Below are 68,425 nucleotides of genomic sequence, written 5' to 3'. Positions count from 1 at the left end.
TTGTTTCATAAATAGCACGCATACAGGTTATTATACTAACTAACCCGAACCCAGATTACCTCGAGAGTTTTTCTCAAGGATATCATGTGACAGCTATCTGGTTCACTGGACCTTGAAAAAAACTGCTACCCTAAACTTCTCTTTCTCTCTCTCTCTCTCTCTGTATATATAAACATGTACTTCAACGTCTTTATAAGCCTCACTGATTGGTTATATGAACTGAATTAAAATGTATTAAATCCCTGATGACGCACCTAAGCAGCTGATGATGAACGCTCATGGGTTCATCAATCAAAGTAACCTTTTTGTACATAAATATCTTCTTTTTTTACAGAAGTCTTATTGTTTTCACTCAAGTGGAGCCAAATTTAGAAATTTGTGTAATCTAATTTATAAGGTACGCATTCAAAAAACAAAACAAAACAGAATTTTTCACTGAAGACCCAAATATAACTTAGGAGAAGCCTTTTAAGTAGAACATCTCGTAAATTCAACAGAAGCTTTACATGATTCTTTTTTCTTTCTCTTGTAAGAAAATCAATTATATGAGATGAACTGGGATGGCCAGGTGAATTCCTATGTAATGAGGTTTGAGTTTGAAGAAGTTAAAGAACCTTATGAGCATACATCAGAAGTATCCAGCAGTGTGTCTACATCACATATACTATGTTCAGGGGTGCAGATAGTCAGTCCTGCAGGTTTGAGATGTTTCCCTGCGTCGACACACCCTGACAGACATCACTGTGTCATTGACAGACTTTTGCCAGACATTGGTGACATGCTGATGATGGCCTTTAATTAGAATTAGGTGTGTTGAAACAGGGAAACGTCTCAAACCTGCAGGACGCCGGCCCTCGAGGACCGACTATGTGACACAGATGATCCCTCAACGGTTAAGACAACTGCAATAAACACACTCTGGCAAATTCAAGCACGCTTAAAAATATGCAGCTGAGTCTTATATTTTCAGTAAGACACTTAATTTTAAACTAAACTTTTGCAGGAGGTGAATAAAAAAAAGTCAAAGTTGAGAATGAAAGGGGGAAATATGTGACAGGTGAAAGACAAACTATCAACCGACCTGTTGGAGATTAGCTGTGGAGGATTTCGAGGGATTAAAGTTGATAAAGTGTCCTGTGAGAAGAAATTATGGGGAATAATGGGATAACTTTTCCCTCACGTGACAATTCACTTCTCTTGTTTTTGCAGTGGGTACATTCGGGTGTATGTTTGTGCGCATGTCATTTACCAATGAGTAAATGCAGTTGATTAAAAATAATAATTAAAAAACGATAATACATCCATTAGCATACTTCTTTCTACTTACATAACACGTCCATTGAGTAGTATGACTCAACTGATATAGTCCAGCAACAAGATCCTAGTTAACTTCTCATCAAACCTAAATCACCTGGAGGTGTAGGCGTCATCGTGACATTTGCATCTACATTTCTTATGAAATTGCTCACAGGCCAAACAAATCCCTGGTGTACCAAACACCAAAAGGAGATGTACAGGTGTGTGAAGATTGTGTACAGCGGTGTGCTGTCTCTGAAATGCGTCCTGTGCCTTCTATGTGACAGCAGCATCTGTCACTCACAACATCAGCATTCAATCCTTAAAACTGAAATAATCCCAAATATTTAAAGTTATGTAAATCCACCTTCTCGCCTTTCCACCTCTTATTTTGTCTTTTTCATTATGCTCCTGTACACGTGGTAATTCACTCACATTTCAGCGGATATAATATTCATTCTCAAAGAGAGGCTGAGTGGGAGGGAAAGCAGTGGCTTGAACAGCAGCGGTCAGGTTGTTGCAAGTGAAATGGAAGGAAGTGCAGATTTTAAAAAAGGAGCTGTGGATATGTTTCAAACTTCAAGAATAGCACCCTTCATGCAGGGGAAAGAAGAACAATGGAGAGTGAAATGGCAAAGACAGGAAAGCTGGTTAAAAAAAGAAAAATCCCTTTTGAACAAGGCTGCAGGTAACAAAACAAGAAATAAGTACAAATTGTGTTATTGGACCATCTATAGAAGGAATTAGCATTGGGAGTCAACCGTGTGTGACAAGTCGGTGTGGGACGCAATCATCCACATAAATGCACACACACACACGCCAACACACACACACCAACACACACACGCCAACACACACACACACACGCACACACGCACGCACACGCACACACAAAGTGTCCAGTGACATGTTCCCCTTAAATCAAAACTCTTAAAAGTAAAGTCATGGGCCTACCCTACGTATGTATAGCAGGTTAATATTTCTATTTGTAATATTTTCTTTTTGAGAAACATCTTTTCTAGATGAAAACGCTGGTATGACTAATGGGAAAATACTACCGTGCCTTCTAGACAAGAAGACGTGTGATACTACCATACTAGTGAGACAGTAGGGTGAGAGTCATGTAGTGGATCAGTTGCCATGGTAACACTTGTGTGGGAGTACCACACTGAGATGAAGGCAAAGGGTTGGGGATTTGGCAGTGAGATGTGTCCATGATCACTTAGGGCCGTAGTTGGAGCCACTTCCCCATAGCTACGCCCTGTGGAGACTGCTTCACCTCATGTTCTCTTCCGGGTCACCTCCGCGTCTTGGCACTCGACGGCCGACAGCGCTATGAGCATCTGGGCAGCGTAGTAGGTGGCCATGATGATGGCTCGCGAATGGGGCACAGGGAAACAGAACTTGTTGACGGCAATAGTGAGGTCCGAGACCATGAATAGCACCGCGCCCAGGCAGGCCGACAGCTTGGTCCAGGTCCACAGATCATTGGTCAACTGCAGGCCTGCGATGGCTCTCCAGCCCATGAAGCCAATCAGAGCGATGTAGACGGCCACCAGGTAGGTAAAGGGGCCGGACAGGTAAGGGTAGAGCAGGATGTAGCTCAAAGAGGACACAGCAGTGATCACCAGGCCAGCATGGACATTTAGGGGCTTCATTCCAAAGGCTGACGAATAAAGGATGTGGGTGATGGCAAACATCAGGATCCCTGCAGGACATTGTTGGAATGATTTAGAGGTCAAAGACATATAATAATGAGTTATATACAGTGACATTCAAACGTCAAAGCCTATGGTGTTAAGTTTGGAGAGAAAAAAAAAGGTTTCCAAAGGCCATAAAGTTGAAAATAACTTGAAAGTTTTTTTTTTTCACTTTTCATCTTTCACAATGTTGTAGCAGACACAAAACTGGAGAGCAGTACCCTCAACAAAAGCCTGGCAATCAATCTGGCACAGGGCCTTTTAAAATCCCTCCAAGTATCAATTTTGTAAACATCCTTTTAATCAGTTTTTCCACTCTTGTTTTGGGGATAATGCCAGTTCTTCTAGCTAAAAAAAAAGGATTATATGTTTTTAACCTTGAGGTTTATCTACAGACTTTTGAAGATATTTTGATCAGGCGCTCGAATGTCAAAATACCAGATGTTGTTATACACATAATTTTGTTGCTTTTGGCCAAAGCATTCGACCAAAACTTTATCAGTCCAGTAGTTGTGTCCAGAACACAATAGGCTTGTTTAGACGCTTTGCTGCAAACCTCTTACACTGCTAAATTTGCCAGAAGATCATTTTCCAGTCAGCTGGGGTTTAAATTTGCTTTCTAGCAATCCTTCAAATATTTCTTTTGATTTTTTTTTCTTTTTTTAAAGCCATAAACTTAACCTTAGCTATTCAACTATTCACTAACAAAAAACCTATCAATTAATCATCTAAATCACCCCAAACAGCCATAAAGCTGATTAGGTTCTGTAACAGATCTCAATTAAAACCTGTTTCTATTACATTAACTAAGCACTTCAAAGCTGCAGTTTGCAGACGGTTTGTCTATTGCATCTCTAATGCTTGTCAAAAATCAGCTCTCTTACTCAAATGAAAGTCTTTCTGGTGATTGCATGAGCTTCTTGGATGCAATTATACTTAATTACCTGCAGGCATGATGATTTTGCAACCCATCAGAAATGTTCTTATGACAGAAAGGGTCAAGCTCTAACAAAAGTGACGACTTTTTGTAAAAAGAGATTTTTTTTTAATTTTTTTTTTACCTTGTCTGCACACATATTAATGATTGATACCATGACGGTAGAAACCAAAGGGGTATATATGTGCATTATTACTATATTTAATATATATACATATATATATGCATACATATGTGTACACATACATAAATATACACATACAAACCCAAAAAGAGATTTTTACCATGGATAAAGTATCCTTGCTCTTGCCAGATGAGAAAAGCATCACCAAGAGCTGAGAAGATGAGACCAGCCAAGATCTTGCGGGCATTGGCGTGAGCACCAAGGAAGCTGAAGCCATGAGCCAGTAAAAACACCCACAGGCAGAAGATGGGCAGGCATTTGATTAAGGCGCTGAACCAGGATGGGCTTGAGGTGGGCAGCCACAGGACGAAGTACACACAGGTTGCCTTGAAGAATGGCACCAGTTTAGGACCTTCGCTCTTGACCTGAAAGCAGATTAAACATTTACATCATCATTTGAGTTATGGCTGGTAGCAATTTAGTGAGTTTTCTCACAGCGAGCCAAGAAATTGTGACGTTACGTTCCCCTCTCTTAACTTGGATCTGTTTGAAAGTATACTAGAAAGGAATCAACGTCTCTTAAAGCAGTCGTCTCCTCGTGTGTGTAGGGCATTTTTGATTAAAAGAGGAAACATCAGTGGAAAACTTTTGAGTTACTGCAGAACTGGAACAACCTTCGGGCTTGGTTTGTGTGGTCACTGGTGCATCTCCATATAACAGGCACATGTCTCTTGGCCGAAACTGAATTTTGTAGAAGCAACGGGTGGAAAAGGAAATGCAAATAGCTCCATAATGGATGCTTCGACCTCGTGTAACCTTTTTTTTTTCTTTGACCCCCCCCTTATCACCAAACTTTTTGAAAAAGTGCATTGCTTATCCAAGCTCAAGTTTTACTTTCCAACAGCGTTTCGGGACAGATTTCTTTCTATAAAAATAAATGAGGCCCAGCAGGGATTTAAAAAAAAAAAAAAAAGAGGAAAAAACACCACCCACTAAAGGCTCTGGGAATCATTCTCCAGGAAGATGGCCTTTGTGGACAGCACAGGAACAAAGGGGGGGGTTGTATTGTTGGGTCGGGAGAATAATTGAGTGAAGGTTCACTCAAGCTGAGATCACTGGAATAAGGTTGAGAACAGAGGAGGAATGAGTAAAAGTGCAGCAAAAAGAAAGTTCTGCATTATTATACGAATTACACAGTGTGGTAAGCACAGTAATCCACAGCAGAGATAGGAGGAACCTTAAAGGCTGGACAAGTTTAGTCGAGAGAGGCAATTTCTGGGATGTTTTTCCAAAGTAAGGATGACAGCAGTATTTAAGGCTGAAAAAGGAAAGGTGAAGAAATGGAAAAAAGGTTAGAGAAAATTAGGTGTCTATCATGAAGTTTAAAGTGTTCTCTCCTGGAGAAGGGGAGGACAGGATGCACAAGCTCATTCACATGCTTCACCACCAATTACACACTTTGAGAATTTCTGTAAAGATGTCTGCTTAAAAGCCAGTGTGCTCGGCACTCTGCTGCCAAGACTCCTGACCAACCCCAACAAAGACAGAACTGATCATTTCAGTTTTAGCTGAACCGGCTTCAGCCTCCATGCAGGATCACACTCTGATTGTAGACTAGAAAGCTCCAGAAGACGCTACGTTGTTTTGTGTGCCTCAACATTCACCCCGACAGTAGGGAGACCTCAGCAGCAGACATTACAGATTTATTTTGAAATATTGCTCAGACACAACAACATATCTTTTCCAAATGTGCTCCAATTACATGAAGTGCACCTCTTTAACCTGATTCACTTGATTTGTCTAGCTTGTGTGTTCTGCATTTGCTTATTTTTAGCATTAATAGGATATGTGATCAAACTGTTTACTGCTATAACACAAAGCACTTTTATGAAGTTATGTTTAATATGCATGGTACAGAGACCAGGGGAACTGACTCCAAATTACTTGCTTGTGTGAAAAAAATTACCAGCTGTGCTATTTTTTCAGTCAAAAGGTGCATTTCCACTACTAGACAGACAGGAACCGTCTCTTCGGCCCCTTCAGCCAGCGTGTCTCCAGCATGGATCTATTAATAAAATCTGAATGGGAGATCGAAAATGGCTGCCCATTCATTTCAATGCATTTTGCTCACTCAGCGCATACGCTGAAAATGTTCCTGACTTCCGGGTTTACTTCCGCGTTAAGGGGCCCATAGAGCATGCGCAGTTGAGTCACCTCCGATGATGCTCTGGGGCCTCCCATCATGCCCCGGGGCAATGACGCGAATATTAATATATGTATTAATATAATATATTAATTAATGTATATTATTACATGTATAGTATTACATATATTATTAATGTATTAATATAATATAATTACATAATATATATTAATATAATACATCCGTGGAATGCACCGACACAGCCGTGACGTCACGCCCAGAAAGAGACTTTTCTTTGACTTTTCTGGCCGTTATAAAACATTTTTGACGGATATAAAGTCCATGACTTAAAAATATAGAATACAAAGATTAGTAATTGCCGGTGATTACAGCTGGAGGTGTCCTGTGAACAGTTTTAGAGGCTTCTCTTTTACTATTGCGGTCTATGGGAAAAAAGCTTTCTGGGCCACATGGGATTTTTTGTTGCAGTACCGCGGCTGGCCACTGGAAAAAATCTGCACGCCTTCTGAGTGGGAGACCCGGGGGCTGGTCTCCAGTCACAGTCACACCAAGAACCTTTGTCTGAAAAATACCACCGCTGACCACAGGGTGGCGGTAATGTGCATTGTTTTCCTCTTCGCGAACGTCCAGCAGCATAAAACTGGACAACAAAGAAGAATGCAGCAGAACAATAAATTGAAGAAATGCGTAAACAACAGATGCTACTTGCAATTTTTTTTTTAAATACACACCGTGGTCGTAGTGATTGAGAATAAAAGAAACCCCCCACCAGACCTCTATATTAGTGTAATATGGCAACAAGACCTAAACCGACTCGTTGGTCCATCCATCGTTTGTACTCTCCAACCTCATTAAATGTGCTGACCGTAGAAATCCCGATCAGCAGTGACCTCCGCCAGGAGGCTCCTGTTGGCCAACCTGAGCACCATGAAAAAACGACAGATTGACTAACGAATAGAGTCAGGTCTTGTCTCCATATTACACCAATATAGAGGTCTGGTATTGGCTTTTTTTTATCTCAATCGCTACGGCCGTGTTGTATGCTTAAAAAAACAACAAATGCAAGTAGCATCCATTGTTTACATGTTTCCTCTTCTCCGTCTCGTTGCTGCTGACCTATTGTGAAGAGCTAAAAATGTGCATGACCGCCACCTGGTGGTCAGCTGTGGTATTTTTTCAGACAAATGTTCTTGTGTGGCGCTAAAGTGTAGTGGAGACACGCCGGCTGTAGGGGCCAAGGAGACGATCGGCCGTTAGAGGTTCCTGTCTGGCAGATTTACTCTGAATTCCTGCTAGTGGAAATGTGCCAGACTATCTTAAACATTTATCTTACAAAACATAATATTTTTGCCATAATAGGCTACCAAAAAAAAAACAACATAATTATTTTCTTCTAACTGGACCAGGTCAAAGTTATCGAGTTACTTGATACTTTGTACTTTGATTGTTTTTTTGTCTAAAAGTTATATTTTATTTGTCCTCGATACCAATTTGAACAAATATTCAAGAGTGTCGAGTGACATGAAAGGGATTTCTCATGAAGTTCAAATGTCAGGTGTTACAATGGGGCTAATACACTACTTCCTTCTCTCCGTCATGCTCTTGTTCAATCAGAGCATGTGTGTAATCAGTAAATCTAGCTTCCCCGTTAATGACAAATGCGTTCCAAGAAAAGCAGGCATCTCTGGCTACAGTCACGGACTAAACAATATCACAACTGTGTTTATCCAGCCACAGGTAGCAACTTGAGCACAGGCCACAATAAAATGGAGCATAATTACTTATTTACTCCCACCTTTACTTTGGTGGGAGGAAGCAAGCGCTTCCCATAAACTTTGGTCCTATTTCAGCTGTGTTTAGACCACACTTCAGTTTTAATTTCCATTGCTGTTTGCATAATTCTTTTCTCTCTTCATAGTAATAAAGGCAAGACAAGACAAGATGAAAACAATCAGTGACTGCACAAGAAACACATTTCCCACTAAGTGTACAAAAGCTGCTCTACTTTAAAAAATATTATCCACCATAGAATTTTGTAATATTATCCAACTCCTTTTAAGTTTGTTAAAATTGGAGTTGCAACAATTTTTTTTCTGTCAATAAGGCATGATAGATTGTAATAGTAATAGTAAATTATGCACTGCTCTATACAGAAGTTGTAATGGACTGAGGTCACTTACACAGCTTGATAACGTCTCATCTGTATCATTACACCATTCGCATTGATTGAAGTGTTAATTTGTGTGAACACTGTAGGGACAGGAACATAATTAGAGTTGGCTATTAGGCTTATGAAAAAAGACATACATGCCAACCAAGAGAATAATTACGTTACCTTTTCTGTGTCCAGTTAATTACATTACAAATAAAAAAATAAGGCACCTTGACTGACTGTTAAAATCCGCCTTTTTTTCCTTCTTAAATGACACTACATTTAATAATGTAGTAAAAATAGAAGCATATAATGAAATATATAATCAGAAAAGGTGCAAAACATGACAGAAGAAATCCGGTTACAAATATATATGTACATGTAAGTACAAAGATACTCTGCTTCTTGGGATGCAAAAAAAATCAATGCTTGCAAGTAAGTACATAATCCATACTTGGACAAAGAAAAAAATGAAATCAATGATGCTGACACGTGTATATCTTTCCAAGTGGCCAAGGGATTTGCAGCTTCTTTGACCCAGAACTCTGGTTTGAGCTACAGTTCAAGAAGAAACAGGCAGCAGTTGACAGCAAACATATAGCAGCTGCATTTAAGTATTGAATAACGTCTAGCAAGGATGACATCTAATCAACTACTCTGGCTCTTGCTGTTTATTTGAAACATGATACCTGGAAACAGACCTATAAACTTATGTGTGCTCAGCTTGGCACAGCAAATCTGTAACACAAGGACTGTCCTGGTGAGCACAGCTGGCATTTTCATCACATGACAATGACAATGTTATCTTTAACTACGCACAACACTTTTCCCTACCATCTCAAAGATGATTTGAGGTCATTTGCAGACAGACTGTAAAATGCAACACAGCAAATACAGCTGTTTTTTTTCCAGTAAGAAATCCTAGAGGAAGCAGATCGAAATGGATGACACTCATTCAGCACAAATGCTTGAGGACAGGGGACTGTAGGGGGAAAAAGTCAAAAAGTCCAAATGCAGCAGGATGCTCAGCAGGGTGCCAGGGTAACAGTGATACGAGCTGATGGGAGCAAAGTCAGCCGATGGTACTGTATATACAGTATTGGATTGTGACTCTTCAACTTCTATCAATAACTAAACAGTCTTATTTCTGTACTAGTATGAAAGTGTTTATAAAAACCTAGTTTTTAGACAGTAGAAACAATCAATTTGTCTATCCTCATATCTGATATATGCAAAATAAGCATGATACTTTAAACTGTTATGTTATGGTATACATAATTTGGACTGGTAAGTGGAATATTTTGACATTTCCATGAATCTGAAGTGATTTTGATTAACAATAGAAAGAAATAATATCTACAAAACACTTTCAGGCAGAATTTGCCCCCATATCAATGTTAACTGCAGCTCTGAGATCCTGGCTTCATTGTAGTCAGGCAAATCTAGCACCTGCAGGGCATCCTTATTCCTAAGGCAACTAGGCTGAATGGCAAGCATTCTTCCACACAGACTCCTCTCATAGACTGCACACATATCACAGTTTACCACAGGCAAAGTTACGACACACCATTATTCAGCCCCCTGCAAATGGGATAACATTTCATAGAGACTGTTAAAAACTAAGAGGAGGCCAGGAATGGTTAAATTATTAATGTAGCTATTGTCAAGTTACTTATGTTTTTTTTGCCATGCAATTTTCCCCACTTGAAAGGGATGTCATCTACCCAGAGTATTTTAACTGGAATCCACTCAATGACCAGACAGCTTTTCCTTTTCTTTCTTTTATTTCCAAGGTGCATAATCCATCCTTTGCCATTAGGTGAAAAACCTTTCAATCAAAACCCACAAAAAGAAAATGCTTAAATTCTGTATATAATTAAAATTATTATAATAGGAAATAAGCATACTAAATGCAGAAAATACCATAAAATAACCACCTAAATAAATAAATAAATACTGTGAAACCCAAACCTTAACATTAAATTGCAAATTTACAAATAAAGTTACCCATTTGTCCATTATTTTAGCATGTTGTCAGGTAAGTATGAATTTCACTTATTTTTAATATTTATTGTTGGTCTGTTTTTTAGCATGTTTCAGGTAAGTATGAATTAATTTTAACGTCAATTATTTTATTTAACCTTAATTACTTTATTTAACCTTAATTACATTTACGGTCAATATTTGAATTAATACATTGAAATTACATTTAAAGAATGATGTTGAATATTAAAGTATGAAAATACTCAAATCATGCTATAACTTAAGTAAATGAAATGTCCTAATAGCATAACAACTTTCAAAATAATAGTGAAATACTTATGATTTCTCAATACAAAAAAAAAAGTTTTATTGTTGTTGTTGTTGTTGTTGTTGTTTGTTTTCTTTCTTGCAAAATAGACATCTTCCCGAATAGGTCGATAATGGAGCTAATGGACAGCCTAAACAATAGTCTATATAAAGCACAAGTTTAACAAGGGGGACAAAAACGACAGCCAGTCGAGAGCTGAAGAGCGCATGCGCGTTAGTGGAGGTTTCGCAGGGGAAAAAAGACAAAAAGGTCGTCACATGATACCTTTTCTTTTTATCTGAAATATGTCTGAGTGTCTCTATGCGGGAAACAGTCGCAGCTAAAATGACAAGGAAAGAGTGAAACATAAAAAAGAAAAAAAAGTTCCTGCATTGTGGCACTCTTCCTCTAGCACTTACACAGAAACTATAATAAATGAAGCTATTCAAAAAAGTGTTGAATATGTGCCAGGGCTTCTGGAAACAGCATTGTATGCAGCAACACTTTTATTATTTAGCACCATAAAGGAGCGTTCACGGAGCATGCGCGACTTCCTTGACAAAGTATGACAAGCTTTGAACAAATAACGAAAATAAAAGCTGAGCTTAGGTAGTTGATAATGAAGATATACTAATAGCAAAATGCTTCTGATGAGGTGTAGTTATCATGTAACAAGCTAAACTAGCGCCCTTGTTTATTTTACGGTTTGTTTCGAAACGCTCTATGCTGATACTTACCACTGTGACCGGAGAAACCATTTCTCTCTTGGTGCCCACCGTGTCGACAATGTACAAAATGTGTTTAATCTTCCTGTTTGTGTTGAACTGTCAGAGGATGCCGACTGTTTTTGTCCTCGATCGGGTGGGCGGAGTCAAGCGAACCACGACGTAGGCAGGTCTTCAGATTCAACCAATAGGGAGCGAGAACGGTGTCGGAGGGGGCGGGGCCAAGGGCTAGGGACGCCCTGATTGGACGACTCGCTGCTCTGTTTACATGTCGAAGCAGATGGCTTTTATTTACATTTTTCATAAATAGAATGCTCAAGCTTATTGTCTATTGTGCACCACAATCCGGTGTTAATGCGGCACATCGGATCAAGGGTTAGATATTAGACAAAAAAGCACGACATCTACTGCTCTATTTTAATATCGGCTCCATTCGGAGTCCCGAATAAATCCAACTGAGCTATAGGGGGCCATGATATTCTTTGCTGTCCATCAGCATCCAGCTGTGCCAAAACAAGTATTGTTTTAAGAAGCACTTCATATTAGAAAATCGTGAATATGTTAAATGAAATATTTAAATCCATATGAATGCCTTTTCTTTCTGACTCACTCTGCTGCACCTCTCACTTTTGTATTTCTTTTGTATATTCTTTTTTGTATTTTTTGTATAATTTGTCTGTTAAAATTGTAAATAGGCCATACTTATTTCTTATTTTTATTCAGAACTGTCCTTCTCACTACCTCAAACTGCTGCACCTTATCATTAGTAGTAGTAGTAGTAGTAGTGTTTATTTCGAATATGAATCATATAAAAAAAGAAAGAAAATAAGACAATCGTCTTAACATGAGACATAACAAAGTACATATTCGAAAGGGAGTGAGAAGAAGTAAAACTTATAAACTCTCACCCCCTCTCCTTAAATATGACTAGCTAACACATGCGAACATAACATTATGCAAACAAAAAAAAGACAAAAATGAATAAAAAATAAACCTGACATTTTACTGTACGGACCCATCATGTTTATACTGTACATAGAAATACCACATTTGTTTATTTGTTTATTGTTTATTTTATAAATACTAATAAATTATATATATTATATTATATTATATAAATTTTATATAATACCAAAGAGCGAAATTACCAGAGTCAAATTCCTTGTTGGACAATGTTCGAACCTGGCCAATAAAGCTGATTCTGATTCTGATTCTGATTTCTAGTGTAATGAAAAGGGAACGGTCTGTGCAAGGAGCAATCTACTTATATTAGCAGAACATTTTCTGATCCTTAATTTAGCAGGTTGGGATTACTCCAATGTAAAACTAATTGACTCATGGAAATATCTTAGTTTTGTAAAAGTGCAGAAGGATAAAGAATTAAAATGTGTTCCCTTAACCTGACATACTGTTTGACATCACTGATTTATTATTGGGGATACTGAAGAACAAATGTGTAAATATCATGCTGTAGAGCTGATTTTAACTACTTAGGCTATACAGATTAATGAGTGATGGCGATATGATTAATACTAGGAAATAATAAAAAGATGTAATAGGCAATTTTGCTTTATTCATTTAGTTATCTATCATATTCAAACGTATTTATTTATTAAATAAAGCAAAAAGTTTCAGTGGATGTCCTGTGTATTCAGTTTTGTTTACTTTTTTAAAAGGATTTTTTACTTTTTATCCCTGCTGTTTGGCAGTTAAAGTTAGTAATTAAAATTCAAATGAAAAAACACTGTATTAATCCCCTCAGGTACATTTGTTATACTGTCTGTGAGCCAAATATTGTCATTTTATTTAAACATGTGTCATGCTGCATTGCACAGCTTGGTTTATTCTACGAAATGTTATTCTTAAAGCACTTACTCCACTGAAAACCATAAACTGCGTTTGTTTTCATAACAGTTCACGTGCATCTGTTTTCGATAATTACACGTCCCACTCGTTACACAGGGGAAAAAAACATCGATTGACACTTCCCATAAAACTACCAGATTATTCTATATAGTTTTAAAGTAGCGACATCGTGTGGTCTCTGCTGTCAACGTGGTCAGTGTTATTTTTTTATAACGGATATTACGTGAAGAAACCACAATGACGAAGATGGGAAGCTGTAAACCACATATAAAACCAGGAGAAAAGTGGAATGGACTCGACGTGAAGCCTTGAGTAATTTCAGACATATCATAGACATGTCCATAAAGGCATATTGTACTTTTGTACAATTATTTTCACGTAGTAGCAGACCCCTGTAATTTTATAAGCATTCTACAATCTCTCTTGCGGTTTACACTTCTGGTCAAGATAGATCCCCCCCCTCCCTTTCATGGATTATAGCCCCTTTTTGAAGACGTGTGCGTACACGAAAACGGAAGTACGTATGCGGTGAACTATCTCACTTCCGTACATTCGTCTTTGTAGCTTTAATTTTTTCCCCTACTCTTTGCTCAGTTGTACCAACACTCGGCGTTAATAATAGCGAATTGTGTGGATGGGTTTCTCGCCATTTAGTCATAAACGTGACAGATGGATCTTGTCTTCGTTCTTTGTGTTTTCCTTACAAAGGGCAAGCTCGTCCTGCTCTTGTAAACCCAGGGTTAGCTAAATTCGCTAGCTTATGCTATCTTCAAGTTATGAAATGAGGTGGGATTAACTGTTCGTTAGTCATTTCTTTCCCCCCTAAACTGAATTTGACGGCGTATTTTTAAACTGTCAAGATAAGGGCAGTTTGATATCTCTTGAAAACGGTAATCCCCCCCTCCTGGGCGAGTTTGGCTTGGCTGTAAGCTTTCATCATCATCATCTGCTGCCAAAATGATGGACTTTGACAATATACTGGACATCGCCACACAGAACCGCACCGGCGGTGGTGTACAGGTGAGCTACACACTCAGGTTATACTAAATATTCAATCTGTAACACCACGGCAGCCGTATTGAAACCAGTTTTCAGGGTGTGATGGTGCAGCCAGCTGCTAAACTCACACCTGACTGACTCTGCATGCTTGAGTTTATACACGTGTATGAATGGAGATCTCTAGAGAAACCTGGATAATTCATCACATTGTACAACCCTGTAATTAAGGGATTTAAGAACTTAAAAAAGACGAGTAATTGTCCATAAACCTGTATCTAATATTTCTTCGTTTTCATTCATTTATTCTTTATTTCATTCAAAAAAATAAAACAATTCAATAAAAATACAAATGTTCTTAAATTGTGAATGAAAAGGGAGCAGAAAGAAGAAGAATCTTATCTGATCTGCCCCTTTTTCCAAGAAATAACTTCACAAATAACATAAATAAAAAAAAAAAAACAACAACTAAGTGAATAAAATAAAATTACCGCCGTCCATGGGTATGTCACTCAAACTTAACTAACATATTTCATTATATTTACTTAACATACAGGCTTTAATTGTTCTTTTGAATGTAATGTTTGATTTGGATTCTTTGTTTTTTTTTTTTATTCAGATTCTTCCATACATAATTCATTACATTGTACAACCCTTTAAAATTCCATGATATAGTAGAGCAGAAAACTGTTTTATTTGCCTTTAAAGCCCAGCAGAAACTGCTACCAAACTACATTCAGGACCTGTTCCAGATAAAAGAAACCCGCTATGACCTGAGGGGGAAACTCATGTTTGAGATGACAGCAAGAACTAATATAAAAAAGAGATGGACATCAATTAAGGCTAGAGAAATATGGAATAGTTGTAATAATACGGTAACCTAAAAATGTCAGAATCAGAAAGGGGGTTTATTGCCAAATTTGTCAACACACACAAGGAATTTGTTGTGGTGATTGGTGCAATACAGTAAAAAATAAAAATAAAAATATAAAAGCAAACATGTGTAGTTCTATCTTCAAGTTTAAGGAAATGTTTAAAGAAAATACTGTAAATAAATATAAAACACTATAAATATAAAGTATACTATCAAAAACATTCTAGAATGTGAAACGTCAATTTTATATTTTGTCTTACCTATTTTTGTCTTTTTATGTATTGTTTGTTTCCACTGAGTAATGCTAATGTCTCATATTTAAGCTGATCATAAGAAAAAAAGGGTAGGCACTATAAGCTACGGCTTCAGCCTACACCTTTTCGGCAAAGGAAATGTTTTTTTTTTACCTTTTCATCTTGTTTTGTAAAAAGTGTGTACAAGCCGAAATAAAGATTCATAACATAACATAACCCTGTAATTAAGGGATTTAAGAACTTAAAAAAGACGAGTAATTGTTCCATAAACCTGTATCTAATATTTATTTCCTTTCCTTTGTGCAGAAGAGATACAGTTTGCAAGCTGGCCCTCCCAAAAAGGACCCGAAGTCAAAGGGAGTAAATCCTGCTGCTGTGCAAGCACTTCTGAAGAAGCAGTTCCATGACTCCAAAAAGAAAGGTATGTCATGTTCTGTACATCTTTGTATTGTACTCACTGTGTTATTGTTGAAAAGTTTAAATGTGTATTATTTTTTTGTTTCTTTAGAATCACAAATGAGAAAAGAGAAAGAGACACTTTTGGCTAAGAGAGTTGAGTTAAAGTCGGACCGTAAAGCCAGAGCAATGGCTTCCAGAACCAAGGACAATTTCAAAGGCTACAATGGAGTTCCAGTGGTGGAGGTTCCTAAAAAAAGGGGCTCAAAACAAAATTCACAGCAAAATGATTCAGATGATGCTGAAAGATTCAGAAATAACGCAATCGACCCACTGGATGATGAAGATTATTATGAGTATGAGCAGAGCGAATCGGAGACGGAGCAAGAACCAGAGCAGCCGAGACCACGGAAAACCATGGGTGTTAGTGGAAGCAGCAGCAGCAGTAGCAGCAGCAAATCATCTTCTAAGAAATCTTGTGGACCACCCAAACCTGCCCAACCTACCATGAACTTTGCTGACTTACTCAGATTGGCGGAGAAGAAGCAGTTTGAGCCGGTTGAGCTAAAGCCCAAAGTGAAAAAGGAGGAGAGGCTCCACACAGCCGATGAGATCCGGGAAATGGAGATGGAGCGCCACGCTAAGAGACCTGACAAAAGCAGAGACTTAAAAGTAGAGAAAGAAAGAGATGTCAAGTCTCAGTCTAGCTCTAGTTCTGTAAGAAAAGGGACTGTACAGAAGGAACAGAAGCATTGCAAACCGCAAAAGAACTCTCTAGAAAAGCCAAGTGTGCCTTCAAAATCAGGCAAGAGGCCACCCCCAACACAGTCAGGCGATAGAGGCCCGTCTTCTTCCAAGTCCTCCATTAGCAACAGAGAAAAGGATAGAGCCCATGCATTTCATAGCAATGGAGAAAGATCCAAGACGAGTATGTCAAGTACATCAAGTGCTACGAACAGTAAAGGTCCATCAAAAGTCTCATCATCTCAGGTTTCTGCCAAACAATCGGGCCCCAGGCCCTCGTCGAGCCACAAATCTAGCACCTCAAGTGACCTTAAATCCAGAACTGAAAGCTCGTCGTTACTTCAAAAAGGAGCCTCTGGCACTTCAGGGAACAGGTATTCTAGTGCTGCTTCTTCAAGTACAGGCCAAAAGTATCACCAGGGGAGCTCACAACAGACCAGACCCAATCAGGGTAGCACCTTAAAGCAAGGACCTACGGTTGGAGGCCATAAACCTAGTAAAGGAGAATTACAAAGGGCCGGAGTTAATTCTGCAGTCAAATCAAGTGGTAGTTCAACGATGAGACCTTCGTCAGGCGGTCCTTCCAAGCCACCGAGCCAACTTCCAGGAAGGCCTGGAGGTACACCCCACACAAAACCTAGTAGTATGCCCCAAGTCAGGCCTGGTGGAAGAGGCGTACAGGGTCACCCCAGAGGTGGGGCATCCCGGCCTCCTGGAGCTGTGCCAAATAGGCCTAGTGGTGCAGGACCGGTGCCGGGGAGACCAACTGGCAGCTTTGGCTCAGGACCAGGAAAACCCAAGTGCACTGTGGTGTCAGAGACTATATCATCTAAGAATTTTGGTGGGCCCAGATCAGGAGTTCCCCCTCGGCCAGGAATGCCGCAGAGACCGGGAATGCCGCAGAGACCGGGAATGCCGCAGAGACCAGGAATGCCACAGGGACCAGGAATGCCACAGAGACCAGGACCAGGAATGCCACAGAGACCAGGGATGCCACCCAGACCTACAATGAATAGACCACCAGGTAAGAACTTTAGAGATCATTATATTATTGCCATAACTGGGGTTTTCAATATTGTGCCTAGTGTAGAGATTTGATAAGTACTAATACAAATCGTAACAGTTCTCGTGATACTAATAAATTAATAAAGCATAGTAATATTCTCTCATAATTTCAATCAATGTACTTGGTTCATTCCCTGACTCAGCATTATTAAAATGTATACATTTGTCTTTTTCAAGCATGTTGTTTGGTGTTAGATGGTTGGTAGCTTTTTATTGAGGGCCTGAAATTATTTGATCATCGATAGTCTTCACTGTGCGTAATTTTGTAGTATATTCTGTAAAATACTTCTGTAGAGTTGCACATAAAAATCCCAAATATCATGCATGATGCATTGTATGTAGGGGAATAATTACATTTCATGACTGAAAATGTGCACAAGGCATGAAAGCAGACATGTATTTGTACTCTATATTTGTATTCACAGCTGGTTTGCAATGATTTCATATTATGGTGTTGTGTAAACTGCAAATAAGTCATTAAGCACGCCATAATGTATTATCAGTAAATTATAATGAATATAATAAAACAGACCGTGCTTTGCCGTTTGTAGTCGCTGATATTTTGCAAACCCTCTGATACGACAATCAGTGTTACTCGGCAAAGGGTTTGTTTGCCAAACTGCATTAAGAGTGTCAGCCACAATCTGGCTGCCTTTGTCATCATTTCTGGGTCACAGAGCAGCAAACCTTTCTGTCTAACAAAGATGGACACAGTTCAGTGTCACCAACCTTCCAGTGTGAATTTGAGCTTTGTGACCACTAATTCAGAAACAAAAATCACATGTTGGTTCCTCCAAGGAGAACTGCAGGGCGTGTTCATGTTGAAAAGGGTTTAAAAAAAAAAAAGAGTCTAATATGAAATTAATTTCTACATTTCAGGAACAATGTTACCACCCATCACATCAGCATACAAGAGGAAATATGAGGATGAAGAGGCTGAGTATGATTCTGAAATGGATGATTTTATTGATGATGGAGGTGATGAGCAAGATGAAATTTCAAGGCACATTCGGGAAATCTTTGGTTATGATCGAAACAGGTAGGTTTTGCCCCACATAATGTGGTCTAAGGAGTAAGTGTAAACCACATTCTGTATGAAAACATGTATGTTTGAACCTCCTCAGATACAAAGATGAGAGTGACTATGCACTTAAATTCATGGAAAGCAGCTGGAAAGATATTGCTAAAGAAGAAGCCAGGAGGTAATGAGATTTAAAAAAATAAAAAATCTATTTGTATGCATTTATTTAGTTTTTTTTATATAGAGATGTGTTGCATGCTTCCTTTTCCGAAACGTTGTTTTTGACATTTTCTGCACCTTGCTTCTATAGTCTGCGAATGGCTGTACAAGAAGATTTGGAGGAGGAGAAACGAGAGGAAGAGGAGATGAATCGGAAAAAACCCAAGAGGCAGAAAACTAACTGAAGCTGTTCCTGTTAAGATTATTATCTTTTGGTCTTCTGAAACATGGGAGCGTGTCTGCCATCTCCACACATGAAGCCGGGTGACTGTCCGTCAGCATTTTTCCATGTTGCTCTCTTAGTTTTTTTTTTGCTTTTTTTTACCTTCTTTTTGGACACAAGATGAACTCTAGTGAAAGACAACCAGGAAAAAAAGACAAAATATGCACAAATTTTGTAACCATTAGAATATTAGTTTTCATGTTTTCCCTGTTATTTATTTTCTCCAGAGTGCTGGATTTACAGTTGTAATTATCTGTAAAGACTAGACCTTCAACAGCTATAAATATGGCAGTGTGTGTGTGATTTATTTTTATTTTTAACTAACACTATGGAAAATATTGATAATTTACTATTTTTCGCGTGAAAGGTAGCCTATTGCTTTTTTTTTTTTTCCAAATGATTGTATAGTCTGATGAAAATACAGAAAATGTTACAATTTGTAATCTAATATTGTGTGTTTACATTTCACAAATAATGACATAAAGGATTTTATTTAATTGCATTATTTATCAGTTTTTCTTGTGGCACGACTCAGATTTGGTCTTCTGAGAAAAGTCACTTGTAATCCATAGTATGTTTTCCATGAAAGTGGGGACATTTTATTTTATTCATTCTGTTGGTCATGAATTTAACTTTGGGTTGTTTTTTGTAAACTAAATAGCGATTTCCTTGTTGGGAAGAATCTGTCTTGTTTGGTCAAGCGCCAACAATCTAACTTCTGTACTGAGGTCAAGCTGGAAGTAACAGAAATTTCGAGTCATGAGTAACTGCAGGCAGGGAGTAGCGAGTGACATCACAGGGGGGCGTGCTGCGAACTAAGCACTGGGCGTACCGCAAACCAAGCCGCCCAATGAAATTCAAACGCGGGGAACATATATTTTATCTTTTATATAGGCACAGCACTATTTACTATATGCTTAGTATCATTACAGATCTTCGTGATACACTAACCCTTACGTATAATTAATATTTGACACTGTTATACTACTTAGCATATCTGATGTATTTTTTGTTCTTGCTTAGTAGGCCTAAATCGCTCTGAATTAAACGTCTAAATATATATATATATATATATATATATATATATATACACAATTTACAATTTAGGCATTTAGCAGTAGCCTATATATTATAGATAAACACATACTTGGATGAATCCGCAATTATCTAATGGAAATAGTTATAATAAATTAGATAAATATAATACAAAATTGAGATGTCATTGTAAACCCACTGATTGGCTTGGATCGCAGCACACCCACTGCAGTTCTCACCACGCCCCCTCCCCTCGCACCACGCCCCCTTCCCTGCCTGCAGTTACCCATACTTGGAAATTTCAGTTAATTGACTGACTTCTAGGGGCTGGCTTGAAAAGTGAGTCAACATCCATTGACTAGTGTTAAAATGTCTAACTTTGTGGCAGTAATTAACATATTTACGGCCTTCGTATTAGAATGATTTTGGTCTCCATAGCCAAATTTCAAATCCATGATGTCTAAAAAGGGTTGCTTTTTTTTTTTTTTTGTATCACATAAGGTGAATTTATGTAAAGCAATAAATCTAGTGGGGTTTAGACTTCTGATTGACAGTTGGCTTAGCCAATAGCTATCAGTCATCCTTTGCTCATCAGTCTTTGTCATGATATGTAGCTTAGCGAAGCATTTGATAGTTTGTGCTAACCTTGGGTCTGTTCAGCAAAGCATTCATTTTCTGATTATGCCGTAAAGATGTGCTGTCAGCTTCTCCGCGTTTGATTGGCAAAAGGAGCTGGTAGCCCCAGTTACATTTTTTTTTAAATTTATTAACATACAGTGCAAACGACAAAAGACGACATGAGTTTGTGTGTGTGTGTGTGTGTGCGTGTAAATAAGATGATGAAAGTAGATACATAAATTAAGAATATTAATTTGAGAGTAAATAAGTAAACAAATAATTATCATATAGAGTGGTGTAGCACAATATAATATAAATATAGCATAATAATATAGTAATATCCTAATATAACATAATTTTTATAAAATATTAGTTAGTTAGTTAGTTAGTTAGTGATTTATTCCGAACATGCAATGATATATAACGTAAATATGAACAAGTAAAACAGAAATAATAATACAAAATGGCCGATCAAGACAATTTTACAAAACAAAACAAAATAAAACAAAAAACAGCACAGTAATTTCACTTGCATGTCCGAAAAGGGGTGGGAAGAAGTATAACTTATTTAATCCCGCCCCTTCTCCATAAAATATTAACAATATTTATTTATGTCCTTCTTATTTTTACATTACTCTTTTCTTAATTATATATAAATATATACATACACACACACACACACACGCACACACATACATACTGTACGTACATAATATACATATACACACAAACATACAAGTACACATACATACATACACACACATACACTCTTTTTTCGTTATATTTCTTAATTGTGCTGACAACATATAAATAAATAATAATATAACAATATAATATAACATATAACCAAATGATATCACCATACTATAATATATAACAATATAATAATACTATAGTTTAACATCCCATGAGATTTCATAACTTAATATAATAATAAACTATGAAACAATACATCATGATAATGCCAGGAATAATTATTAGAGTTAGATTTGGTGGTTTATGTATTGCAATGAGGGGTGAGGTCAGACCGGGGCGTCAGGGAAGCGAGCAGGAGCCCCCACCAGACTCCAGTTGCCCGACCGGGAGCCCCAGCAAGAGGCAGGTATGGCAGTGAAAGGAAAACCCGTGTAGTGGCCCTGAATCTGTCCCTAGGGGTGTAGGGATTTCCGATCCTCACTAGCTGATCTAGTGACAAAAAGATTTCCCAGAATGCTTTTCGTCGTCATTTGCGGACTGAATTAAAAAAAAACAACATGGCGGACATTTCTTATTTTTTAGTGAATAAAATCAATATTTTGAGTTAGTTTCTGCATAAAAATGCGTTTTGATTACATTTCTAGCGAGAAATATATATTTTACTTTCATAATATTCACTCAGTGAATGTACATAATCACTAGTTTGCCCGTTCGCGAAGATCACGCCAGAATAAAGGCTGATTTATGGTTCCGTGTTACACCAATGCAGAGCCTACGGCATAGGTTACGTAACCTACACCCTAGGCTACGCCCTAGGCGTCGATGTTACGCGGCGACGCGCCGTACGCCGTACCCCGTACCCTACGCCGTACCCTACGCCGTACCCTACGCCGTACCCTATGCCGTAGGTTCTGCGTCGATTCAACGCGGCGGAACCATAAATCAGCTCCGGAGCCGGCAGGCAGAAATCTCAAAATTTCCGGAGCAAATTTCTTAACAGGCGTAGATACAACTGTTAGATTTAATCTATTAAACCAACATTTATCTTCCTAAATGATTTATTTCAGCCAGCGGTAATTCTCAACAGAGCTGCAGGTTTCTCCACCGGGACGACGGCGCAGCTTGACCTGGCGATCACGTCTGTACTCCGGTATATATATATATATATATATATATATATATATATATATATATATATATATAAAAAAACTTTAGTTGTGATGATGGTTTGATAATAATAACAATGAGAACAACGGTAGTAATAATTATGATAATATTCACAATCATGATCTTAATCAGAACCAACATATACTAATAATTTCACTCTTCGAAAGTGACAGCAGCAATTATTGTTATCATCACAGTCATAATCATGGTTGTAATAATGACAATAATGTAATAATCATAACAATATGATAATGTAGTAATAATAATATATAATATCTATAATAATATATTTAATATATGGTGATATAAAAATTTAATAATAGTAATATATAACAGATATAATATGTAATAATACTATAATATATGATCTTATAATAATATGATCATAATTGATAAGAATAACAATAAAGTAAGAGTTGTAAGTGACAACAAATGAACAGAAAAGAGAGGTATTTGTGAGAGGAATCAGCTCTGGATGTATTGTAGGAAGGGGGATGTGAAAAGTGTATGAAAGAAAGAAATAGGATGAGATGTTATTTTTCAAAATTGCAGTGAGTTTTTCTAGGTTTGAATGATCTGTTAGAAGATTAAGCCAGTGGGTTATGGATATTTTTGTTCTGTCTTTCCAGTTCAATAGTATGGTTTTCTTGGCGATAGTTAAAGATATTAACAGAACAGATGTGTGTTGTTTGGGTATATGTGATGAAGAGAGGTCACCAAGTAATGCTATAATGGGGCTTATGGGGATGCTGAGGCCGAGCATCTCTGATAGCCTGTTCATGACCTCCGACCAGAAGTTATGGATGGGTGGGCAGTGCCAGAGGGCGTGGATGTAATTATCTACGGAAGTTGAACAGAGTGAACAGGTATTATTTTGGCTGAAACCCATGCGGTAGAGTTTGTGTGTGGTAATGTGGGTTCTGTGTAAAACTTTGTACTGAATTATTTGGGTTTTTGGAGTTGCATGTCATGGAGAAGGTGTAGCCAGTTGGTGGCTGTCGGTAGGTTGTTGAGATCTGTGGTCCATTTGTCTATTGGGATTGATATTGTGGTGTCATTGAATGCTAGGATCTTGTAAACTTGAGAATGTGTTTTCTGAGGTTTGAGTGATTTGAGCTTAGTGTATAGGGGAGGACTGTGGTTACTGAATTCTCTAATGTTGATGCTTTTCTTTATGGCTTCTTTTAACTGAATAAATTGGAAGTAGCAATGATCCGGTATGTTGTGTTCTTTTTGGATGTGGTTGAAGGTCACGAACAGGCCACCATGGAGTAGCTGTCCAGTTAAGTGTGGCTAAGGTGGGCGTTTTCCAGTCGGCTTTGTTTTGCCCATTTGCCACATGGCAGTGCACAGTATGAGGAAAAGGAGGCTTCAAAATGGCCTCTCAGGAAACCTGAGGGTGACATCATAGAGGGTTTGTCCAATACATTTTACAGTCTTTGGGTTTGGCTCTGCAAACTTAAAAAAAAAAAAAAAGATCTCCCTTGTCGGCTTCTGGTCTCTCGGGTGGCGTGGTTGTGCCCTCCCTCCTCCACTATAGTTGCAGTTCAGGAAAAGCCTTGTTTTCACTTTGCACACAGACATACACACTTGCTCACTCACCCCAGTTTTGGGGAACAGTTAATCGCAGTAGCCTATAGTCTTGATTCAGTTTTAGAGACCTGAAATGGTTGCTGTTTGTGTCTCTGTCTGTTCTCGTGTCTGTTTGTTTGTTTTCTCTCTTACAGATTTCAAAGGCTTGTGTGCCCGTTGTGCGTTTCCCTGTGTTTCTCTCATTTCAGACTAGCAGCGGACGCCATCCCTCATCCCCCCACCCAGGGGTGGACTGGCCATCGGGCATACCGGGCATTTGCCCGGTGGGCCGATGGTGATTTTGGGCCGGGCCGGGCCGGCCCAAAAAAAAAAAAAAAAAAAAAAATTTTTTTTTTTTTTTTTTTTTTTTTTTTTTTTTTTTTGGCCCGGGCCGGCCCAAAATCACCATCGGCCGGCCCGATTTTGGGCTGGCCGATTTTTTTATTTTTTTTTGGCCCGGGCAGGCCCATCCCCCCAAGGGGCCTCGCGCCCCAAGGGGCCTCGCGCCCCAAGGGGCCTCGCGCCCCAAGGGGCCTCGCGCCCCAAGGGGCCTCGCGCCCCGGGCCGTTTTTTTTTTTTTTTTTTTTCAAATTCTTTTTTTTTTCTTTTTTTCCCTTATAAATATCAACAGTCACGTTCCATTACAGACCTAAATGTGTACTAGACGGGTGGAGTTGGAACAATTCTTTATTTATTTTTTTTTGGCCCGGGCAGGCCCATCGGCCCATTTGATTTTGTTTTTTACCTGACAATAACTGGTACCACTGGCCGATTGGTTATGATGAGTTAGATTGGTTATGAAGTCTATGAAGTCTCGCGCCCCAAGGGGCCTCGCGCCCCAAGGGGCCTCGCGCCCCAAGGGGCCTCGCGCCCCAAGGGGCCTCGCGCCCCAAGGGGCCTCGCGCCCCAAGGGGCCTCGCGCCCCAAGGGGCCTCGCGCCCCGGGCCGTTTTTTTTTTTTTTTTTTTCAAATTCTTTTTTTTTTCTTTTTTTCCCTTATAAATATCAACAGTCACGTTCCATTACAGACCTAAATGTGTACTAGACGGGTGGAGTTGGAACAAACTGTCACACAATGTCGAGAGAACGAGACAGAATCAGGAAATTTCCATCAGGGAATGAAAAAAGAAAAAAAACTAAAGAAAATGGAAGAGTTTAATGCCTCTCTGAAAGGCTCGTTTGATAAATTTGTTACAAAAATCACAGATCCAACCGGGTCTCAAGCAGCCGTGGGGCCCCGCGTCGAGGCAAGCCAAATGATGATGAGGCAGGGGAAGTTATCCAGTATTTTGCTAATGTGAGAGTTAAAATTGCGCATATAGACACCCGATCCGACCCGAAAAACCCAAAAAATTTCGCGCGCGCTCGCTACGCTCACGCGCGAGGGCCCCCCCCAGCCTGAAAATCACAGGACTTATCTGTGGTGGTGAAAGAAGTCAGCAGTATGAATTTGAAAGATGTGTGAGCATCTCTTCGTGATAAACAGAGGGGGAACGCATTCTGACAACAGTATTTCACGCTGTCAGAATGCGTTCCCCCTGTTTAAAATGGGTTAATATATCATTGTCGATATCTGAAATGTTCTTTTTGACTAGGAACAATTGAATTACAGATATCTGCAACACATATCCAGTCTAGCTATTAAATGTTAAAACGGCTTGCCATACAAGTTTGCTGGTCTACTCAGAAACAGTACTAAGTACATCTAGAACGGGACTGGGGGGGATGGTGTAGGTTTAGGTTTATTAGACAAGAACATACACACCAACAAGACAGTGTACAAGCGGTGTCACAAGAACGTTTGTTTTCATTCATAGGCTTCATTTTCTTTCCATCAATACCTGCTGGGCCGGTCTAGGCTCAAAATGCCCGGGCCGATTTTTTGTCCCAGTCCAGCCCTGCCCCCACCCCACCTCCTCACATATGTTTATATTAATTATATTATGTATGTATGTATGTATGTATGTATGTATGCATACCTGCCAACATTGGGCTGTGAAAAATAGGGAGATTTTCTGGGGTAGCGGTTGGAATGCTCCACTCACAACATCCCCACCCTGATATAAACAAGGCGACTTTTAATGAGCTTTAAATCCATAGCTACAATGAAATGTGCTAAAATGTACCTCCCAAAATGATTCTACAGCCTTCTTGGAGCCAAATAAGTTTAGTATTAATAACAATAAAATACAATATTTGTAGAATTTTTCAGGTTCCCTTTGTCCCCCAAGGACCTGTTGTAGTTGTAGTTGCAGACTTTGCAGCTTCAATCACTTTCTTGGAGGGTACACACTTGTGGCCAGAGCTGGTATGGTTTATCCTGCAAGAAAGGAGTGTGCAAAGAGTAGAATTATCCATACTCATTGTGTTTTCTGTGAGGATCTTTTCCACCATGCTGAATGAGCTCTCTGAGCTTGCATTGCTGTGAGAGATGCAGACATTTGCCTTCATCAGTGATGCCAGATTTGGTAAACCTCTCCTCTTTCCCTAGAAGGCCCCAGAACCTTCAACTCTCTCTTCCTGTGGGAGATCCTTGCTTGCTATGACTTGATTCTCCACCAACTCTTCCCTCAGCTTTTTTTCAAAGCATTTTCTCAAACAAAACAAATTTTAAAATTTTCAAATAACAAAATAACATATTTTAACCATTTTCCAAACAATAAAATAACTGAAAAAATCTGAAAAATGGTTCAAATATGTTATTTTGCTGCTTTGTTATTAATGCTTTGCTGATGAGAGAATATATTTCTCTATTTTTCTTGTTTTTGTGAGGGGGGATATATATTGTTTTTCGGCACTACCTTGTTCTCTATAGCTGATATAACATGAATTACTGTGGGATCAATAAAGTTCTTATTTTTGCGATCTGAGAAAATTAAATATATTATATTTGGTGCCTAACTGTTTCCCAAGTATATACGTGCGTGTGTGAATGAATAAAACGTAAATTTCTTTGTAGAAAGGCGCTTTATGAAAATAAGTCCATTCACTTTATTAGTTTACAGCGCAGTCTTGCCACATCCAATATGGCGGCGACGTTGACGTATCGCAGCAGCTCCATGGGGCGGAGCTTGGACGTAGGCAGTGCTTTTTGGTTGGGTTGCCAGGTTTGTCAGGAACCCGTTAATATAATACATCCATGCAGGAACCCCGACACGTGAAACACCATTGACTCATTTCACTTTAAAATCGGGAGATAAGCGGGAGAAATTACAAATCGGGAGCAGGGCGGGAGAAATGGTTGAAAATCGGGAGTCTCCCGCTTAAATCGGGAGTGTTGGCAGGTATGGTATGTATGTATGTATGTATGTATGTATGTATGTACAGTACTCGAGTTGTAAAAAAGAATCGGGGATGGTGGATTTTATCATATGGGGACAGATAATTTGTGCTGATTACAATATAATATATTACAAATAATAACACTGACCAAAACACCTGCAGAAATACTGCAGGAATGACATAGCAGCAGTTAAATGCAGCCTTCTGTAAGATTTAAATATCCACTGGGCAGTGGTGTAAAGTAACGAACTACAAGTACTTCGTTATTTTACTTAAGTAAGATTTTTGAGAATTTGTACTTTTATTGATACTTTCATTTTTCTGTACTTTTACTTTTACTTCGTTACATTTTCAAGGAAATAATCGTACTTTTAATCCGCTACATTTAAAATTGGACACGTCGTTACTCGCTACAAATTAAAGAACAGCACAGCGGGGGCTGATTTATGGTTCCGCGTTACACCGGCGCAGAGCTACAGCGTAGGAACGCAGCGACGCACACTGTACGCCGTAGCCTACGGCGTAAGGTGTGCGTCGATTTAACGCGGAACCATGAGGCGGACGGGAAGGAAGGGGGGCGCGTGAATATACCGAGAAGGAGCCGCAGCTCCCGGGAGAGTTGCGCCGCAGAGGCACCGGAGGAACCGCCGTCGCGTCGAGTACCGAGGAGCATAGGCGCCGAATTATGTTTTTGCTGGTGGGTGCTGAATGTCATGTAGTGTAGTGTAGCAATTCAGCAACGTAGATTTAACAGCGGTAACGGACATGAACGCCGCACGCACACACACACAGACACACACAAATAATAATCAAATTCTAAACAAATTCGGGTGTTCATCTGAGGAAAAATGAGGCTATTTTTCTATAGTTCATAACCAAGATCATTCTTTCTTCCATCTTGATCGTTTCTAATCTACAACAGTAGAATTTAATTTTTTTTAATTTCACCGTGCGCCCTGTGACGGCATCTCGGCGGTGTCCAATAGGAAAGAAGGTGGAGGGAGAAAAAAAGGTTGTAGCTTGTAGATCAGAGACGATCAACATGGAAGAAAGAATAATCTTGGCTGTGAGTCTGTGAGGACCTGTGGGATGAGACTGCAGGACTATCGGGACATCAATAAAAAGGGACAAAAGTGGAGAGAAATCTCCCAGAATTTGGACACACCTGGTGTGTTTAAAAGTGGTAGAAATGTGATATACTTTTGCTCTTTTAACAATAAAATGTTAATTTAAAATAAAATATAGCATTTCCATGCTTCATCTGGGGATCAATTGAATCATTGATCAATATATGGTTATGAAAAGACCACGTGTCAATACTTTTGCAAACTGAAGCACTACAGGTCCGCTAAAAATGACTGACATGAGCTAAAAAAAACAACATAGTTCAGAAAGGTTTTTTAATAAAATATGATTCAGCCTGACCTGGCCATCATGGAGCTCCCGAACGAGCCTTTATTCCCCCAAATCCTGTCTTCATGAGGATTTCATGGACCCATCCCCTCCTTGCTGCTGCTGCTCGTCTCCTCCTCCTCAGAAGAAGAACTAAAGCCAGAGCTTTTCTTTGAATCCGGGACACATGCATTTTGCAAACCGAGCTGTACGTCCAAATGAGTGGGAAAACGGCGCCAGACCGGAAAAACTTTTTTTCAGTCGCCAAGCAACTTGCAACAAATGTGTACACAGGTGTATGCGCGCAGGCTCTGCGTCACTCAGACCCTGCGCTCTTGCGCAGCGGCAGTACATACACTTGAATGGGAAAGCCGGCGGCGGCTGTGCGCCCTTTATTTGAAAACCGCTTTAGCCAATCAGTGATTGTTGACATGGGGGCTCCCCTACTCGGCTCTCCCCGTGGGTGCTCGGCCATCTCCGTGGGTGCTCGGGCCCCGAAGCACCCACGGTTCCGGCGCCTATGCCGAGGAGGACTGAAGCCTGAATTATGGTTCCGCGTTAAATCGACGCAGAGCCTCGCCGTAGGGTACGTTGGTGTAACGCGGAACCATAAATCAGCCCTGAGCGGCAGCCGACGCGAGTCCATGCGCACCATTCTTTGATTCCACCCCTTCTAAGGTGGTTTTGGCATTTAAAAGTTCAAAAGTCTCATCCTTTATCAGCTGGGGTTGCTTAATGTTGTCACTGCATACTACAGGCTGGGGGTGAACCTGTCAGCGGGGCCACTGGGGTACAGCAGCAGTGATGAGCAAAGGGAGAAATTAAAATGGGGTTATGGAAACAAACACTAAAGGGGTCAGAATAATATCACCATTATTTAGAGTTGTAAGCAAATTCTTGGATTCTTCATTTCTTTGCAATCCTTTTGAAAATAATTTTGTACTTTGAATTTTGTACTTTGTACTTTTTACTTTTGTACTTAAGTACATTTTAACCCATGTACTTTTTGTACTTTATTATATTTAAGTTGAGGTACTTTTATACTTTTACTTAAGTAATTTTCTTAATGGGTACTTTTTACTTTTACTTAAGTAATTTTCAAGCAGAAAATTTGTACTTTTACTTAAGTACAATATTTTTGTACTTTTTCCACCTCTGCCACTGGGCTTACATCAAATACATCAAAACACAACAATAAAAAACAGTTTTCTGAACTTATCAATATGACTCTGTCCTTCACAGGATAAGTAAAATAGATCACTGCAAAAACTCAAAATCTTAACAAGAATATTTGTCTTATTTCTAGTTAAAATGTCTCATTTTAGTAAAAAAAATCTCATTACAGTGAAAAAACAAGACTCGTCACTGGAAAAAACAACAATTTTCACCTGTTTCAAGTAGATTTTCACTTGAAATAAGAAGAAAAATCTGCCAGTGGAACAAGATTTTTTTGCTTGTAATAAGAAGATAAATCTTGTCCCACTGGTAGATTTTTCTACTTATTTCAAGTGAAAATTGACTTGAAACAGGTGAAAATTGTCAAATAAGTTATTTTTCTGGTGTTATTTTTCTGGTGATGACTAAATGTTGAAATAGCAGTAAAACCACATTCATTGATGAAATTTTACCAACTTGGTATTAACCATTTATGAATGCAGACAAAACAAAAACCAATAGAGCAGGTGTGAGAGCTGAGGCGAGTGAGCCCCTCCCACCATGGTGACGTCAGCAAGCCCCGCCCCCTCCTGGAAGTTTGCGGAAGTTTTTGTTTTTTGGAGCCCAAGTTGAATCAGCTGCTGCTGCAGGACCACTACCGTGCCGGGAAACGTGCTCTCCTTGTCTTGTTTTACCTGAATAAATGGAACTGGGGTCAGACACAATCCAGCGGATTCTCTCCAAGGCAAGTAATTCAACAGACAGAAAAAACAATAAACTAGAGAAACTCTTTAACTAGTTTACTTCACAAGTACCGGCTAGCCCTGCAGGCTGCTTTATGTTAGCTCCTGGAAGTGTTAACTAACTGGAAAAACCAGCTCTGTCACGTACTTATCAAGGAGAAACTTGTATTACACGGACACATGTTCACGGCAGTAGGTATAGACCAATAATGTTTTTAAATCTCAGTTATACCAGATAGTCTAGCAGTTCAAAGGCCTTTTCTTAAGCTTGTCTTCCCCTCAAACATATCAAAGAAAGTAAATATGGGGTCTTATTGTTGTCTTGACATTAAGTTATTAATGTATACGGGCTCATTTTTCAAAATAGATTTTCAGTCTGGCTTTACAGTCAATGGTATTTGCTTGTGTGAAACAAAATACAGGTGATATGGAATTGTAAATGATTTGATTTTTCTTCAAAAAGTTGCCAGACTCAGTGCTTTCAGGGAGGTTTGGCTCATTGATGGATGTTTTGGTAATGTGTAAAAGCTGAAAGCTCATATGGGGATAAATAAATGATAGCTTGCAACTGATGCCTTTTATACCTGCCCTTCACATGAGGATTAGACAGTGTAGAGTCAATGCAGATAGATTTTTGACACTCTTTCAATACTTTGATTTCTTTATTTCACGTGTCGTCTTAAGAATTAGTTAATCAAATTGCATTCCTCACAATTCGCTTTTCCATAATGATAACACTGGAACGTGTTTTGTTAATATATTTAATGCTTAAATACTGAAATATTCCAGCCATGTAGGAATTAAAAACCCATGTTATGACTTTGACAACTGAGTTCTGGTTAAGCTTGGTCCTAAGTCCAACGGTGGTGCCTGATTTCTTTGTACATATCTAGGAAAGTCCTGTAAGAGGACTGTATAAATGCATGCATACATAAAAGCAATGGTGCAAGAAAATCTCTGCAGAACCTTGACAACTACCCAAGTTGAGCTCCACCAATTAGTGATCTGACTGCCGTCAGTCCTCCTGAAAAGACACGAGAGCTTGCTAGGCATCTGCCCAGAGGTACCAGAGAGACTGTCACACCTTGAGGGGAATAATCTAATAAGAAAAAGAAAAAGACAAAAAAAAACATCAAACTATATTGCCACTTTTTTCCAACACCATATATGGAAAAAAATCAGGCAGTGCACTATTTCTTCATTAATACCATTCAGACAAGGTGATGGCAGCATCATAGGGGAGACAAGATTTAGCCACAATAAACAGAGATGAATACAGAGAGATGCAAAGCAATCTTAAGTGAAGACCTTTTTCCAGAATGTTCAGGATCTCAAGATGATAACAAAAGGCGCTTTAACCAAGTAAAGTAATTCTAACAAACTATCTTTTATTGTATAATTTTTTTCTTTCCTTCCTGCATACATTAGTACAAATTTCATGATGTGGCAGTTCAGGAGCTGGAGAAGATCCATCGCATCTACCCTGAGATGAAACCATCCACAGGCACATACAGTAAGTTTTATGCTGAATTCATCCATTGAAAATGTTCACACCTCTCCTATCAACAATGATGGCATGCATTTTTACTTTCAGCGTACAATGACAACACGCAAAAAGATCTCCTGAAATTAACTGGCGTTATACCTGTGAGGTATGAAGGTAAGAATTACACAATCTCTTCTGTGTGTCTGAGTGATGACTGTCATGAGGAGCACTGTGTTGAATACGTCAGTGTGAGGTCAGTAAGGGCTAATGGGAACCATCTCTGTCCTAAGGTCGCTCCTATAACTTCCCCATTCAGATGTGGCTACTGGACTCCTTCCCCTTCACTCCTCCCATATGCCTTCTGAAACCAACCTCTCACATGGTCTTGAGAGACGGCAAGCATGTTGATGCCAAAGGACGGATCTACCTGCCAGCACTACACAACTGGGATTATGTGAGGTTTCATACCTTCTGTGTAAAAGGAATTGCTGAACAAATGGTGGTGATCTCATTAGTTTCACTACTGCTTCTTTTACTCTGTAATAGCCCAAGTCATCAGTTGTGGGTCTTCTGACAGAGATGATTGTCAAGTTTGAAGAGGATCCTCCGCTATCTTCGAAGACCACAAGGGATAACAAAGACCCTCATGAGCTTCTGGCATTTGTTTCAAACTTAAAAATCAGTGATGGTGCTTTACTTGAAATATAGCTTTACTACTGGCAAACGTCAATACGAGATCTTCTCGACATTATTGGCTTAACTCTTATCCATTCCAGGTGGAGTCAGGCATCATGATCAACCGATCAAAGTTTCAGTTATTGGAGGAGGAGATTTAGGAATGGCATGCCTCATGAGCATTTTATCAAAGGTAATTGCCTTTGAACTGGTATCTCTGCTTTTATTTAAATGTCAGGATCTCATACTTTACTTGCTCACACTTATTTCTCTTCTTTATATTTAATATAGTGTAAAGTGGATAAACTTGTTTTCATCGATGTTGCTGAGAGCTCCACCAAGGGCGGCAGTACAGATTTGGAGATTTTCAGTCTGCCAAAGGTTGAGGTGTCCAAAGGTGCGTCACTCTCTGCGCTGTCGTAGTAATGCAGTGGTGGGTCTTTGCTGAAAACTCTTATCTATTATTAAGCTAAGGAAGACAAGTGCTCAGTATAACCGCTGTCTGAGGGACAATACAGGTCAATTTAGGTTTGGATATATTTTTACAAGGTTCTCTGTTAAATGTGTGCAAGAGTAAAACTATTGATGGAATTTGTTTCTACTGTTAGATTTATCCGCTTCTGCAGGCTCCAGGGTTGTCGTGGTGACAGCAAATGCATGGAGCAGCGAGCAGTCATACGTAAGCGTTGTTCAGACTAATGTCGACTTGTACAGAGGGATCATCCCAACTCTGGCACATCTCAGCTCCAATGCTGTAATGCTCATAGCATCCCAACCAGGTGAGTCATGGTAGAGCAGACTCTTTCTACTCTGTTCTTTTGCTGTTTTACATCGCCGCGTCTGTTTGCTGTGTCCTTCCAATCCAGTGGATATCATGACGCATGTTGCCTGGAGGCAGAGTGGCCTGCCCCCGACACGGGTGATCGGAGCAGGATGTAACCTGGACTCGGAGCGACTCAGTCACGCTCTGGATATTAACCTGAACACACACAAACATGCGTGGGTCGTAGGAGAACTATCAGACAACAAAAGTGAGTCAGAAAGAACCCGTTTTTGTCATGGATGATGCTTGACAGACCATTTACACAAGCCCTTCTTTTATTTTTAAAATTGCCTTATTACTGTAATTGTTTGGCCTGTAATTTTTATTTTTTTTTCAAACTGCATCAACTTAATCAGTTATGTAATATGGTGAAACTTGCCATTGTGTCTTTCCTGCAGTTGCAGTGATGAGTAACGTTGGCCTGAACTCTAATGCAACACCAGAGATCGCTCCGGGATCCAGCTCCACCAAACCCCTGTTAGACAGGTACACTAGCAAAGCAGCATGACCTCAAAAGAAGGATCTGTGTATTTTGAGCATTAGTTTTTTTAATCAAATGGGAGATTTGGTAAGAATGGGAAATGCATATCCCTTTATATCTCTTATCCTGGAATGGCATTGCTCAAGTTGCAGTTGTTGCAGATTTTCTCTCAAATTGTCTTTCTTTTGAAAATCTTCTTGAGATTTTTTTCTAAGCTTTTAATTATTTAAATGTTTTTTTTTTTTTTAACATTTATTCATGCTGACTTGGATACTGTTTTGCCTGAAGGATTTCTGCACGTGATTCTTGTACCTTTCGCTCAGTGTCCATGACAACAAAAAGTGCTCAGATGATAACCAGAAAGGGGCTTATAATCAGAATAAGGTCTAAATTAGAAATTAGTTTAAGAGTAGTGGTAAAGGATGTAGAGGAGAAGAAAAATGAGGAGCAAAAAGAATTTGAAAGGTTTTGATTATTTTCTTTCCTTGATGATCATAGTGGGTGTAAGATTCCCCGACGGTAGGATGATGAGGTTGTTGCACCGATAGGAGACAACAGGAGTATCATGATTTTTGAAACATGTCTGGATGTTCTGGACAACAGAATCTTTCTCTGTGGATTTTAAATGATATCTGACAGTTTCTCACCATGTTTATTTCAAATTGCACTGCTACAATATTATTGGGGATTTATACAATTTTGTTCAATTCACTGTGCTTAAATTTTCCATTAAAGTGTTAATCTTGTAAAGAAAGATTAAGCACTTTTTTTTTTTTTTTTTCAGAGCATTTGAGATAACGAAGAATCGAGGTCAGCGCTCGTGGTCCATTGGTCTCTCCATAGCCGACATCACAAACAGCGTCTTGACGGATAAGAAGAAGATACACTCCATCTCCACACTGGCTCAGGTACCAAGAGTTTCATTTGCAAAACAGACTTGTTCACATTATGACGATAGGCCCTTTCACACAGCCAGTTCGAGGCGGGAACGTTGCGCCTTTAAGCCGCCTCGCTGTTCTGTGTGAAAGTCACGGAGGCGGAATGGGGGGGCCAAGTGGCCCCACCAATAAGCCGGCAGCGGAGGTAGTCACAGAGCCGTCACAGAGACGAAACGGGGTCTGTGTGAATGACACAGCCGGCATGCCGGGGCCAGCCGGGGCCAGCGCTGACGCTGTCGTCACGCCTCTGATTGCGGAACGCCGGCATGAATTTACAGACGGGAGCGGCGTTATGCCGGCGTTGTATGGTTCTGTGTGAACCAACAAAGGCGGCGTATTGGCAGGACTTCTTTACACCAATATTGCGGAATCTCTGTGTGAAAGGGGCTCATGTTTCACTTCATTCACTCACAAGTGAGCAGAGGTGAATTTGCATCTGTGTCATTATTACCCAAATTTGGAAAAGGTCTTGAGTTTCTGTTTTCTTTTCTTTCCTCAGGGCTGGAGTGGCATAGGCGCAGAGGTCTTCCTCAGCATACCCTGCATTATGGGTGCAGGTGGATCCACACGCTTGGCTGGAGCGTCGCTGGGACAGGAGGAAGACTCCAAACTCAGAGAGAGTGTCAATTCCCTTTCTAACCTCATGGGTCAGCTCCGGATATGAAGAATGTAACCAGTCTAGCTGCTTTTAACTGTCATTATTGTCAAAACGTTATTCCCTCGATGGACAGTGTCTGTTTTGAAGTTACTGACATTTTTAAGTTTGAGAGCACTTCTTTCTTAAAGATGTATAATTTAATATTTTCTAATGTCATTGGACACTTATACTATGAGAAATATCCGTGTACAGATAAATGCCTTATTTTCAAGACATGTCACTCATTTTGAGATTGGTCCGGCCATGCTTTTTGAAAGCCATGAAATTTTCATCAAAAACACTAAGTGATGATTGTCTCAAACAACGGTTTTTGTCAGCTCAGGTTTAATGTGGCTTGAAGTACTTTAACCAAAGAAGCATTTAAAAACAACATTCTAATGAACAAAGTCAAGATGATGGCAGATAAAGGATGAATTATGTGTTTCATACAAACTGTAGGGTGTTTACTTTTGAATCATTCGATTGTGTAAAGGTTAGCCTGTGTACCCTGGTCCTGTTTCCAAATGGCTTAAGTTCCTATGTGCCTCCTTTGCGCTTGTTCATTTTTTGCAAAAAGTCTTTACACAGCTTAATATGCACTAAATTAATGTAAAGTATGAAGAAAGAAATGTTACTGTTGTGTGCAATAAATACCCGAAAGCAGTGAACGTGGATAATTTTTTTGGTGAAGAGAAATCAAACAGACAACTAAGATTAATCTCTTTATAAAACTCATGTAGTTGCATAAATGCAGGTAGGCTTTGGTCTAAGCACGCATCTCCCTGTTGACAACCAGATCCATACAAAGGAGTAATGATGTACAATTTGTCGTCAAATCATCAAACATATCCTCCAGCATGCCAAACATGTTGATGCCAAGAAAGTGCATCCTCATGAGTCCATGCACATCAAGACAGTTTTCTTGAGTAATAAATTGCAACTGAGAAAAACAAAATACTGCTAAATCTGTTTGAAATAAGTGTCAGTGCAAAAAAACAATACTGATGTTTAAACACAATACATAGCATTACAAAAACAATATAAACATGTCTAACTATACAGTATGTATTTGAACAATGTTATGGCTCAACTTCCGTTTCTCAAGAACAGATTTTCTTTGGGCAGTTAATGGAGCAGAAAGTTACTGGGTGGCATAAGGATTTATATTCTTATGTTTTATCCTATCTACACATCATACATGAGCCTTGGGGCGATATTAAAAAGAAAGAAAATGTTTCCCCAAGATGTCACATTAACTTAGAAATAACTGTTAAGTAGTAGCATAATTTGACCACTAGATGGAGCCATCTTCACTGATGTTCTTCTGGAAAACTGTCACTCAATGAAATCCCCATTAATCAATGTATGTGTATACTTACAAACAGTACATTATTGCTCTGAAATCAAGTATTAAATATGTGTCAAACTATTTCTTTGGAAGTAACAGTTTTCTAATAACTAAAAATAAACAGTAAATCATCCAGCCAACACAAACTTCTTATGATAAACTGACATGACAAAGCAGGTTTGAGATACTTGCGTCAGTACTTATTCTGGTAATATATTGCATCATACTTCTTTGTTGTTGGTGGTTAAGTGATTGTTTTAGTTTGCATGAGCGTACATTGGCGCAAACCGGATTAGTGGGATACTTTGTCGAGAATGGACCTAAAGAATCTACAAAGAAACAAAAGCTGTGTTAAGTTTCTCTGAGAAGACATGTGAGCCGGCTCACAGTTTACCAGAATTTCAGTAGAAATGTGTATGATGCGGCTTGGGAGCCTCAAAGCCCTTGTGTGTTAAGAGTTGTTGCACCAGGGGAAGGTTAAGACATTTATTTGGACCAAATTAAACAAAATGCAGACAGAGCAATGATAACGTGCAGCTGGTATGAGATCATGTTATTTGTGGTTGCACTTCTTCATGCCATTCGCCCATCAAATAGAAAACAGGTTGGGTCCCATGAACAAGGGCACGCAAGGTAAAACACTCAATAAGTGCAACCGACAGTAACAGCAGTTTTAAATACACATCTTGACACAACTGCCCTTGTAAAGGAGGTGCATTTATAAGAAATCTGTACACACAAGTTAAAAAAAGAAGCTCATTTTCAAAATGCTTACAAAAACTGAAGAGCTACTGGCATTTCAACTTTAAAGTGGCTTTGAGAACCAATATAGTAGTATAAGAATCCGAATCACATTGGGATTATCACAAGTTACAGTTGAATGATGCATCAAAAAGTCACTGATTTGGGCAGCTGCTGTCCTGCAGGAGGCGTCCTACTAAAGTTTGGGCTGCGCTGATCCAAGTGCACCGGTGACTGTCCTGAGGACCTGGAGTGACCTGGAGAAGACCCAGTATACAACAAAGGTGCTGGGAAAGCAGAATGATCCCTGGGGCCTCTGGAGAAAGGCTTGGAATAGACAGGTGACATGGATCTGTTTGTGTCTGGACAAACGGCAGAGGTACACGGAAATGGAACGAGTTTGTCAGCAAAACTGGCTGGAGGAGGGGGAAGGACGGAATCCTCCACCCAGCTAACCCCCACTTCATACTCTGGCTCTTGGGGCAAACTGGGTAGGGCACACATTGCGGGAGGAATAGGTGATGGAGAAGGAGGGATGAAGACAGGAGGTGGGGGTACCGGATAGAGAGCTGGGTCATAGTCTCTGTCAACGTGGTAGGGTAAGATCCTGTGCCCGCTGGGAATTTCCTCCGGGGTGGAGGATAGAAGTCTCTCCACCAACCGATCGTCGTCATCAGCCTCCGAAAGGTTATCATACTGGGAGGTGTTGGAAGGCCGTCTGTCTCCCATGGACGCAGGAACGTGGAGAGAAACGGGGAACTTTGTTGGCTTTGTTGGCTTTGATGGAGGAAGTCTGGGAGGGGAAGAGGATAACCCTCCGAAGGCACGGTGAGGGGAAGGTTTTGAGGGAGGAGTCTTTTTCTGTGGGAGATCAAGAGATGTAGTTGGTTTTGGATGTGGTTTAGGAGACGGCTTCATTTGAGGGACCAATAGGGAGGCTGATGGAGGGGAAGTAGAGGGTGCAGGGGTCCCAGCCCCCCCACAGGGGGATTCACTCTCTCGAGACCTTTGGTCACCTTCTTCAGGGTAAAAGAGAGGTGGGGGAGGTAGGTCTGGAAGGTCCATGATTTCCTCCTCAGTCTGCATGGTAAAAGCAGACAAATCGGGGGGCTCATAGGGTGGCGGCCACTCCACAGGTTCCTCCTGCGTCTCATTGTCTTTTTTCTTGTTTTCATGTTTAGTCTCATTTTGGCAAACCTCTGCAAAAGACTCCTTCATATCTGTGACCACACCTACCCCATTTGATGGTTTGCTTGCCTTTGGTGGTTCTGGAGCTACTCTACAAGGCCTAAGGGAGGAAGGTGTTGCCTGTGCGTTGTTGACAGCCGGGTCTGCTGAAGGCAATGAAGGTGCATTTGCCTCAGGAAAGCCTTTTGAATCACTGGGTTCTGCAGAACAGGCAGTGTGATGTACAGTGTGGCCATCTGTCTGCTGCGTGTCCGTGCTGGGCTCTCTGTCGGCCTGACCTATTTTGACCTCCAGAGGAGAGTCTGGCTGCAGCGGGAGTAGGAGAATCGGTCTCTCTTGACCCAAAGGCTTCCTTGGCAGCTCATCTGACTTTGCTAAAAAAGGAAAAGATAAATAAGGATGAGATACAAATATAGGATATACATCTTTTTTTATTTTTTTTCCATTGGTGCTGCCGTTTGGTGAGGATCATATGGGGGAAAAAAGAAGCAAAAAACAGAAAACTATCAGACAAAATATTTAGTGGGAGTGATGAGACCAAAATTGATTTTTTTAGATGAAGTCAGAAGTTTTTTGACAAAGTTCAACATTGGATTCAAGAACAAGATTCTTATTTAGTGTGTAATGGGGGAAGTAGTGTCCTTATCTCCTTTCACACAGCAGTTTCATTACATCAGCTCAAAAATACACCTTTACTTGTCTAAAACATTTAAGATGCTGGAAAGCAAACGGAGGCAGCTGAGTGCTTTATCAGTCTGCACTTAAATGAATTAGTCTCTAGGAAAATAGTTCATGCACCAGGCAACACACCTAAGCACACAATCCATTCAGCCAAATAACCATTAAATAAGAATAAACTTAAAATGCAACATTGAGACTGTGTCACTCACTTGAGTATTTTAAGGAAATATATTTTGAAAAGTTGCTGTTGCTGTTTAATTTAATGTAATTCATAAGACAAATGGAGAAAAATTCATAAGATACAGTGTCATTCTGTGCAACATGGGGAAGTTGTTCAGTAGTGTATGCAATACAGGACCGTCTCAGAAAATTTGAATATTGTGATTTTCTGTAATGCAATTACAAAAACAAAAATGTCATACATTCTGGATTCATTTCAAATCAACTGAAATATTGCAAGCCTTTTATTATTTTAATATTGATGATCATGGCTTACAGCTTAAGAAAACTCAAATATCCTATCTCAAAAAATTAGAATATTCTGGGAATCTTAATCTTAAGCTGTAAAGCATAATCAGCAATATTAAAATAATAAAAGGCTAGCAATATTTCAGTTGATTTGTAATGAATCCAGAATGTATGACATTTTTGTTTTTTGAATTGCATTACAGAAAATAAAGAACTTCTTCACAATATTCTAATTTTCTGAGACAGTCCTGTAAAAGCAATAGCTCAGTGTAGTTTTAATAATATTGTTTTGTTTTTTTTGTGCAATTTTCATCCCCATGATTATTATATTAGTGCACACCTTTTCTAATCCATAAAGGTAGTTTTCTAGTCATAGTGAATTAAGTTTTCAACACCATAATGTTATCAAAGATGATATATTATGAAAAATGGTGTAAAGACTAAGTGGAGGGAAGTCTACTGGGAATAGAGGTGTTTTTTCCTCAGGCAACCAGAAAACAAAGAGAATGCAATAGGAAAATAAAAGAAAACAAAAAAGAACACTGCTGCACCTGGAGGAGGCTGGTCCAGCTTTTTACTGCGCAGCTCCGACATTGCAGCCTGTAACTGTTCAACCACCACATCATCAGGGAGGCAGAAAGAAGCAGCCAGCTGCTCCTGGAAAAATTCCCTCAAATCCTCCAGCGGAAGCTTCTGCAGACGCTCTGATTACACACAAAACCGAGGCAAGTTAATGCACGAGGATGAATATGAGACATAAGGATGTGAAAATAAAATATTTTGGTTGATGTCAGTAATTTACAACGGCCGTACTCTAAGATATAAAGTTAAAAAAATTCTCCAATCAAAGGCAAGACATCATCCAATATGCTAAGACAATGCTTGATCAGGCATCCAATGAAAAACGAGCTTTTGATTCTTCTCCACAGCAACAGGCCACTTGTGTTATGTAAGCCATCCAGTGAGGATTGAGCCAACTGTGAAGAAGCGTATGATATAATCCACACAGTAGCACTCGCTGCTGTAGCGACAGCAAGCAGGGCTGTATCTGGGCATAAAAGTGACGTGGCTCATCTGGCAGAGCGCGGCATGTGGAGATAGTATAATCCGCCTCATACTCACTTCTGTGTAGCTTGAGGATTGTATACGCCATAGCAGTTAGTATCTTCTCTCCTTCCATTATGTAGATGTCCCATAAACGGAGGGTAAGGGTGAAAGGGGTCTGATATGCAAGACAAAGCAGAGGCAAGTCAGACTGATTAAAAAGAAGGAAAAAAAAAGAAAATAACTCAAAATGTAGTTCTGTGTTAGACAGGAATGCAAATGTTTGCACAAATGTATTCACAGATTAATGGTACTAGATTTTAAACCAGAAAGATGAGATGGAATATTCATGCAGTTCAAGCACCAAAGACACTCACCCTGTCAATGAAGCACTGGAGAAACCATTTGGTGGAGTAAATCCCTGTCGTCATCTGCTCCTTGTCCTGTGGAGCAGGAATCACATTAAAAATCTAATCTTTCAGTTATACTGTAAATCCAATTTTCCCTCTTTAACATGTCAATATTCTGCAATATAGTCACATAAATTATCTAATTAAACCAACAGGGATCACTGACTTTCTCGGACATCAAGCTCAATGCCCGTCCGGGGGATGGAAAGCCTCTGTCATGTAGATGTAGCGTAACTCACCAGGTGTTTCTTCAGCTTGGGCACCATTTTGGAGAGGATGAGGTCATGGTGTGTCTGGAAGCGCTGCAGCTTGGGAAATCCCGGAATGAAGAATCCTAGAAACATCAATATCAATTTGGATGCTTTTCAGTAAGAATATTTCACATCTATTCTTTTCTGTGTACATTTTTTTTTCTGTATCTCACCGTGCATGGAATGGGTGCTGTGGGTGAGGAGCTGGGATAAAGCCCAGAAGGCATCTTCCTCATTGAGGTACATAAGCAAGATAGCAGCGATCTGACTCATTCCCTGACAGTAGCTCACCTCCTAAGGGAAAATATGGGAAGAAAAAAAAGCTCGAGTTAAACAGAATGGACAAATGAGATGACCATTTATAATTTAATAGAGAAGATACACATAGGCCAGTCGAGGAGAGGAGGATACCACCTGAATGTCTGATATGCTCTGAAGACAAGCAGCAGAAGTGAATAGATTTAGTGCATAGAGAGATGTGGCAATGGTGCAAATATGTATACAACAGATTGCTCAAATATTTATGGGAGTTCGATGTGCATACTCAGTAATGTCATGTTTTCAACTTGACCTTCTGCTAAGTTGACCCCAGAATGATTTATTGATATACACAAAAGGTAGCCCTCGACAAGGGCAGATGCACAAATAGAGGCCCATACTTGGTATTTGTCCATATTAAGGCAGATTTACTGGGCAGCTAGCAATGGATTCCTTTCAAGGAAATACAGTAAGAGTAATTAGGGTTAAAGTGAGGTTAAACTACACATTCTTCACATTTCTCTCTACCATCACATATGTGAAAAAGACCCCCTCACCCCATCCACCCACACTAACACACATCTCTCCCCTCTCTCTCTCTCAGCTCTCCTACTGACCCAGATTCATATGAGCACTGTGGGAGAATCGGGGAAAAAAAGGAAAAAGGAAACAACACATGCCCATTTCCTCTGGCTAAAGAACCTCTGTCACAGAGGAACTGAGTACAGAATCCAGTCACAAAAACCCGTCATGACTGTGTTTGTGGAGTATTGTTCGTGGAGCAGACTGTCCTCGGCTGGCAGCAGTCCGTGCTCAAACGGGTACAGTTATGAATCACGTGTTCTTTGACTCTAGATTTATGAATGCACTTACAAACATCATTCCTGCATTTTGCCCAATCAGAAACAAAAGCTGGAGATATTGTGACTACAGGGAGTTGTGGGAATATTACACTATTGTTCAATATGTCAATCCATGAATATAGCTATTAAAATACATTTTTCTTAACCAAACAGCACCAATTAGTTACATATACAAATACTTTTCATTTTTTCGCTGAGCTATTTCAAAACGCTAAGTAAGTAATCTCACTCAATATGTACATTTTCACCATAAGAAAAATAACTTAATTTTACTCTCAGAATTGTAACAGTAAAAATCATATTTTTGTTTTATTTATACAGAAAGAACAACATAGATGAAGAAAAAGAACATTCAAATCCACATGTTGACTCGTGAACAATAACAATGAATGATAATCCGTGGAGAACATGCATATTATTTTTAAACTTTGTTTAAACTCAATATTTGCAGTTTACCAAGATTAGCATGTGCTGTCATTTCCTCATCTGAAGACCAAGATACAAAACTGTCAGAACTCAGATACAGATAATGCTCTGCATTTTCGCTTACAAAATGACCTGAAGGCATTATCTTTCTTATTTTAGCGCTGGCACGTACGAAAGGAGAGCTTGGTCGAACGATGTGACCAATGCACATGAATGTGAGCTTGCTGGTGGTTTGACTGACTGTCATGCTGCTGTGTTGTACATTCAGACTGAACCACACTTATAAATAAAAGATATCCCCCAAAGCTTCGGGCAAAAGTGAGAACATAGCACTACGGCGCTTTGGTTGTAGAGAAACTATAACTTCTGATAGACTTCTGACGGCTGTGCTTTTCTGCACAGCTAGCGTACACAAAACCTGTGTGTACCTTGTGACAATGCCTTAGGAATGTACGTGTGTGCATGCCGACAAAAAACACTTACCGTATTGTAGACGGAGTAAGCCGCGAGTACATGAAACAGTGCTTGCTGCCTGGAGAGGAAACAGAAAAACCACCAGTTAAAATTAGGATGTGATTCTTGGGGCACAATCAACCAAACTTCAGATGGTTCAGTTTAGATGACCAGCAAGCTGCCATCTATAGAGGATATTTTGTATGAGAAGATAATGTGATTAGAAAAAAAAAACAATATCTCCTCAGTTTCCATGGTTCCAGGGTTGTGTGATGTGAAACTGATTACGTCTGAAGATTCAACAGTCAGTGAGCACAAGGCAGCCATTGTGTGCATTTGTGTGTATAAATGTGGAAGTCAGTGGAGCAGGGGCATTAACAAATATAATGTAGAGAGGATGTCTGCCCTGTAGGCCTTCATGGTGAATACATGTTCTAATAGACAGCGGCAGAAACAGGAAAGGAGCTTTAAATAGATGTTAGTGTCTCAATGTGAGCGAGACAGCTGTCGACTGTAGGGAAGGAGTGGGCAGCCAGGCAGGATGGAGCAGTGGTTTGGTCCATTTGGACTCAATGGCTTTGAATTAAAGGGGAAATACCTTGCAAAGACCAAGAAGAGAGCACTATGTGCTCAGAGAGAAGTTAAGTGGCTTTCACCTAAATCATCTCCTAAAGGGGAGTTTTTCCCTGCCACTGTTTGGCTTAAGGTTTTTCTCCCACTAGGGGAGTTTTTACCTGCCATTGTTTATGTTATGTTTATGTAATAATTGCTCGGGGTTCATGTTCTGGGTCTCTGGAAAGATCCTAGAGACAACTTCTGTTGTAATAGATGCTATATAAATAATATTGAATTGAATTTCACAACTGTCCCACAAAGCAAACACAGTAAACATACAATGATGTTTGTGTTTTTGAAGGGTATTTAGTATATTTTTAAATCCATTAGGATATCATCTTCGCGTTGGTGCAGTTATTTTGTAGGTGTGCACTTTTCTGTTTGAATGCCATTTCCTGTGGGGCTTTGTGCTCTGACAGGAAAGCTAATAAAACAGTGAGAGGAGGAAACCACCACTTTGGTTTTGTGAGTCAGTGATGTATGTCAGTGTAGCTGCATCAAAGATAAGGACAGGGGTCACACTCTGCCGGAGCTTCTGCGAGGACAGAAGCAAACGTGTGAGGTGACAGAAAACAGAAAACAGATGACACAGATTTCATGAACATTTTCATACATTTTCAAAGTTTAAAGGTAAACTTATTGAACCCACTGAATGTAGAGGGAGAATGTATGTTGTCCACAAGAAAGATTTATGTTGTCCAGAAGAACATCTGGAGAATGCGTTAAGAAGGGTGCAGAGAATTCAAAGTCTTGATTTGTGTCGTTTTGGTGGCATTGATGGTTTAAACAGCCAAATGTACAGCTCACACTTGCTGAGCATCACTTGAAGATAAGTTGAAATACAAGGTAACAACTCACTTCACTCCAAAGCGGTCCATGAACATGATGTGGTTCCTGAAGGTCCTGTTCACATCCAAGTCTATCTGCTTGATCTCTGTGGAAAAGCTACGAGCCTGCTGCTTCATTTTCTGTAAAAAACAAACAAAAAAAAAAACACCAAAGAAATCACAAATTAGCATTTAAACTAGGCAGCTGCCAAGATCAAAATGTTGTCATTGGTTCATTTATAAAATTCATACCTCATATTTTCCTTCATTATCTTGTTTCATTTTTTCTATATCCAAAAGTAAAGCCCAAGCCTGGCCTCTCAGCTGCAGAGGAATTCCTTTATATACACGCTTCACCAACTGAAACACATGTGTAACAAAGAATATTAAAGGATATGCAAAATTCTTCACCACAGCAATCACAGCACAGCAGCAGAGGATAAGGTGGAAGTGATGTTGTACGAGTGTCATCTTGTTAACCTGACTGACTAGGACTCATGGCTTGTGCTCATGTTCTTTTAAATGTCTAAACCACAGAGATGGGAAAGGGCAACAATCAGCTGTGCTCAAAAGGGGAATGGAAAACAGATTATAAACAGAAATGGAAGTAATAGATCAGATAGCAGAGAGAAAGAGGGAGAGAAAAAAAAAAGCACGGACTAAATTGAGACAGTATGTTGATGTCTGGTGGGAGTCATTATTGACCTTTTCATGGTTCCTGTACTTGGCCCAATTCTTCACCATCTTCAGCCATTTCTCCACTCGCTCCAACTCTTGCTGCTTATGCTGGGGGGAGGACAGACAGACCGACACATGGTCCACTGAATATGTGGCAGGGCGCATGGAAGGTAGAATCTGAACATGCCATGGGGCAAGAAAAAAAAAAAAAAAAAGGCCTCACCTTCTCTTCCAGTGCAGTGGGTGTTGGCAGCTCTTTCTCACTGGAACAGAAGCACATAAATACACATCATGTTTCAATGACACAAGCACTTGTTTTGCAGTAATAGTATTTCCGATTGACTTACTGAAGGAAGCCGAAGCGGTCAGTGACTTTATAGATAGTGTAGTCAGCATCTTCCCACGGGTCAATTTTGACACCTTCTTGCCTCCCCTGAAACATCCAGACATTGTCAACATTGAAAACATTTCGATAGGTACTCTGCTTACGTCTCCAAAATCTGAGCATCAGCACATTCAGTTTGAAAGGTTGAGGTCTATTTAACAAAGAGCAGCCAAAGTTAAGTTGATAAGAACTGGATTGCATTCCATCCGTACCAGTTTGTTTTCATGTTTTTGTAACCCTGATCCTTGTTAAATCTTCAGCTGGAGCCACATGTCTTTTAACTGGAACACGGACGAGAGCGCATTACTCCTGTTTTAACCTGGCAACCTGTCCATTTGTCTTTAAATCTTTAAATGGTCTTTCCCCACCATACCCTTGAGCTTCTGCACCTGCACTCCACTTCCAGGTTGCTCAGATAAGCTGAGCAGCTGCTTCTGGATGTTTTGAGGATACAGTGGAAGCTCAGGGGCTCTCAAATTGTGGAATACGTTGCCGTTGAACATTAGACAGCCATCTTCATTGGCCTTTGTGAAATCTGCCCTTAAGACCAACCTCTTGCACTTGGTTTTCAACACATTGGTAAATGTTCATTTTGTTGTTTTTAACTATGTTTTTTATTTGTGTCTTCTATCTATATGTATTCGGTTTTTTTACTTTTTTGGACACTTTTTGCATGTTCGAAATAAAATCTTCAAATCAAAGACAAGGTTGAAGGGGCATCACAGTTAGATAAACTTACCTTGTCATATTTAGAGATGATTTCAGCCCGCTCCTCTGCTATCAGTGTGTCTATATCCTTCTTCATTTTAAAATCTAGAAAAAAAAAGGTCACAAGAGAAAAATAAATTATTTCTCAAATCCGACTACTTTTACATCACTGAAGCGAAGTAACTGCAGTCAAAACGTTCATGTCGCATTTCATCTGACTTTGACGTCACAGGAGATGAGTGTTTTGTCTTCAAAGTCTAGAGGAGAGGTGCTGACTGATATATTAAGTCTTCCTCGACATTATGGATGAACTCAGTGTCAGTGAAAGACCTTCACGTCCCGATCCCACCCCTCCTGGTTCCAACTCTGCATCCACACATACCTCTGTACAAAGGTAGCAGCCATTGTTTGCCATTGTTAACATTTGTGCTCTCCTTTTTCTCAGTCTCCTTTTTTCCTTCATCAGTTAAGTTTGTTAGGTCCGACTGTGCTAGTACTTCCAAACTGCTACACATTGACGACGTCACGACGTGAAGCATCCATATTTACTTCTGTAAACACCATACACTATGTGACGTTGTGTTTTCCTCTGCACATGCGTGTCGTACCGTTCACACTTGATTTTGATTAAGGTCACATTAAAATGGTAATGTGAATGACCATGTATTGAAATAAATAAAATAAAAAAAATCTGATGTGAGCATTAAGAACTGCAATGTGAACATAGCCTTAGACTGGTTGGAATTATTCTTATTTCCTCTGCAGTAATGATATAATTGCAGTCCAGAAAACAGCTATCAGCTGAGATGATAAAATCAGTCATGTCACAAAACAAATAAAACAAACGATATAGCTTAAAGCAGAGTTATTGTAATGCAGCCTTTCCATCTTTTATAAACTACAATCTCCCCCTTTGCCGTTATTTAAAATACATTTAGGACGGTTTCAGTGGGGTTCTCACTTTGATTCTACATTAGCTACAGCATTTTTCACAAAATGTGAAAAAAACCTCATATTTTATATCCAGGTACAGTTTGTGTGTTCCTTATATCCTAAAAATAACTCCAAAATGCTGATCAGACAAAATGAGCGCTGAGGCTGCTCTCAGCACGCCAAGCGACAAGAACACACAGGTCAGAGAGAGCAAAAAAACAAAAGACAGAACAGTCAGGCCGGGGTCGTTCTGTATGACAAAGAGAAGGCGGAGCCCACGAGCTGTTGCTTTCACTTTGGTCTCTGGCTTTGTCTTTTCTCATGCCATTTGTGCCACTTGCTCTCTTGTCTCTAAATAGTATGAGCTACAGCTCAGCTACTCCATTACTACTACTACATTCAAGAAAGAAAGCACCTTGACTGTCAGTCTGAGTCAAACATGAACTTGAATTGAATCCTCAAACTTTTCAGTCTCTCTGTATTTTCAGTTCCACTGGTTCTACATTAAATCTACTTGGCCAGAGCAATAACGTAATACATCTGAATTTGGAAGCACACAAGAGGATTATGACACTCAACTTGACCATCCCAAAAATCTAAGAGCGGAAAAAGGGGTGAATTATTTGATTATTTTGGGGATTATAAGATTATTTGGGTTAGTGACAGGTTTAGCGATTTAACCTTAACTGCTCTGATCCCCTTGGAGGCCTGCCTAAACTGCAGCTCAACTTGCTAAATAAATTGTATTTTCAAGCTCAAATTTAAAGAGTTTGGAAAACATGTTAACTGTTTAAAGCAAAGTGGAGAACTAATACATTGTTGCTTGCAATCATTAATTATTAATTCTAATTCACCAATGACTAAGTGCAACATGAGCATCCATTTAGCACTTTCAATAGATAGTAGACCAGTCAAAAATAGTGTAATTTTATGAGTGACTTAATAAGTCATTAATAAGCTAAATACACCCTAGACTTCACAGTTGCCTTGTTCTGCTAGTTTTGACAAAAGAAATTGAAGAAACTAAAGCTTATATAGGCAGACTTTCACCAACAACATGTTTGTTTATGTAGTGGCAGCTTTGAATGCTGCACTTGTTTGGCCCCATGGATTCTGCTTTCACTAAAGTGAATTAGTCTTGTACAGACAGTGGGGGGATTAATAATAACAACAAGTTAAAACCTGCAAGATTTACTTCAGAATAACTCAGTGACTACTAAAATGTACAGTAATCTTTCTGTTTTGCACGGTCACGTGCAAGTAAAATGCAAAAAAAAAAAAACACAAAAACATTACAAGCAAGTTCATCGTAATAAAAGTTATTCCATGGGGAACACCATTAATGGTGCTTGATGGCAAGAAGCCAGCTGAGGCATCAGGCAGTATAAAAGTCTGTCATACTGAGCAGCAACAGGTGGGGAGAGCACCTGCCATTTTTACACAAACCACACTTTAACTTTTCCAGAAACGCCCTTGTTCTTTGTGTTGACTAGTGACTTCCTCAATAATTACACATAAAACACAGAAACCTCAGACACACATTGACAGATTACTTCAGGCGTAATCAAGCTGATTTATGACTTATCCATTTACTTATTTTATAAATGTAGCTATTGCAAAATTTTGCATGGCCTTTTTCCTCTAGTCAGAGTTCAGTAACAGCTGTTCACCCTCAAAACAGCTGCGTCTCTCAGCAGGTGGTCACAGAAGCAGACCATCTAGCAAACTAACTTAGCCATTAGGTGCTTTCCTTTTTATCAGTTGCCCTCTCTCAGCCATCTCATGTTTTGGTATCCAGGTCTTTAAAAAGGCATCTGCAAATTTTCCTGAACTGATAAATAAGGTGTAAAATACTGCCCCCACATTAGTGTCCTTCAGACTTCCAAAGAACTACTTGCCTATTATTTTGTTTTTTAAGATTATATTTTAAAGTTACATTATATTTAGCATAAAAGGTGTAAAGAAGAATATAATGCAAATCCTAAATCAGTAACTCCCTATCTGCTACCCTATGTATGCCCTATCCATGAATAAGGGCATTCAAAATTAGATCCAAACACTTTTACACATTAGATTTGGGGTGCAAAATTGTGCTGAAAGACATTTGAGTCTGTTTTTTTTCCTTCCCTATCAAATTTCGCAATGTTACACCGAAGTGTTTTTTGATTGATCCTGTTGAACAGCTTCTTATTTTCTTGTTGTGCCCACAATTTACACGTGATAGATCAATATCTTTACACGTGACCACAAATGACCTGCATATTTTATATAATATATAACATTCCAAATAAAACGTGACTCTCTTTAAGGCCTACTAGGATTAATGTAAAATTTAGAAATGAAAAAAAAAAAAAAAATCCCCTCTGAGGATTGTGTGCTGCTTTTAATTTCTGTCTATGAGGTTTAGAAGCTCTGTTGTGCTTTATCCTTAGGAGCCAGATGCTTACTTCCTGTGTTGTGTCTCCAGAATGCTGATACTATTGTGTTGGGGTGAGGAAGAAAAGGAAACCAGTGCCCACCACTCCTTGAACAACATGTGTAGTCAGAACGGCAGAAAAAGCATAACAGAAAACTGCGTCCTCCACCAAACATGGAAATGTTTGTACTAATGCCTGACATTCTAAAGACTGAGCATTTTTAACACACGAGTAAAACCACAGTTCACAGGAACTCTCTACTTCCACCATGTCTGTGGCTCAATAGAAAAATACCGGCAGACAAAAGCTGAGGTCATCCCAAATGAATTGCAGGCACTGACAGTTAGTTTGATGGAATTTACTTTGAACAGCAAAGGGTGGTTGGACCTCGAGGTGATCAGGGTGTGAAACAGAGAGGGGCAAGTGGGTGACAACACGGATACAGGCAAGAGAAAGTTCACACAAATACCACACCTGGAGAAGATTCTAGCTTTTAAGACTGTATAGCAATGAATCCAGACTGAATCAATTTACGGTTTGAAGGAGTGTAAAAATCCAGCAGTTTTGACGGATGACTTTAATTTAATTACTTTGACACTAAATGAGACCCTAAATGTGCATTGAAAAGCAATTTCTTATAGCTTGAATTTTGACATTTTAGCTGCTAAATGCAGAAGACTTCTGACTCTGGGCCTTAGGTGACATCATTTCCTGTTATGACATAGAGCTCTAAAGAGAGCTTGTGTATACAAGCTCTCGGAGCAGTGTTGTAACCACAAGTAGCTTGCAAAGCGTTTTGAATCACATTCAGCTAATTACAAAGCTGTAAGCAGAAGTGTGGCAGCCAAAACTTCCTCTACTCATTTGGTGAAGTGTTCAGATGGGTATGACCCACATCCCTTCAGATGCTATGGATAAATCCATACATTAGTCTCTGGAACCTTTAAGAGGCTCCTTCAGTTGTAACCCAAAAGTAATTTATTCCTGCCTGCTTTAAAAAAAAAAAATAAAAAAAAATAAAAAAATCAATTTGCAAGACAATATTTAAGATATTAACAAGTATTACTACAAATGGCATGCCTTTTTTTAAATTTCTATTTGTCCTTGTGCGTGATCAACCGTCTTTCAGCGTATAAATCAATCTTAATCTGATTGGCATCCGATTTAAATCCGAGGATTATACAAAGGCAGAGAAAGAATGAAAGCCTGGGATTAGAAGAAGTCTGGCAATAATCAAACTATAGGGCCGTGGAAACAGCACAAGCACTGGGCTGTTGAATGCATTCAGTAAGGTGTATGCATTTACTGTGACAGCTTGAAATCTTCTATTGAAATGATGTTAGAGTATGAAACAGACTCATCTAAGGTCACTCAAATTATAGGTCATACAGTTTTTGAATAGATTCCCCAGATAACAGGTGATTGATTAGGTGGGATTAGGTAGGGATTCATAGGTGTATCGATTACCAAGTGTAAAACATTTTCTTATCTCCACTCAAAACTCTAATTTCCAAAATAGCTCCTGCATGAGGCACAAGATGGCAGATGTTGAGTCCTACTTACTACTGGTAGATTAGTAAATTCTGCATGGTCAGCCAAAGGACACTCAGATCAAGCAACTTCAGACTGCGTATTCATTTAACTCGGTTATAGCTACAGAGCCCAACTATGCCTGTCTCCTCTGCACTTTACCATCAGTGTCAGCTCACAAAGTTAAGTACTACCTCACAATTTGGTCAAATGTCACTGAGCTCAAGTGCCAAAATTAGTCAAATGTTTTTTTTGATGGATAATTAAGATGATCTCTTTTTCTTTTTTTTTTAATCTTCCATTTTATTTCAAGATTTCTAATCAAAACAAGATTTCCCAACAACACTGATGCTACATTGAGGGGTTTCTCTCAGACAACCTGAATGGATGTCATTCATTTGTGTGACTGAGTCATGTGGTTTCAGTCTCAAGTATCCCTAAACCCCGTGACATCCACGTTCATGTATGAAATTTCAAAGACATTCTTAAGATGTTACCAAACAAATAAAATTGACAACTTTTATACATGTGTTGACTATGGTTATCATTACAGTAATTACGGTGGTCAATAAAAGAGCAGTTTGCAAAAATTAAGCTTGAAGAATGTCCTGCAATGCAGCGTGTGGCATTATCCCTGTCATTACAAGCAACCACATGGCTTTAATTTCTACATGAAGGGATCTAGAGTCCCAGATGGCTTCAGAGCTTCGTTCTGTAATGGGGGCTAAAAGCACGGTAAGTCTACATGAAAACAAAAAAACAAACAAACAAACAAAAAAAAAAAAAAAGTTGTGAGGATCATAAGGAGGAGATTTTTCTATTTTCAGAAGGGAGTTAGGTTATGGTACAGTAGCTTTTAATCAAGGTTCAAATAATTCCAGACACATACTCATAATTACGGCCACTGTTGTAGCTTTTATTTATTTTTTCCTTTTCACATATGAATGTGCTGGATGTAATTAAAAGACGAAAGAATCAATAAGTTCTTTAAAGTAACGAAACGCAGGAGATTCAGGAATATTCCTCCTGCAGTAGGAGCCTTGCAATGCACTGAGCATATAACCCCAATAAGACATTTATTCATTTGAAAAAAAAAAAAAATCAAGATTTATTTGTTTTTGGAAGACTCTATTGCACTGTTCCAAAATATAAGCAGTTTCTCTGAAACACTTTAGAGCACACGCACATTTGGGACACAGGCTACCCAGCTCCAAGCATTAGTGGTTATTTGGTGGTCTAGAATCAATCAAATAACCTCATGTTCCTCTTCAAAACTTGGAAGTGTCAAGAAAACGTCAGATGAGGAAGATGTAGTGTGGGAGATGTGAAAGTTGTAGGCACGAAAGGATTCAAAGGAGCTGAAATTATATTAAGTGTATTGTTGATGTTGATCCAGCAGGACTAATAACTTTTTTTTTTTAATAAACAAAAAATAAATATGAAATCAAATGGTATTCCATTTTGGTTTGAGCATCAAAACCACATCCTCTATATCTGTTAAGGATTTTTCCAGCAGTAGACTCGAGGTTCAGGTTTAACAAACAGAATTCAAAATAAGGCTGTATCTTCTTGAGTCCCTTTTGTTTGGCGTCTCCAAATATATTGCAACTGATGCAACTGATGTTTGTTTCCTGTTTTTAATTGCATGTAAAGCACTTTGTGACTTGTTTTGGAAAAGTGCTCTATAAATAAAGGTATTATTATTATTATAATCATCAAGTACACATGGATGGAAAATGCTACTGTGCCATCAGCATCATTGAGACAAAATAACCAGACACGTTTTGCAGCTGTTACGGCGTGTGGACAATAGGGAATTGTTTACATTACCTCCGGGTTCAGGACTCACACAAGAACAGACAGCAAGTGTAAACTCAACTTTTATTTGAGTGAGATGAAGCAAATGCAGCAAGCATATAAAATAGAAAATCATCGAAAAAAAGAAAGGGCTAGGTAGAAGAATAACACGGTCTTCTGCCAGTGAGAGAAACTAAGTGCCAGGAAGCTTTGACAGCCAACCACACTCTCCTTAACAGGAGATTCGCTGTCTTTCCGTTTATTTTGTACGCCTGTGGTGTTTATACATAGAAAATAGCAGCAACACATGGGCTGCGTGGACCAGGGTCAAAACATCCAGAGTATAGTGGCTGGGGAACAGCACAAAGCTCAGAATAGCTTGCTGTCCCCAAGGGGACCTTCTATCCTGTCCGACTCTGTATTACCACTGTCCCTCCGCGTTGCTATTCTGTCAAAGCTCAGCACAAAGACTTACCAGCAACCTTCAGGGTCTCCAACCACAAGCACTCTTCCCATCTTGACAAAGGAAAAAACAAGAGGTTAAGGAAGGGGCCACCTTCATCTGACCCATCTTGAAAATAGTATAGTATTTAGATGTATCTGGTCTATGTTTTTTTTTTTTGGGGGGGGGGCTATAACAATGAATGCATAACGTTTCAGCTGCTTGAGTGTGGAGGGTTAATCGGAGAGGCAATGGTTCCAAAAGCGGCTGGACGTTTGGGAAGGGTGGTAGGAAGGGTACAGGAATGTCAAGGGAACAGTATTCATAAACACAAAGCCACAGAACCCTGCTGAAAAGCCACATTCTCATAAATGGATCATCTTCCTGACAAAGATGCTTACATAATATAAGCAGAGAGGCTGGAAAAAGTTGTAACCCTGAGTTTAAAATAGATACCTATTAATATATTATTTAAAAAAGGTGCATTATAAAAGTGGATGTATTGAGAAATATGCAAGAGACATATACTATGTTGAGGGATGTCATGTTATTTCCAAATCCCATCTTAAGAGATGTTCATTCAAACTCTCTCAAATCCTCAGCTCACAACAAAATATCTGCTTAAGCCTGTAGTCACACCAACACATGTGTACATACAGGATAGCAAAGTGAAAGTTTCTGTACTGGCAAACATTAAATAATGTAATACTGTTGACATACAAAAAGGCTATTACTCAAAGCATTACTTGTTAAAACATTGTTTTAATGTAACTTTATGTTTACAAGGAAAGAAACTGAAGTTTGGGTACATGGAAGAGGAGCAGCCAAACACTGGATGGAAAGTGTACCATCACCATCCTTCAACAACAGCAGATGGAGGTTAAGTATTTAGAGCAAAAGTGGCATCTAACGAAAACACAAACAGACAAGGCACAATACGGGAGGGGGGAAATTCCAAGATAGCCAAATTTAGCTTTTATACAAATGCCAAAAAACACAAAACTTAACTATTATCCCATGGAACCATCACTTGAGTTCTCAGTGGTTCAACAGCTTTCAGGCTGAAGTGTGTAGGGCTGGGCAATATGGACAGAAATTCATATGCCAATATTTTTAGCCTGAATACTGATATATAATATAAATCTATATTTTATATGAAGTTTTAGCTTGGTGCCACACACGTGAAGCAAGACGCACTTCTACACGGCCCTCTACATTACACTGTCCAGCTCTTGTAGTGCGACAACTTCACGAATGACACAGTAGGAAAAAGATATAGATAACGAAAAGGCAAAAGAATAAAGAAAAACTCATGCCAGTCACTTTGATCTGAATCTAACTCTCCCACGTGAATGTGATGACCCTGCAAAAAAAATAGAGCATGACTTGCCTTCTATTGCAAAAGATGACGGCACCAAAATTTATGCTGAAGTGCCAAAAACAGTCCAAAGTGAACTCAAAACTGCTAGAGATTAATTTACTGTCAACTGACAGGATTTGTTTAAATTCTTAAAAGCTCTATACTGTACATGTCAAGTACATGAAACTTGAACTTTGAACTTTCCTATACGCTGGTATAAACTAAATACAGTTTTTAATTTAATTGTCCATGAAACCTACTTTGAATTCAGTCAGTGAAATTCGATCACGAACAGGCCCTTTCTACTTAATCTGTAAATGATTTGGATACGAATGAAGTACAAACCAATCCACTGACGGTATTCTTTATTGAATCAGCTCAAAATTCACTTACTGAAAATCAGGCTTGACCCACAAAAATCTTTAAGGGATACGTATCCCTTAGTATGGGTTTACTAACAAGTGAAGGTAATTACTAGTCAAATGATGCCTGGTGGAATTGTACAGCCTGTGATTCCACCTCTGGCCACTACATTTTCTCTGATTAATTCATTTTTGATCCTGGTCTTCACACATGTAGGTGTAAGGAATGGAAAACAGCATGTAGGTGTGTGTGAGTGTGTGTGACTGACTGTGCACTAGTTCCACTATGCAATAGTTCCATATAAGAAAGATGACTTGCTCAGGGTGTGTCCCTTCCTATTGGTCTTTTCAAAGTTTTCTGAAAAGATAACACTGAAAGACTGAAAAGACATATTGTGAGTCAGACAACAGGGCTGAAACCTTTTGTTTTGTTTCTTTTTGTTTAACTTTTATTAAATGGACAGCAAAGGGCTTCACTATTTGGGGATTCTGTGACACTGGTACATTTGTAGGCCTTTGACATTCTTTATAAAGCCGCCATTCAGGCAGACAAAAATGGCTATTGTTGCCTCCCTACTGAAATAATATTATCACAACAGAATACAAATAAAGCTGCTGACTGAAATCTTCTAAAAGAACCAGAGAGGAACGTTAAATAAAAGAGTGTATTTATTCATTAATTACGCCTCAGCTGCAAAGCTAGTTACCACAAAATAATTCTGCCTTTTTATGCCTTAAATTTAAATTAAGTTATGAGAATTTACAGTTGAATATTTAAGACTTGTCTGAACCTGGTAGAAAAAACAAACAACCTTTTGTTTCCATGAGGCAGAGGTTTAATTCACACCCACTTCTTAAATCAAATAGGGAAGTTACATTAGTCAAAGTCAAGGTAAATAATAATATAATAATAAGTAATAAGGTAGGAAAATATAAATATAGAATAATGGTATTACAAATACAGAGTGAATGAGTTTACAAGATAACGCAACCACAGTATCTAACCATACTTATCCAAATATCATGCTCTAGTTGTAAATAGGCTTCAGGGAGGGTTTACAACAATGATATGTTTTTGCCACTGGACAACTGACTCACTCACTCAGTTCCCAAGCCACATGAAAAAGATGTCTGATTTGAACAAATATTAATAAAACCAGCTGATAACAAAATAACACTAAGCAGGCCAGGTATAAGATGAGGTATGTGTATAACACAAATTCAAAGCAACGACATTGTCACTAGAGATGATGAAAAAAAAAAATGAAAAAAAAAACACTTGATTCTTTCTTTCCAAGACCTTGATTCAACTCACAAATTAGAATTTAAAAAATAAATCATGTTTTTTTACCTATTTATTTTCCAAACGAAATTTCTGAATGTCTCTTCAGGTTTCCATTATTAGTATAGGAAGCAACATGATGCTTCTAAAGTTACTTTTTAGAGTTGGTTGATTAATATGCAGCTGGACTCATTTACTGTGAACAAATACCAGGTCTTGCATCGTCCGCCATAGGAAAAAAACCAAAAAACTTTGAAAACACACTGAACCACACTACCAAACTCCCAGCAAATACTGACTGGGCGAAATAAAAAGAAAATACATTCAATACCAGCTTCATCCCAAAAAGAATACCCATACAGCACAGATGAAAACAAAGTCTTCAGATTTATGATCCAGACAAGTGAGTCTGTCATACTATCAGGTCATTTTCTAAAAGAGAAAACTCTACCTCAGGTGCAGTATGATACTAGGGTAAGAGATGAGGAGATTTAGTTCAAAACATCAACCTTTTTTGGCTTAACATGCCAAAGTTACAGCAGATGGTGCGGCACCGGAGCAATAAACATGCAGTTCATGTTCATGATTAGTTTACATTTCCCGCGCCTTACAGAATAACAGCTAACTATAATTGTGCATACAGTTATCATATTGTAAAGGTGTGAACCTTGCTTATAACATCACAAATTGTGACAGAGACACAAGAAATGTCCATTAAATCAGTATGGCAGCTTTTGATTAGCACGGTAAATTACTGAGGTGAATTCTCTATACCCACAAGGAGGCACAGCAACTTAAGTTCTGGTTGGATTCAGAACATCTCAATCACATTGAGGACAAAACATAGTTAAGAGGTCATTTTGGCGACGAATACAGGACCAGACATTTGACTAAAGAGGGAAGCTGGTGTCTGAAACTCCCCCCGCCCCACCTAGAGAACCACTGAGACACTAAACCTTCCAGAGGGGACAATTCATGACTGACAGTAGGGCTGGGCGATATGGACCAAAAGTCATATCTCGATATTTACTAGCTGAATGGCGATACTCGATATATATTGATATTTTTTCCGTGACGTAATTGGGGTTTCCCCCAAAGCATTATACCATAGCATCTCTGTTAGCTTCATTTTTTTCTGAGGCAAACCCTTAAAAAAACAGTCAGTTTTAATACAAAGCCTCGTGCCAAATTTTACACAGGTACCTTTGTTAACAGAGGTCTGCACAATATCAACATGTATAAAACAAATGAAATAAAAATAAACTGCCTGCATATATAGAATAAAAATGCTTCTTGAATAAAATAAAACAAATATCCCTTTCCTGCATAACAATTAAATTTAAAATACACTGTGCAATTAATACAATGTAGACAGTAACAGGCAGACTTTTCCACTGAGGTTGATAGTTGTGCAAATAACAAAACATTTGTGCAAATCTCAAATAAAACATTCAAGCCAATTTGTCACAAAATAAGCTATAACAAAATCATAAAAAAAATAATTTTAATCGATATAAACGATATTGTCTCGTACCATATCGCGTTTGAAAATATATCGATATATATTAAAATCTCGATATATCGCCCAGCCCTAACACACACACACACACACACACACACACACACACACACACACACACACACACACACACACACACACACACACACACACACACACACACACACACACACACACACACACACACACACACACACACACACACACACACGCCTACTTCTGGATGATGGAGTGTGTGTGTCTTATCTTGGCTGTGTGATAGTGCTGCCTCCAGTGACAGGACCCATATGTTTTTGTCTTAAACATGCACAGAATAGGAACACGTCTCAATCAGTGACATGAGCAGTGAGACTTCTTCATCTTGACACTTATAGCAGGCCATGCATCAACAAAATGCGGAACTTACACCCGTCTATACAGAAGCAGCTTAACACTTAAGACTTCATAAGGGGGAACAAAGTACACAGCTACTGTTCTTCCGAGTAAAAAAAAAAAAGATAAATGACAAATAAATGACAACAGAGGGTTGTGTGGCATTTGATCGTCATCCTGACCAAAGTTAACATGTCATTTAAGGTTGGAAAGCCCGTGAGGAGAAGTACACCATCAAAAAAATCCCCCTAGAGATGTGCTCATTCCCCAGATGGTTTATTGCGCCACTCCATCTACTTCTCACAATAAACCACATCTGCAAATAGAATAAGAGCCGAGAGAAAGCGACTGAACTCGAGTTTCGTATCAAACAATTAAGACACAGGAAAGGACATCCCGGCGACTCGTGCGGCACACGTGAGGCCGATTTATGGTACCGCGTTACACCAACGCAGAGCCTACGTAAGGGGACGCGACGACGCACACCTACGCCGTAGGCTACGCCGTACCCTACGGCGTAGGCTCTGCTTAACCATTACACTTCGCCTTGACTGCTTCCTCCCCGGGTTTGGACGGGGTTACACACCGGATTATTACAGAGAAAACCCACCTTGCGGAGAGACTTTCCCTCAGTTGTGTTGTAGCGACGAGTATGAGCTGGAGGCGGTGTTCTCATCCTCCCCTCGCCGTCTCGGAGCTCCGCTGCAGCAGCCGCCGGTGGGAGCTCCGCATGTGTCGGTGATAATAATATGAGACGCGGCTGCAGCAGCTGTCCTGTCTGCCTCCGCGGAGCAGGCGCGCCGCCGCTCACAGGCGGGCGCGCCCCCGCGCCGGAGGAGGCGTGTCCGCCGGAGAAGAGGAGGAGGAGGAGGAGGAAGAAGAAACGGTGGTTTCTGCAAAGATACTGGTTTCTGTTTGCCATGCATTTTGTATATTCCTACAGAGGTGTCAAGTAACGAAGTACAAATACTTTGTTACCTTACCTAAGTAGAAATTTTGGTTATCTATACTTCACTGGAGTAATTATTTTTCAGACGACTTTTTACTTTTACTCCTTACAGGTGAAAATTGTTGTTTTTTCCAGTGATGAGTCTTGTTTTAAGTGTAATGAGATTTCTTTACTAAAATGAGACATTTTAACTAGAATTAAGACAAATATTCTTGTTAAGATTTTGAGTTTTTGCAGTGATCCATGTTACTTATCCTGTGAAGGACAGAGTCATATTGATAAGTTCAGAAAACTGTTTTTTATTTTTGTGTTTTGATGTATTTGATGTAAGCCCAGTGGATATTTAAAGCTTACAGAAGGCTGCATTTAACTGCTGCTATGTCATTCCTGCAGTATTTCTGCAGGTGTCTTGGTCAGTGCTATTATTTGTAATATATTGTATTATTTGTAATCAGCACAAATTATCTGTCCCCATATGATAAAATCCACCATCCCCCCCTGATTATTTTTTACAACTCGAGTACTGGTTATTCAGAGGTGTCAAGTAACGAAGTACAAATACTTCATTACCTTACTTAAGTAGAAATTTTGGTTATCTATACTTCACTGGAGTAATTATTTTTCAGACGACTTTTTACTTTTACTCCTTACATTTTCACGCAATTATCTGGATAATGGGGAACATAGACAGATAGGGGAGAAAGAGAGGAAAGAGAGAGGGGGGGGGGGGGGCTCCTAAACCCAATTCAGATTATTGATCATCCCAATTCAATACTTGTAGACTATCATAATAAACTAAGAAGGGGAGCTTCACCTCTCAGTGTGAATTTGATCTTTTCTAATTTTATGTATAATCAGAAGTAACGAAGTACAAATACTTCGTTACCTTACTTAAGTTAAAATTTTGGTTATCTATACTTCACTGGAGTAATTAATTTTCAGACGACTTTTTACTTTTACTCCTTACATTTTCACGCAATTATCTGTTCTTTTTACTCCTTACATTTTAAAAACAGCCTCGTTAGTCTATTTCATTTCGGCCTTTAAAAAAAAACTATCCAGTTAAATTGCTCCATCCGGATAGAGTGAATTTGGTTGTGGTTGTTTCAGATGTTCTTGTCCAGTTTTGTTCTTACATCCGTTCCCTCAGATTCCTGCAACTAAACTTGGATGTACATTCCAATAAAGGTTAGGATAAATGATAACATGCCTCTGAAGTTTGACTTTTTGCACCATTACAATACTTGGCAACTAGTCATCATATCTTCTGCTCCCTGAAACACATGTCAATGCTCAATAGTAATAATAATAATAATAATGACTTGGATTTATATAGCACCCTTCACACATATGGTTCTTTTAATATATTTGCATTATACTAATATGCATTCATTTTCAATGGCTTTTGTCCTTAATGTTTTTTTTCCCCTTATATTACTTTTACTTTTATACTTTAAGTAGTTTTGAAGCCAGTACTTTTATAATTTTACTTGAGTAAAAAACTTGAGTTGATACTTCAACTTATACAGGAGTATTTTTAAACTCTAATATCTATACTTCTACCTGAGTAATGAATGTGAATACTTTTGACACCTCTGCTTATAGGCAAGGCAAGTTTATTTGTATATTCCTATAATATCATTATACAAGCAGGCAATAAAAATTAAGGATCAGAAAAAACCTATGAGATGGCACCACTGTGAAATTTTAAGAAAACACAACCTTTTCACTTTTGAAAACTTTGTGAATTTTAGTAGTCTTAGGCCCAATCCCAATACACCCCCTACTTTTCTTCACTAGCCCTACTTTCTTTTACTCGCCCTTCTTTTCTTCACTACCCCTAAAAAAGAATGGACAGATTTTAGGGCACTTGAAATCTTCCCAGGGGCCTGTCCCAATACTCCCCCTACCCCTCGTTTTCATCCCTAACCCTAATCAGGAAGCTGAGAGCCAAAAGCTGTTTTAATTTCCGCTGTAGTGCTGTTAATATGCCACTTTATTAAGTTTTAATATTTTTTCAGGCGTAAAAGTAACCGTTAAGATCCCCAACCTGGGCTCAGTTTATCCAAATAATGCCTGTTAAGAAATTTGACCCGATGTTTTCGGAGATGAGAAGAGCCGCCGGCCCAGGGGAGCAGCAGCAGCCGGACTCCGGCTGCTCCAGCTGCCGGAGTACAGACGTGATCGCCCTGCGCCATCGTCCCGGGAGAGAAACCTGCAGCTCTGTTGAGAATTACCGGTGGCTGAAATAAATCATTTAGGAAGATAAATGTTGGTTTAATAGATGAAATCTAACAGTTGTAGCTACGTCTGTTAAGAAATTTGCCGCTAAACTGGTTTTTAAATGTTTACATAATCATGTTTCACCCCTGTTCTCTGAAGTAGTTATTAGGCATCAGAGTTCTGGTAGTAACCACACGGGCCTCCACCAATGGTGATTGTCGTATCCCAAAGACCTCTTTTGGTGAGTCTGTCTTTTCTGTGAAGGGTGCAAAACTCTGGAATTCTTTACCCACTAATTTAAAATTAGAAACGCGTGGCAATATTTTCAACAGAGGACTCAAACTATGGCTCAAATCTAAACCACAGTGCCTACATGAATAGGTCAGGTCTGGTTCTGCTCTTGAATTATGTTGTCTTTGCTATCTTATGTCATCCTCTAATTTTATTGTATATTTTATTGTCTGTACTTTTTTAAAAGCCTCCTGTGGACAAGTGTTGCAAATTAGCATGTATGCTAAAACACTCAAACAGTGCATTCGGTTTGTCCTATGTAATTGTGATGTCCATACCAAATAAAGAAATAATAATAATAATAATAATTTGCATAGCACAATTCAACACAAGGTAATTCAAAGTGCTTTACATCAACATTAAAAGCAGCAACACACTTAAAACATAAATAACAAATACAATGAAATAAAATGATAAGAAAATAGGAAAAATAATAGAAAGCACAAGTTGTTAAAAAGTAAGGGCAGTAGAGTACAGCAGGTAAGTATTTAATTTAAGAGTACACTTCAGTATACAGTAATGTTTTTAGCCCTGCTTAAAGGCAAGGCAAGGCAAGTTTATTTGTATAGCACAATTCAACACAAGGTAATTCAAAGTGCTTTACATCAACATTAAAAGCGGCAAGACACAATTAAACAGTAAATAGAAACAGATTCAGGGACAGCTTCTTTCCCAAAGCTGTGAACTTTCTGAACCAATAAGCTGCCTAATACTGCGCAATATTCTTTCATCCATTACTGCGCAATATTCTTTCATCCATTCATGTGCAATATTCTCTCATTCATTCATTTTCAGTTTATATATATATATATATATATATATATATATATATATATATATATATATATATATATATATATATATATATATATATATATATATATATATATATATATATATATCCTGTTTCTTCTTTTGTTTTTTAAATACTGTTTATATGTGTGCACTTTTATGAAGCTGCAGCCTAATATCATTATATCATTATAATGACAATAAAGGCTTTCTATTCTATTCTATTCTATTCTATTCTATTCTATTCTAAATAACAAATACAATTAAATAAAATGATAAAAGAGAGGTAATATAATAAAAAGCACAAGTTGTTAAAAAGTAAGGCCAGTAGAGTACAGCAGGTAAGTATTTAATTTAAGAGTACGCTTCAGTAAACAGTAATGTTTTTAGGCCTGATTTAAAGGATCTACAGTGTGAGCAGACCTCAGGTCTACAGGAAGTTTGTTCCACCGGTGAGGAGCAGAATAACTGAACGCTGCCTCACCTTGCTTGGTTCTGGTTCTTGGGACACACAACAAACCAGATCCAGATGAACCTCAGGGGTCTGGGAGCTTCATAGGAACTAACAGATCAAGCATAGATTTTGGTCCAAGACCATTCAGTGCTTTGTAGACCAGCAGTAAGATTTTAAACTCTAACTCACGGAAGCCAGTGTAGTGATTTCATGACAGGTGTAATGTGGTTCAGTTTGGAAACTGGACCACATTACACTTACAAACACCAGGACTGGTGTTTGTAAGGACTCTGACAGCAGCGTTCTGGATCAGCTGCAGCTGCCTGATTGATTTCTTTTTAAGGCCTGTAAAGATGCCATTGCAATAATCCAACCTACTGAAAATGAATGCATGAATAAATTATAGACGATCGACTGCCGTAAGTAATGCGTATGCTATAACAAAACAGCTTTAAACGAACAAACTTTATGTTTACTTCCTAATCACTTAATGATCGCAATTAGTTTCTCCAGTCACCATGATAAGATGGTACAGTAGGTTGATGTTTAAATATGGGCAACATTATAGTGTACATTTACATATATTACAGTATTACAGTAGTCGAAATGATCCCCAAAACCACTACAAACCTAAAAACGATGAAGAATGAAATATTAAGAATAAAGGACGTTTCTCTAGAACGCATGAAATAAGCGTCATTGCGCCCTCTGCTGGGTAAACATCAGACATACAAGTAATACTCGGGGAAATGGTTTCCTTAACATAACACACAAACATTTAATCCATTTTGAAATAGTGCCTATGGATATGTCACTTGATGACTGTGTCATTTTCCATTCAGCTATCCATCTGCACATAATGGGTACACCCTGGACAGTTTACCAGTTCATCATAGGACCACATATAGAGACACAAACACACACCCACTCACTCCACAGTCCAGCAAACATCCAGATCAGACTGCATTCCAGGGCGAGCCCAGAAAGCGTGTGCTGAGCAACTGTAAGAATGTTCTTCATCGATTACAGCTCAACATTCAACAGCATAATTCCCTCAAGACTGTTCTCGAAGATCACTAATCTGGGCTGGGAGAATTACATCTGCAGCTGGTTATTTGACTTCCTGACCAACAATAGACCACAAGCAGTGAGAATGAGCAAGAGCATCTCCTCCACATTAATACTCAACATCAGAACCCTGCAGGGCTGTGTCCGCCCACTCCTGTACTCTCTTTTCATGCATGACTGTACCGCCAAGCACCACTCAGATGCCAAATGCCATCTTTAAATTTGCTGATGATCTTGGGACTCATCACTAATAATAACGAGACCACTTACAGAGATGGGGTGAACACACGAGCCAGCTAGTGTCAGGAGGACAAGCTCTCCCTGAACATCAGTAAAACTAAAGATATGATACTGGACTTCAAGAGGGTACAGGCAGGCCGATTCTTGCTACTGTTACGTACATACATTTGATATAATTTTATTGTATTTCTTTTGTTTTGATTAGTGCAACTAATTGAAGTGAGTTGATCGGATACACTCATCCAATGCATTTCATTGCGTCGTTCTTGCATATGACAAACAAAGGATCTATCCTGTGGGCAAGTTAAGATCGCATGCAAAGTCCACACGGAAATGCACCTAGTGGGACTAAAACTAGTGAGCCTTCTCACTGTGAGACAACAGTGCCAAACCTCTCACCTTGGTTATTTTATATTGTTTTAGTTTAAAATTTAAAGGTTTCATAAAGCACTTTAATACCCCCCCCCCCCCCCCCCCCCCCCCAAAAAAAAAAAAAAGACCAGGTTTTCTCACTGAATGGAGAGGCAAAACCCAAGGCTGTTCAATGTTTTCGTCACTTTCAAATCAACCCTTACGGCTGAAATGGGTTATAAACTAAATCCATAAGACAACAGTTGTTATGTGATTTGTTTTTGTGATTTGCATCGTCCTTGTAGATGGTTCATTACAGCTACAAGAGTATCTTAACTCCTGCCTTGAACATGTGAAATTTATAATGTTATGGATTATATTTTTACTGACGAATAAAAATACTAAAGAGATTAACATTATTATAGATTTAAAGCAAATGACTAAAGTCTGATAAAAAGATACCTTGTATAGTTTCAGTCATATAAAACAAGAAAAGTATCTATTTCAAAAAATCTAGACACATGACCCACTTCACACATGACCCAAAGACTCAACATTTATTTATATTTTTTTCTATTTATTAATAAAATGACATGTGGAAATTGCCTATTTTAATATAATTCAAATTGTGCTTAGAAGAAATATTTTCACCAGACATTTTAACCGGACGGGTTTAAAAATACCGGACTTCGGAAGTTTTTACCAGTCAATGTCTGGTAATTACCGGAAACCCAGGACTCAAGCTCTGCCACTACAAGGCCAGTAGAGAATGCACAATATAACAAGAGAATGTCATTTTATAGTATTTTAACAATTTTATGACAAACGCAATTTCTTTGCAGTATTTCTAGAAAAGCATTAACCCTAATTTAGATGATCAAAAAACTATTTTTAAAATGTCACTACTTAAAAAGTATGGTATGTACCATATTACAGTGATGTGTGTGTGCACATATATATACATACGCATACATACATATATATACATACGCATATATATATATATATATATATATATATATATATATATATATACACACACATTATATATGCAGTGGGGCAAAAAAGTATTCAGAAGTAGTCAGCCACCAATTGCAAGTTCTACCACTTAAAAAGATAAGAGAGGCCTGTAATTTTCATCAATTTTCAGGTTCACTTCAACTATGAGAGAGAGAATGGGGAGAAAGAATCCAGGAAATCACCTTGTAGGATTTTTACTGAATGAATTGGTAAACTCCTGGGTAAAATAAGTATTTGGTCACCTACAAACAAGCAAGATTTCTGGCTTTCACAGACCTGCAACTTCTTCTTTAAGAGGCTCCTCTGTCCTCTGTCACTCGTTACCTGTATTAATGGCACCTGTTTTAACTGGTTATCAGTATAAAAGACACCTGTCCACAACCTCAAACAGTCGCACCCCATACTCCAATATGGCCAAGACCAAAGAGCTGTCAAAGGACGGGAGAAACAGAATTGTAGACCTGCACCAGGCTGGGAAGACTAATCTGCAATAGGTAAGCAGCTTGGTGTGAAGAAATCAACTGTGGGAGCAATTATTAGAAAATGGAAGACATAGAAGACCACTGATAATCTCCCTCGATCCGGGGCGCCACGCAAGATCTCACCCCGTGGGGGAAAAATGATCACAAGAACGGTGAGTAAAAATCCCAGAACCACACGGGGACCTAGTGAATGACCTGCAGAGAGCTGGGACCAAAGTAAGTACCATCAGTAACACACTACGCCGCCAGGGACTCAGATCCTGCAGGGCCAGACGTTCCCCCTGCTGAAGCCAGTACATGTCCAGGCCCGTCTGAAGTTTTCTAGAGAGCATTCGGATGATGCAGAAGAGGATTGGAAGAATGTTATATGGTCAGATGAAACCAAACTAGAACTTTTTGGTAGAAACACAACTTGTCGTGTTTGAAGGAGAAAGAAAGCGGAGTTGCATCCGAAGAACACCAAACCTACTGTGAAGCATGGGGGTGGAAACATCATGCTTTGGGGATGTTTTTCTGCAAAGGGACCAGGTTGACTCATCCGTGTAAGGGAAAGAATGAATGGGGCCATGTATCGTGAGTTTTTGAGTGAAAACCTCCTTCAATCAGCAAGGGCATTGAAGATGAAACGTGGCTGGGTCTTTCAGCATGACAATGATCCCAAACACATCGCCTGGGCAACGAAGGAGTGGCTTCGTCAGAAACATTTCAAGGTCCTGGAGTGGCCTAGCCAGTCTCCAGATCTCAACCCCATAGAAAATCTTTGGAGGAAGTTGAAAGTCCGTGTTGCCCAGCGACAGCCCCAAAACATCACTGCTCTAGAGGAGATCTGCATGGAGGGACGGACCAAAATACCAGCAACAGTGTGTGAAAACCTTGTGAAGACTTACAGAAAACGTTTGACCTCTGTCATTGCCAGTACTTGAGTTGTAAAAATAAAATCAGGGGGGATGGTGGATTTTATCATGTGGGGGCAGATAATTTGTGCTGATTACAAATGATATAAGATATTACAAATAATAGCACTGACCAAAACACCTGCAGAAATACTGCAGGAATGACATAGCAGCAGTTAAATGCAGCCTTCTGTAAGCTTTAAATATCCACTGGGCTTACATCAAATACATCAAAACACAACAATAAAAAACAGTTTTCTGAACTTATCAATATGCCTCTGTCCTTCACAGGATAAGTAAAATGGATCACTGCAAAAACTCAAAATCTTAATTCTAGTTAAAATGTCTCATTTTAGTAAAACAATCTCATTACACTTATAACAAGACTCATCACTGGAAAAACAACAATTTTCACCTGTTTCAAGTAGATTTTCACTTGAAATTAGTAGAAAAATCTGCCAGTGGAACAAGATTTTTTTGCTTGTAATAAAAAGATAAATACCACTGGCAGATTTTCTTACTTATTTCAATTGAAAATTTACTTGAAACAGGTGAAAAT

General features: G+C 39.0%; 4 protein-coding genes across 5 annotated transcripts in view; 2 read left to right on the top strand and 2 right to left on the bottom strand.

Moving 5' to 3' along the window:
* Positions 1 to 11,523, bottom strand: part of tmem86a (transmembrane protein 86A) — a 12,918-nt gene extending 1,395 nt beyond the window's left edge. The window contains exons 1-3 of the mRNA XM_061721461.1: positions 11,401 to 11,523; positions 4,218 to 4,482; positions 1 to 3,004 (exon numbers count right to left, since the gene is read on the bottom strand). The exon at positions 1 to 3,004 is cut by the window's left edge and continues 1,395 nt beyond it. Of these exons, the coding sequence (XP_061577445.1) occupies positions 2,577 to 3,004; positions 4,218 to 4,482; positions 11,401 to 11,421 (714 nt within the window). The 5' untranslated portion in view covers positions 11,422 to 11,523 and the 3' untranslated portion in view covers positions 1 to 2,576. The remainder of the gene's footprint in view (positions 3,005 to 4,217; positions 4,483 to 11,400) is intronic.
* Positions 11,524 to 13,812: 2,289 nt separating this feature from the next.
* spty2d1 (SPT2 chromatin protein domain containing 1) lies at positions 13,813 to 19,527 on the top strand. Its single transcript, XM_061722569.1, has 6 exons — positions 13,813 to 14,274; positions 15,685 to 15,799; positions 15,887 to 17,542; positions 18,463 to 18,622; positions 18,708 to 18,785; positions 18,915 to 19,527. Exons 1-6 carry the CDS (start codon positions 14,212 to 14,214, stop codon positions 19,006 to 19,008), a joined length of 2,166 nt encoding a protein of 721 aa, XP_061578553.1. The 5' UTR covers positions 13,813 to 14,211; the 3' UTR covers positions 19,009 to 19,527.
* Positions 19,528 to 30,579: 11,052 nt separating this feature from the next.
* On the top strand, positions 30,580 to 36,412 carry uevld (UEV and lactate/malate dehyrogenase domains). Of its 2 annotated transcripts, XM_061721464.1 has the most exons (12): positions 30,580 to 30,707; positions 32,134 to 32,218; positions 32,300 to 32,365; positions 32,482 to 32,645; positions 32,738 to 32,879; positions 32,968 to 33,059; positions 33,158 to 33,263; positions 33,475 to 33,645; positions 33,733 to 33,897; positions 34,088 to 34,175; positions 34,955 to 35,078; positions 35,608 to 36,412. In XM_061721464.1, exons 1-12 carry the CDS (start codon positions 30,666 to 30,668, stop codon positions 35,770 to 35,772), a joined length of 1,410 nt encoding a protein of 469 aa, XP_061577448.1. In that variant the 5' UTR covers positions 30,580 to 30,665; the 3' UTR covers positions 35,773 to 36,412. The 2 variants fall into 2 exon arrangements, with proteins under 2 accessions (XP_061577448.1, XP_061577449.1); XM_061721465.1 differs by lacking the exon at positions 30,580 to 30,707 and having other exon boundaries at positions 32,162 to 32,218; positions 32,300 to 32,357.
* si:dkeyp-19e1.3 (USP6 N-terminal-like protein) lies at positions 36,074 to 59,877 on the bottom strand. The gene is made up of 14 exons (XM_061721463.1): positions 59,714 to 59,877; positions 47,121 to 47,194; positions 46,344 to 46,429; positions 46,220 to 46,259; positions 46,024 to 46,104; positions 45,571 to 45,678; positions 45,350 to 45,459; positions 43,907 to 43,955; positions 42,050 to 42,170; positions 41,865 to 41,959; positions 41,593 to 41,658; positions 41,294 to 41,393; positions 40,723 to 40,875; positions 36,074 to 39,396 (listed from the first exon to the last, which is right to left on the bottom strand). Exons 2-14 carry the CDS (start codon positions 47,184 to 47,186, stop codon positions 37,982 to 37,984), a joined length of 2,490 nt encoding a protein of 829 aa, XP_061577447.1. The 5' UTR covers positions 47,187 to 47,194; positions 59,714 to 59,877; the 3' UTR covers positions 36,074 to 37,981.
* Positions 59,878 to 68,425: the final 8,548 nt, after the last annotated feature.

The sequence above is a fragment of the Cololabis saira genome, chromosome 5 (genome assembly GCF_033807715.1).
Source record: "Cololabis saira isolate AMF1-May2022 chromosome 5, fColSai1.1, whole genome shotgun sequence".
NCBI lineage: Eukaryota > Metazoa > Chordata > Actinopteri > Beloniformes > Belonidae > Cololabis > Cololabis saira.
The sequence above is the reverse complement of the archived record's forward strand: the minus strand, read 5'-3'. Positions and strand labels throughout refer to the sequence as shown.

Bases quoted from the DNA above. Each gene is read 5' to 3' on its own strand.
- spty2d1 (XM_061722569.1), top strand. From the start codon at position 14,212: ATGATGGACTTTGACAATATACTGGACATCGCCACACAGAACCGCACC. The intron at 18,623-18,707 runs GTAGGTTTTGCC...GAACCTCCTCAG, and splicing joins TTTGGTTATGATCGAAACAG to ATACAAAGATGAGAGTGACT. The intron at 18,786-18,914 runs GTAATGAGATTT...TTGCTTCTATAG, and splicing joins GCTAAAGAAGAAGCCAGGAG to TCTGCGAATGGCTGTACAAG.
- uevld (XM_061721464.1), top strand. From the start codon at position 30,666: ATGGAACTGGGGTCAGACACAATCCAGCGGATTCTCTCCAAG. The intron at 30,708-32,133 runs GCAAGTAATTCA...TGCATACATTAG, and splicing joins TCCAGCGGATTCTCTCCAAG to TACAAATTTCATGATGTGGC. The intron at 32,366-32,481 runs GTAAGAATTACA...CTCTGTCCTAAG, and splicing joins TATACCTGTGAGGTATGAAG to GTCGCTCCTATAACTTCCCC.
- si:dkeyp-19e1.3 (XM_061721463.1), bottom strand. From the start codon at position 47,186: ATGAAGAAGGATATAGACACACTGATAGCAGAGGAGCGGGCTGAAATC. The intron at 41,394-41,592 runs GTGAGTGTCTTT...CTTGCATATCAG, and splicing joins TCCAGTGCTTCATTGACAGG to ACCCCTTTCACCCTTACCCT. The intron at 39,397-40,722 runs GTGCAGCAGTGT...TTCCTTTTTTAG, and splicing joins GCTGGACCAGCCTCCTCCAG to CAAAGTCAGATGAGCTGCCA.